At 39.0% G+C, this 69,168-nt stretch overlaps 1 protein-coding gene and 1 long non-coding RNA gene across 5 annotated transcripts; one reads left to right on the forward strand and one right to left on the reverse strand.

The window, feature by feature from the left end:
* Nucleotides 1–12,050: 12,050 nt before the first annotated feature.
* LOC127413300 (uncharacterized) lies at nucleotides 12,051–39,403 on the reverse strand. 4 transcript variants are annotated; one of them, XR_007892566.1, is made up of 8 exons: nucleotides 39,289–39,403; nucleotides 36,634–36,720; nucleotides 18,086–18,216; nucleotides 16,196–16,252; nucleotides 15,672–15,724; nucleotides 12,865–13,024; nucleotides 12,654–12,763; nucleotides 12,051–12,197 (listed from the first exon to the last, which is right to left on the reverse strand). It is a non-coding gene; the product is annotated as an uncharacterized LOC127413300 (long non-coding RNA). The 4 variants fall into 4 exon arrangements; XR_007892565.1 differs by having other exon boundaries at nucleotides 15,672–15,775; XR_007892563.1 differs by having other exon boundaries at nucleotides 15,672–16,252.
* Nucleotides 39,404–53,969: 14,566 nt separating this feature from the next.
* On the forward strand, nucleotides 53,970–63,545 carry si:ch73-233f7.1 (uncharacterized protein LOC100537710 homolog). Its single transcript, XM_051650082.1, has 4 exons — nucleotides 53,970–56,684; nucleotides 60,191–60,249; nucleotides 60,605–60,723; nucleotides 61,943–63,545. The coding sequence occupies exons 1-4, from the start codon at nucleotides 54,165–54,167 to the stop codon at nucleotides 62,272–62,274; spliced, it is 3,030 nt and encodes a 1,009-aa protein (XP_051506042.1). The 5' UTR covers nucleotides 53,970–54,164; the 3' UTR covers nucleotides 62,275–63,545.
* The last annotated feature ends 5,623 nt before the right edge of the window (nucleotides 63,546–69,168 follow it).

Below are 69,168 nucleotides of genomic sequence, written 5' to 3' on the forward strand. Positions count from 1 at the left end.
AGCTTTTGGATGCATCCATTTATTTTCATTGAGATAATGCACAGACAGTAAATATAGGATATTTTAACTGAAACAGTCCATGTACGTAGTCATTGTGTTTAACAGCATGCCATTTTGCGAAAAATCACTCATATTTAAAAAATGGCATATCGGATGAAACTAGAAACTCTATTCTTTTGACTCAAACAGGTTTCAATGTAAAAGCTTAATTAGGTTTCTTAACAGATGTAGTTTTGTTGACATTTCTCCCAAAGACAAACTCCGCTGTGAACTGCACCATGTTGATTGGTCACATGACTCCGTACGTCGAAAGTTTAACCCTTTACTGACAGCACAGAGTCTCCTGAACTGAGATCAGTCAGTTTAAATTGAATTAAATTATGCGTTGCATATAGTGAACCCAAAATACAACGTCCACGCATGTGTACGTGGGGTCACACGAGGTTAATATGGGTGCACATTGAGTGAGAGTTGCATACATACTATGGATGTTGTATTTGTGTGTGTGTGTGTGTGTGTGTGTGCGTGTGTGTGTGTGTGTGTGTGTGTGTGTGTGTGTTGTCAGCTGGACTGAGCTCTTTAACAGTGTTCTTTGGCTGTGCACTTGTCAGTTTTCAAAGCTGCATGTTGTTTATGACCAAAATTTTCCTGCTTGAATGATCAAAAAAGTGGGAAAATCTATTCACACCCAACACACACACACACACACACACACACACAGTTGGTTTTGAGAGAGCTCCATGCTGCTGGTTTGGCTCTTGTGTACTGTGAGAGCAGATGATAGTATTTATTAGAATAACTGACGTCTGATGAAAACTGTGCTGTTTTTCTCTTTGCTTGTGCCAGTACAGTCACAGAAAGTTGAGACACATTAGAGAAAATGCAGAGTTTTGGCACTGTGTTGATCTTATGCTACATGTATTGATGCAATTTACTCTCTTAATACACATTCCTAGGTATATTGTGCATGATTCGTCAGTGTATAGTGTTCCAAAAAATAAACAAAGGTTGTCTTTCTAATAATTCATCAAAATGTAATAACTATATATATATATATATATATATATATATATATATATATATATATATATATATATATATATATACACTATATTGCCAAAAGTATTCGCTCACCCATCCAAATAATTGAATTCAGGTGTTCCAATCACTTCCATGGCCACAGGTGTATAAAATGAAGCACCTAGGCATGCAGACTGCTTCTACAAACATTTGTGAAAGAATGGGCTGCTCTCAGGAGCTCAGTGAATTCCAGCGTGGTACTGTGATAGGATGCCACCTGTGCAACAAGTCCAGTCGTGAAATTTCCTCGCTACTAAATATTCCACAGTCAACTGTCAGTGGTATTATAACAAAGTGGAAGCGATTGGGAATGACAGCAACTCAGCCACGAAGTGGTAGGCCACGTAAAATGACAGAGCGCATAGTGCGCAGAGGTCGCCAACTTTCTGCAGAGTCAATCGCTACAGACCTCCAAAGTTCATGTGGCCTTCAGATTAGCTCAAGAACAGTGTGCAGAGAGCTTCATGGAATGGGTTTCCATGGTCGAGCAGCTGCATCCAAGCCATACATCACCAAGTGCAATACAAAGCGTCGGATGCAGTGGTGTAAAGCACGCCGCCACTGGACTCTAGAGCAGTGGAGACGCGTTCTCTGGAGTGACAAATCACGCTTCTCCATCTGGCAATCTGATGGACGAGTCTGGGTTTGGCGGTTGCCAGGAGAACGGTACTTGTCTGACTGCATTGTGCCAACTGTGAAGTTTGGTGGAAGGGGGATTATGGTGTGGGGTTGTTTTTCAGGAGCTGGGCTTGGCCCCTTAGTTCCAGTGAAAGGAACTTTGAATGCTTCAGCATACCAAGAGATTTTGGACAATTCCATGCTCCCAACTTTGTGGGAACAGTTTGGGGATGGCCCCTTCCTGTTCCAACATGACTGCGCACCAGTGCACAAAGCAAGGTCCATAAAGACATGGATGGGTGAGTTTGGTGTGGAAGAACTTGACTGGCCTGCACAGAGTCCTGACCTCAACCCGATAGAGCACCTTTGGGATGAATTAGAGCCAGGCCTTCTCGTCCAACATCAGTGTCTGACCTCACAAATGCGCTTCTGGAAGAATGGTCAAAAATTCCCATAAACACACTCCTAAACCTTGTGGAAAGCCTTCCCAGAAGAATTTAAGCTGTTATAGCTGCAAAGGGTGGGCCGACGTCATATTAAACCCTATGGATTAAGAATTGGATGTCACTTAAGTTCATATGCGTCTAAAGGCAGGTGAGCAAATACTTTTGGCAATATAGTGTATATATACATATATATAGATAATGTTGTTGTCCTAAATTTGTAAACATGTAATTCTGGCTCTGTTCACCCTATCTCACTTTGAGAAGTCTTATTTTATTCCACTAGATGGCAGTAAGCACTAGAAAATAATTTTTTCTCTATCACATTCCATCACAAAATGCTGATATGAATGTAGGTGGCGCTCTAACGCATTTTAGTCCTCACAGATGTGCTCATCCATAGACATTCAGTCTAATTTTCAGTTCAAGCACCACCCTCGTTGTTTCATTGAATATCTCGGCCTCTGAGTGGACTAAAAGCTCAGTCTAGTGTCATTAGAAAGCTGAGATCCTCCCCTTTGATGTATAATATGTTATCATTAATAGTCGATCACATATTTGTGATGATTTGTTTTGCATGCTTTTCCTGCTGGATGGCTTATATTGTTCTGGACATCTAAGATATAACATTAGATTATTCAGCCAAGCAAGCTCACAGAAAAGTAAAAAATGGCCCATTTTTAAAAATGGTAAAGGTAAAAGCAGATATAAAGTTTTTGTCTTTTTGGGGCTTACGGCAGCAGTTATCGGAGCATAAAAGTTAAATTTGCATTTGATGACTTACAGAAATCATATTTCACTTTGTGATTCTTCTGTAAATCTTTTGAATTGTGGTATTAAGCTTTCAAATGATACCTCATATGCCTGACTTATGTATACAGGGATTTAAACTTTTTAAGCAAAAAGTTTTTTTTTTTTTTTTTCAGGTTATGGCAATAATAACAAATGCCAATAGGTTTGAAAAAGAAGCATTACCATTGGGATTATTGTTGATGCTCTGGAGGTTGCTTGACCTTCAGTTTCATAAAATCACGTTACTATACCTAAATGTCTGCAAAATGATTTTTGCGTGACTCGTTTCCTAGTGAAATGAACACTAGAGGTGCTACAACAACAATGACTTTATTCCCTTTTACACAAATCGTGAGTAAAACTACAGACTGTCAATTCATAAACACTTACTTTTCGTCCTGTTCCTCACACAATGTTATCTTATGACATCTAAACACTTTAACTATAGTACATGATTCATTTTAATGTTTGCATTATATAACCAACTATTTTTATTATGTTATCAAATTGCGCGCTAGCTCAACTGAAAGAGCAATGCACTTGTGATGCAAAAGACCAGGGTATGAGTCTTGAAGAGCAAGCCGAAAGTGTCAAAGAAGCACCACAAAATGGCGTGGTTGTGTTTTTTATCTCACATTTGCTTTTCTGACATTATCGGTTAGGTTTAGGTGTAAGGTTTAGGGTAGGAAGGTTAGTTTTGTTGATTTATAACTCACGTTTGGCGCCACACAGTGGATATTTCACCTCAAAACTGCTGCGATTCGTGTAATGAACCACGTAATATCATGTTGCAAAAATGTCGCCACAGTCACCAAAGTTTCTGCACATTCAGCTCTGACTCTATTCACGTCCACTTTTTCTTTAACCATCCAATCAATTACCAATGGATAAAATCAAGTCCCGCCATGATAGCATGTTACATTCGAAAATCCATCATTCTACAGAAAGAAAAATGGGTTGCATAGGTTGTTTTTATTTGGACTTTCAGAACCCAATTGCATGTTCAGTTTTATTCTATGCCTTTTATTTTTATTTTTAGTCTTACAGACACACACACACACACACACACACACACACACACACACACACACACATATATACAGTATGTTTTTCGGGGTGCAGCTGTGATGGTGATGTCATCCCTTACTGCCACTTTGCTAATTGGAAGTCTTTATTGGAAGCAGAATGCTTTGATTTACACCCACACACACACACACACACACACACACACACACACAAACACACACACACACACACACACACACACACACTGCATCGATACTTGATTTCATGATTTGACTGGTAGTAGTTTTTCTTTCTTTCTTTCAGTCCAAACCACCTGCAACTCTCTAGCAGTGTCTGTGTGTGTGTGTCCCTGCTGACCAGTTTGAAATGTGTCCCCCAGTTAAACGCCAGTTTATATGACTAGTACTCTCAAATAGAGCTTGTTTAAGCCTTCTCTTTTGTGGTGTTGTGTATTCCTTCACTCTTGGCTTGTCGTATGTCTTTCCAGGCTTTGAAGACAGCACAGGCTGCTAATAAAAGACAGGTCTCCACCACAACAAAGGGCTCCGTGCCCAGACTGAATAAACTATTTACCCCTCCTTTTCTTTCTCTCATTTCTTCTTCTCTCTCTCTTTTTTCCCTCTTGGCTTCAGAAGAAATATGTGCACTTGCTATGTTTTTTCCATGTGAACACAGAATATTCTGGAATAGATTAGTGGAAGAGAAACAGGGAGGGAGAGAAGGGAGAAATGAGAGAGAGAATAAGGAACGAGGGAGCAGGTAACCGAGGTGATGTAGGGGGCGGAGTCATGCATGCAAACAGACAAACTACCTGTTAACAAGTTAACGCTACTGAGTCATCTGATTTGTTTAACGTACTTGCTGAAGACAGAGAGAGAGAGAGAGGGGGGGGTGTCAAAGGGGTCATATTATACAGAAATATGCCGCGCATACTGTTCAGATCAAACTGAAATGATCAGGCATCTTGTTAAAAATAAACTTCAGCCACTTGTTTCTAACACTGGGATTCTCCTGAAGGATCTGCAAAGCAGCAGGTGTTACACACAGGTAAATTTTACCACATTTTACTGTATTCGCTTATTCTTTTGGTATGATATTTGTAGTAAAACCATAGTAATATTACAAGAACAAAAAAGAAAAAAAACATGGTTACTACAGTTTTACTATAGTAACACCATGAATAATTTGTGGTAGAAGCAGGGACTGAAAACGAAATGTATTTCATTTCAGTTCATTCTGAGCAGAAACTGTATTTTTTCATTCCGGTTCCAGCATTCCGCTGCCTGCTTTCCAATTGGTAACCAGTTACATCGAAAAATTTTAAATGACAGTACTTTGTGCTAAGCGTGGGCAATGTACCAGTTGCAGTGTTACCAGATCTCTCAAGAAAAAAAATACCTGGTCTGGAAAAACACGCTCAAAATAAGTGATTATAAGCAATACATTTTTTTCACCCATGTGGGAGAATTGTCAGCATAGAAATCAAAACAAGCAAGGTATATAGTAAACATCTTTTCAATAAATGTATTCTTAATATTGAATATATCCCCCCCAAAATAAAAATGATTTCAAAAATAGATCTTGTAATTATTTGTTTTAACCCTTTAAAATCTAAGGACCCACCGGTGGGTCCAATGGGGGCACTATATCGTGAAAAAAGTTTCTAAAGCTTAGAATCTGACATTTGCAGAGATAACCATCAATTCTGTATTTATGTTACTTAAAATATCAAAATAAGGCCTCAAAACATTCACGTTGAATATATATATATATATATATATATATATATATATATACACACACACACACACACAATATTAAATAAAGAGCTGCTTGCATGTTACGCATCTTTTTAAAGATGTCGTTCCGCAAGTGTTCCCTATGCGAACGGCACATCCTGCTGCCTGATGAGCACGAGAGCTGTGTTCACTGCCTGGGCCATGCCCACGCACAAGCTGCTCTCATGGAGACGGACTGTCCTCACTGCGAGGGCATGAATTTCCGGACATTGCGCTCTAGGATTGACCTTGTTCTGAGGGAAGATCTAGCCTCTCACGCCCTCCCCACATGAGGAGGCACGACAGGGCAGTGAGGATGAGCTGTAACAAGGTCAATCCTAGAGCGCAATGTCCGGAAATTCATGCCCTCGCAGTGAGGACAGTCCGTCTCCATGAGAGCAGCTTGTGCGTGGGCATGAATTTCCGGACATTGCGCTCTAGGATTGACCTTGTTCTGAGGGAAGATCTAGCCTCTCACGCCCTTCCCACATGAGGAGGCACGACAGGGCAGTGAGGATGAGCTGTAAGAATTAGAGGAGGATATCGTGGCTGTAAAAGCCCTGCGAGCCCCCCAAACTTCCGATCCAATGTCCTCTCCTGTGCAATATGTGCGTGATGAGCTCCGTCCCTCTATTGTAGCACATGGCCTCATTACTTTGGCAGCTCTGATGATGGGGATGATGTGTCACTCGCAGCTTCAGGCGAGTGGTCCACGGAGGTCACCCCTTCCCCCAGCGAGGGTGAAGTACGTGCACTTGCCACAGACAAGGAGCTTCTTTGCGTCCTCGTGAGGGCGGTTGAAGAACTCGGCCTTGACTGGTTCCCTCTAGAAGAGCCAGAAATGTCTTGCCTGGATGAATGGTTTTTGAAAACTGGTCGTCATTAATAGACCGCAGTCAGGAGGTGCGCACCATTCTTCCCTGAGGTCCACGTGGACTCACAAAGACATGGCATGCACTAATCTTCACACATTCAGGTTGGAAGTGCTGCTGTCCTCACTAAAGTGGACCATGGCGAGAAAAAATGCTACTCAAAGCTTCCCCCGGTGGAACAGGCAGTCGCAGCTCACCTCTGTCATAATACTGCCATGGGATGGAAATCCCGCCCCATCCACCCCTCCAAGCTGTGTCTACTGATGTCCACATTGGCTGGAAGAGCTTATACAGCAGCTGACCAAGCTGGTTCAGCACTCCACAGCATGTCAGTGCTCCAGGTTTTTCAAGCTAAGCTCCTCAAACAAATTGGTGAGCAAGACCCCGATCCAGAACTGTTCAAAGAGCTCCGCACCGCTACAGATTTGGCACCGCGAGCCACGGAAGTTACCACTCAGGCCATCTGCAAAGCGATGAGCAACCTGGTGGTTCTGGATGGGTATATTTGGCTGACTTTCATGGATATGCATGACGTAGAGAAAGCCACCCTCCTCAACACCCCGGTGTCACCCGACTGTCTCTTTGGCAACGCCATGGAAGGCTTTTCAGAGTGCTTCATTGCAGTGCAAAAGCAGTCTCAAGCGATGAAACACTTTCTGCCAAAGAGAAGTAGCAATTCCCCTTTCCCGGCACGCTCCCGATCTAATTCCGGTCAGCACCTGGCAAAGAATCCATATTTCACTGCCCCAGCGCAGCAAAAACTAATACTGAGCCATCTGTGAGGCCACGCAAACCATGGCCCAATTTTAAGTACCCTCCGTCTCAGCGTGAAAAATGTGCAGATGGAAAAACTCCAGCCGGGCAGCAGAAACATTCCTGACATGCCCAGCCCCGTGAAGAGGAGCCTAGAATTCGCCATTATTTACAGCCCAGAGCCAAAGAAGGCTCGATTCGAGGCACATAGTGATTCTCCCCTCTTCCCCAATACTGTTAATCGGGAACAGGACATGGTTCAAAATGTTGCTTCTGTGTGTATTACTCAAATAAAGATTGTTCTCACAAATAAAGATTGTTCTCAGAAAAAGGGCCATTTCCTCTTCACGTATCATACACCCAACACATTATGCTCAACCACTTCCCTATAATGAGCGGCACTCTATTACCTATGGCGAGCGAATCAATAAGCCCGCTGTCCCGCTGCGTGAACACGTGCCAAGCCCTCGTGGGTGTCAAGGATCCACCGGACTCCCTCTCTCACTCCACACTCCGCTCTCTCTCCCTCACTGCTGACACAGCGCTCACTCTCCCCTGGAGTTTTGATCACACGCACCTGCACATCATTAGTGTCTAATCAAGGACTGCATTTATACCCAGCTCTCACACACACCCTTGTTCTGTTCTCACCTGTGTTTGCTCAGAAACTACGGACTTCCTAGTATTGACTAACTTACCTGTTAGTACTTACCTGGTGTTATATTCTGTGGATATTTATCTCATTGTTGTTCTCCTCGTCTGGGTTGGTGTGTTAGTTCCTCCTCTGGTTATCGTCCAGCGTTCTGACTCTCCTGCTTCTTCAAAGCTACCTGCAAGGATCAAAGGACTGTTGTGAGTTATCTATTCATCTGCACATCACATTATTTCCATGTCTGGAAATTACTTACCTGCTATTTGCAACACTACTCTATCTGGATTTACTCACCTGTTGTTTACTTCACTTTTTCATTCACCTGTTCAATAAAACCCCACTGTTGAGTCCATATCCCCACCTCCGTGAGCTTCTCCATGACAGTGGGCATGTCAGACTGGGAGTTAAAAATTATCAAGCACAGTTATACTATTCAGTTTGCACGCCTTGCATGTGCTCACCAGCGTTTTTCAATCTGTTTTCCGACCACTGGATGCGGCATAGAGACTGTCCCAGACTATGACACAAGCAGCGGGGTTTACAGCCTTTATTTTCTCTTTCTGAAGAAAGATGGCAGGCTTCAGCCCATTCTAGATCTGAGATGCTTGAATCGGGCATTTGCGAAGCACCCATTCAAAATGTTAACTCAGAAACCGATCTTATCTCACATCCATCCTCAGGACTGGTTTGTGTCAACAGATCTGAAGGATGCGTACTTTCATGTACCAATTTCTCCACATCACAGCCGGTTTTTGAGATTTGCGTTCGAGGGAACTGCATATCAATTCAAAATCTTTTCTTTGGTCTGTCTCTGGCTTCCTGCATGTTCATGAAATGTATCGATGCGGTGCTCACTCCATTGAAAATTAATGGTGTGCGTGTTTTCAATTACCTCGACGATTGGTTATTACTAGCCCAATCAGAGGCACTACTGAGCGAACACAGAGACTTGTTGCTTTGCCATTTGAAAAATCTGGGTCTGAATGTCAACTGGGTGAAAAGGACATTTTTCCCCAGCCAGCAAATCTCCTTTTTAGGAGTTTGTCACGACTCAGTGAGCATGTGCGTGCACCTTACAAATGAGTGTGTATAGACCATTCTTCGGAGTCTGTCTAAGTTCAGTCTGGGGAAAATATTGCCACTGAAGTAATTTCAGAGAATTCTGGGTTTTATGGTGGCAGCATCCGCTGTCATACCGTTAGGCATGTTACACATGAGACCTCTCCAGTACTGGCCCAAGCAACATGTTCCACATCGCGCCTGGAGTGCCTCGGGTGCATGTGCATTGTGGTGACTCGCTGCTGGCTGCTCTATTACCATGGACAGTGCCGGCCTTCTACCAACAGGGTGTTATACTGCGTCAAATTTTCAGAAGAACAGTGGTGACCTCAGATGCATCCAACACAGGTTGGGGCACAGTGTGTGATGGACGCCGACTTTCAGCACCTGGACAGGTGCGAAATGGCGGGGCACATCAACCACCTAGAACTACTGGCTGTCTTTCTACATTAATATTATGGTTATGTTCACGCTCTGTCTTTCTAGCTTTGAGAGCTTTTCATTCCGACATTGTGAATCACCACGTTCTGATATGTTCGGACAACACAACAGTAATGCCGTGCATAAATCGCCAGGGCAGATTCCCACAATGAATGAGCATGGCACAACGCCTCCTCCAATTGAACCATCTAAATTTCGGAGTGGATCTGTTGTCATGCCAGGATTACCAGGGAAATGGAGACTTCATACTCAGGCAGTGATGAGGATTTGGGAAATATTCAGCAAAGCGGAAGTTGACCTATTCGCCTCTGTGGAGAATGCCCACTGTCCCCTTTTGGTACTCCATGTCCCAAGCCCCGCTGACCGAGGATGCACTGTCTCACAAATGGTCAGCGAAACACAGGTATGCATTTCCCCCGGTGCGCCTCCTTCATTCTGTTATCAGCAAAGTCAGAGTAGACATGGAAACAGTTCTGTTAATTGCACCGAAATGGCTCAATCAGTCCTTGTTTCTGGAGATGATAGAAATATTAGATGGCCCTCCATGGAAAATGCCACTGAGGAGAGACCTTCTCTCTCAAGCACAAGGCACGGTTTGGCATCCCCAGCCAGAGCTGTGGAACCTACATGTGTGGCCCCTGAACGGAGCACATCGGACAAGCCAGAATTGGCTCAGTCGGTGATGAACACTATTTTACAGGCTATAGCACCTTCCATGAGATGCCTCTATGCACTTAAATGGCACCTGTTTGCAAATTGGTGCTCTTTACGTGGTAAAGACCCAGTGAATTACCCCATAGCTGAGATTTTGACATTCCTTCAAGAGCGGCTGGATGCTGGTCTTACCCTGTCAATACTCAAGGTTTATGTAGTGACTTTCTCAGCATACCATGCCCTGGAGGCTGGCTTTTCGCTAGGCAAGCATAATCTAGTCATAAAGTTCCTTAGGGGAGCGAGACGTTTGAACCCCCCCTCGCCCTGCTATGGTGCCGACTTGGGACTTACTGTAAATATGGTGCTGAAGGCACTCACAATCTCCCCGTTAGAGCCATTGGAATCTGTTGAGCTGTGGGTGCTTTCCTTAAAAACCGCACTCCTATTGGATTTGGCCTCATTTAAATGGGTGGGTGACATGCAGATGTTGTCGACAGACTCGTGCCTGGAGTTTAGTCCAGATCTGTCAAGAGCCACCATTAAACCTAGAAAAATGCACAAAAGTTATTCAAAACAAAGGCTCTCTCACTGGATCATTGATGCGATTGTCCTCGCTTACGAATCACAGGGCATGAATTGCCCTTTTGGTGTCAAAGAGCATTCAACCAGAGGCACGGCCTCTTCATGGGTGTGGACAAACAGAGTGTCCTTACAGGACATATGTTTGGCAGCAGGATGGTCCTCACAAAACATGTTCCTGAGATTTTATAACCTGGACGTGGCATCCATCTCTGTAGAGAGCGCTTCATACATTCAAGCAGGTGAGCCCAAGCCCTTATTACGGGTGGCCTACTGACTATAATCAACACAGCCACCTAATTATATGCTGTTGAACTGCCCCTTTAAAAGTCATCAGCACTCCCATAAGAAATACAACCTACTTTTCCAACCATGTTGTGAGAGGGTTAATAAACCATACTGTGTATATCTATATTGTTCATATAAATCCCAGACTACATTAATTTCCATCTGCTGTCTGCCACGTGGGACTATTCATATACACTTTAATATGACTTACTGTAAGTCATCGGCCTATGGCCTGTGACTCCTTATGAACTATTTAATGTTATAACTCTGGGAGTGTAGTCACGTTGTGCGGCGGGATGGGATATCATTCCCCATAGTGCTTACAGCAATGTAGAGTGAACTGAATCGAAAGGGAATGTCTCCGGTTACACATATAACCTCGGTTCCCTGAGATGAAGTGAACGAGACATTGCGAAAGCTGGCTGCACTACTACTTCAGAGTTTCATAATATGAGTGACTCGCTCTTGTCCCTCAGTCAGAAAATTCTGAAGAAATGGTGACTGAGCGCCCGCTTATATAGGCTGACTGTGCGCTTACAGGGGCGGGGCTCAGACACCATTGCCAATCAGAGGATTGGCACAGTTGTATAAGGGTTTCAACAAGGTCCTGTAGAAGGATAACCCCATAGTGTTTACAGTAATGTCTCGTTCCCTTCATCTCAGGGAACCAAGGTTACACGTGTAACCGGAGATGTTTTTGGTTTTTTAATATATATTTATTTTAAACAATTTCTGTTTATCATAAGATTATAAACACATACTTATGAATAATTGGAGTCTTTCGATTTGGGTAGTTCTCTGAAAAATTAGATCAATTGTTTTGCAATTAGTCCACAGTATGTGTGAATGGTGAGCTTTTAAATTTGAGTGTTAAAAATTGCAGGCAGCAGCCCAAAAATGCACCAGAGTTCAGATCTTGCTGAACCCAGCAGCATCCAGTCTGTATCAAGCATAAATAGGAAGTAGTGTAATTCTGAAACTTTACTGTAATAAACCAATTAGACTTTAGTTTCATGGAAAAAACATTTTTATTAACCAGTTACCAACATTTAAAATAAAGTTTTCACTCAGTAACAATTGAAAGTGTTCCCGTTTTCGGTTATGTTCTGTAAAAAAAAATGTGTTTGCTTTTGGTTTTCGTTCCTTGGAATGTTTTCAGTCCCTGGGTAACAAAGAAAAACAAAAACAAAACATGTCTTTACAATGGTTTAACGATGGTTTCACTATAGTAAAACTGCGGTAACCATGTTTTTATTTATTTATTTATTTATTTTTATTATGTTTATGATTTTTATTACCATAGGTTTGGTTTTCCTGTATTATTACTATGGTTTTAGTACAAATTACATGGTTGAACTATGGTTACTGTAGTAAAACCATGGTTAATGAGGGAACATAAAACTATTTCAGAAAATAAATTCCCTCCCTGTCCACTAAGGGGTTCTGTACTTTTTGGACTGGGGAGGAAGATGTTTTGTACAAGCTCTTTTATCTAAAATAAATTGAGGAATTTTTTATTCCAACTCTGTTAACAATGAGGTCTTATAAATGAATATACTATAAGGTGACAGATGACAAAAAGGAGAGAGAAAACCATCTCAAGATGAATTAGGCCAACCTGTCAGCTCCTCTCTTTTATGCCCGTCTCTCTCTCTGTGTGCTGGCAGAGGTGTTACCACAGACACGCAGCTGAAAAGTAAATAAATGGCTGTTTTTGGTCTCTTTTTCCTGGAGAAGAATAACAGAGAAAAGTATGAGTGTGTGTGTAAACCACAGTCTTATTGAAGCTATTAGGCTGCTTAGGAGTGGAGCAAAACCAACAGACACACTTTTTCCCCCTTCTAATTCCCTCTCTTCACTGGCGTGTGTGTGTCATGGCGACAGGTGTTCCAGAGGGACCTGCAGCTGTTTTCTGCGTCACTGTTCTGTCCGTCTCACCTGCAGACGTCTCTGATCTTCTCAATACAGAAGGAGGTGAATGTGGTTTGGCTGTACCACCAGCCCAGATTCAGTTACAAACACAAACACAAACAAGTCCAGTTTAAACTCTCTTGAAGGGATAATTCACCCAAAAATGAAAATTCTGTCTATCTACTGGTGTGTATAATGAATATGTATATGAGTGTGAGCGAGATTTGAGAACTTAAGTGGAATGCATACATCAATAACATTAAACCTCTTTGGTTGTTGTGTCATGACGTTTGGTTAATGAGGTTTGATGTTATTGACTTAGCTGCCATATTGAAGTTTAGAACTGTTTACTGTGCTCTTTGGCTATTTTGATTTGATTTGAGAGTGAATAACGTCTTAAATGAAGTTCTGTTCATCACACAACGTGATCGTATTCCTGGAATATGATGTATGGACAGGGTTGGGAGGGATACTTTTAATATGTATTCCACTACAGATTACAGAATACTTGCTGTAAAATACTTTGGATTACTTCTTCAGCACTAGTCAATTTTTTCAATTGTTTTGACAATAAAAAAATCTGCCAGTACAGTAAGACAAAATACACATGGTAAAAATAGATTCTCTGAAAAAAGCCAAAATGTCTTATGCAGTGTTGTTTCTAAAACAAATTAAGGCAAATTGATCTTGTTTTCAAGGATTTTTAGATATTTTTATAGAAAAACAATACAAAAATTCTCATCAAGAATAAGATTTTTGGCCAAATATCAAAGGTCTTACTAGAGAAAAAATGGTGTGATCTAATGTGGATTTTCTTGATAAAAAAATATGATCGTGTCTGGTAACAGGTGCATGTAAAATGGCTAGAAATAGCATTTTAACTTAGCGTAAAGCTGACAATTTACACAAGGTTTATTTCTATTTCTTCTGCTCCAAACTTACTTCAAACTTACTTCTCTGTCTGCTCGTATGAATGAAACACAACATAAGAAAGTTTTTCACCGCTGTTCAAATACTCCTTGTATTACATCATTTAAATGGATAAATGTTTTCCAACTTAATAGATTAAATATTAAGTAATATAAATGACAATAAAATGCAAAGTAATATATCCAGTAATCAAAATACTTTTTGAATGTAACTGTATTCTAATTACCAATTATTTAAATTGCAACTGCAGTGCAATACAGTTTCTATTATTTTGTATTTTAAATATGTAATCCAGTTACACGTATTCCGTACTGTGTATGGACTACTTTTAAGACACTTTTGGGTACTTTATTAAACATGAAAGTTAGTCACCATCTACTGCCATTGTGTTCAATTTACATTTATTAAAATATAGCTGCAACCGGCAATTATCGGGATCCAAGCAGTTTGGAAAAGGGGGAAAAATGGCCAAAATGGTCAAATTTGAAAGAACAGATCCATCAGGGGCAAAAATGTCATCATTAAATACTGTAGTAATTTTTTAGGTATTCCATGAGGCATTTTGAGTAAAAAAAAACACCTCCTAGAAGATTTCGTAGACAAAAATTAAATATGTTTTGCTTCGGTTGACTAGGAATCCTAAAAAAACAAAAAAACAATTTGGATTCTAGTCGATTACGAAGATATTAGCGAAAACATAAAAGTGTGTGTTATAGCACCACTTATAGTCAGATGGTGGTAGTGCATCTTGCCAAATTTGGCATCTAAAGGACTGCTTTTTGCTGCCCAGTCACTTTTAGGGAAGAATAATAGTAATAATAAGAAGAAGAAGGAGAAGAAAATGAGAACAATCTCCTTTTGAAAACACGTTGATTTAACTACTTTTACGCCTCTCATCCACACTTAAAGAGATTAGTGTGGACATGGCCTAAATAATGACAGAATTTTATATTTTTCAATGGTTCATTCGCCACTATAGTACGAGATGGCGAATTCGTACTAATTGGAACGATTTCATTTGTACGAAATCGTACGAGTTATACACCCATCAATGAGAGACGCTTCCCTTGTGTCCTTGCAGTTCCCAATGTGGCATTTTTTCCGTGTGAATCCAAAACTGTGTTTACGTAACTTCAACCCCTAACCCTAACCCCACCCCTAAACCTAAACCTAATGAGTGTAACACGCTACCCTACACAGAGCATGAACATAACCATAATATTAATGTTAAAAGCTCTGATGTGTAATATGGAAGAAAGTGACACTTCTGCGTTCCAGAAGCGTATGAGATTGGTTGATATTTGCATCGTACATTTTCCTACGAATGAATCCGTACGAATTGGTATGAAATCGCCACCTTGTAGTATTGTGACGAATTCTCATGAGACTATATTGACTATCCCTTTAAGCATGCCGCTATAAACTTGCTATTATCAGATAAATGAATTAGTGGAAGCAGAAAGGTGATTACACTAGGGCAAACTTAGTTCACCCAAAATTTTTTCCAAATAATTTAAGTGAATGGTGACTGAGGCTTACATTTTGCCAAATATCTCCTTTTGTCATACAGGTTAGGGAAATTGTTTTATTTTTTATTTTGAGCATAGCTAATGTGTTGCTACTTATTTTTGTTGCTAAAATATTGATATGAATAGTCACGTTAAACACTGTGGCAAAGTTCTCCACCGATGTGGATGTGGTCTGACAGTGCTGTGTTTTTGGTGTTTCAGTAAAACAAGCAGTTAATGGTTCTGTAGACCACCACAGCAAAGCGTCACGGCACACACACACTTACCCAGGAAATGCTTCGGTCGGCCACAGGGTAATTGTGACTGTCCCGGCCAATTTCTGCCAAACAGGAGGCACACACACACACACACACACACACACACCACAGAGCTGCACTTGTCTTAGTCTGAGAGAGAGAAATCTGGCAGTCTCAAGTGATTTTTAATACCGTAACTGCTAAAGATTATAACCGTAAAAAACATTAAAGGCATCACACCAAACATAATTCTCTCCCTTTAGCTGAGACCTATGGAAAAGTATTAGAAAAGTCTCATTTTCTCACTTTACTCGCACTCTTGTGCCATCTTTCAGGGAAATTGAAGCACACATGAGCAGACAATGTTAGCCACTGTTTGCATTGTACGCTCAGAGAACGCTCTCATTTTCTGTTTATACAAGTAGACTATTCTGAAACATTTGTAATTGTAATGATAAATCTAGTGTTGAAATAGAAGACATGCATTATTGTGACACTTTGTGTTTATCAATGTGCTAGTGTCTCATGTTGATAGTTAATGAGCTGAACTCCACCTGTTGTTCATCTGCTTGGACACCTGTGTGAACTTGAAGGCAAATGACTTCAAACATCTGCAAAAAAATCACCAAGAGATGATCAAAAATGACTCTGTTCTGAGAAGAGTTTGCTTTGAAATCTAATGTAATGACATTCAGACAATTTTATGTTTTTGGGCCTTTGTGTGTAGTTAGATAAAGTTAGTCAGTCAGAAACACAAATCAGAGAAACAGATAGATTCCAGCTCTGTTTACAAATGTTTGATCAGATTTACAACTGCGGTGTCACTGAAGAGACTGTTGTGACTTATTATCAGATAATTGTGTTTTACAGAGTGAGAGAGGATAATTTATTTGCTGGAATTCATTAATGAGTTCAGTAACCTTTAACACACAGTGAGCCAGCAGTCAAACACACACTCACTGACTTGCGCAACAGACAGACCGAGTCCAGGAAAACATATTTTTACCAAAACATGCACACAAATACATATCAGAAGAGGACTCAGTGTAGTGCAAGTTTAGATGATTTTACAGTGAACTGGATCAGAACCGCTCAGAATAAAACCCCTTTAGATATCTGAACCAGAACTATTAAAAATGTAATATTATTAAATATATAGTTCTGGTTCTGGATGCTTAACAATATAGTGTTTAAGTCATACTAAAATCCAAGATTACAGCTATGATGCGAAATAAGCTCTACAGTGCCTGTCCACTTTTTCCCAACCATCTTGATTCCGGAAGTAGTTTTCTCATTAATTGTTTTCATAGGGATTTCATAAAATACTTAGGCCATGAACCAAACCATCCAGCACTGAGGTGAATCACAACATCACAAACTTTGAATATGAAGCAAATCGGACATAAATACAAAAGTGCAATACAGTGTACACTGTGTACAACATCTTTAACCCTGTAAAGCATGACATATGAAAGAATTGTCAGAAAATGCATTTAACTGTTTTTAGCACCATTAAACAAACTATAAAAATAAATCATAAAAATAAAAAAATAATGTTTGCACATGTTTTATTTATAATTGTTTTTATGTATAATATTTGATACATTAGGCTTTAATGGTCATTATCCTTCTGAGGCCCAGCAATTCATATTTTGTGCAGGACATTTGTCATTTAAGTATTTTCTTAGCCCATACATGCTACAGTGGTAAATCTTGGGGTATTATCAGAGGAGTCTCTGGGCTTTTCAGAGATACCAAATGTTTGAGAGTTTGGCCATGAAAACTTCGTCTCCTTGCTCTATAAATATGCACTGAAATCACAGTTCAATTCAGCACATCAAATACAATATGAATACATTTTTATCATATGTATTTTATGCACCAAACACTATATTGACATTTAAAAAAGGGAAATTGTCAAACTTTGTTCTCTGGGTCTCAGGAACTTATGGTAAGATGACATCATAATAGCTTGTGATGTCAAATAATGAATCTTTTTAATGACAGAGCAGACTGCATATATGAAAATACACAGAAATATTAGTGCACACTTTAAATATATCTTATAAAATGTATATGTCAGAATTTTCAAAGCTCTGTGATTTGTTTTTGTGGTGTGCATGAATGTAAATGTAATGATGACTGAGAAATATTCCTCAAAAGCTGTTGTATCATATTTGATGGATTTCAAAGGGTATTTTCAATAAAATAATATACAACATTTTAACCAAGCACACATTGTTTATACTCAGCAAATACTCATTTTAAAATATCAGTAACAATATAATCATTACTATTGCTTTAACTTTATTAAAATAAGCTGTTATTTATCCCAACATAAGTCACTTTTTGCGCAAGTCCGTCGCCATTTTAAATAGATTGATATAAACATTGAAACCACTTTTTTCACAAATATCCGCCATAAATATGTGAAACTTACATACCTTTCATTGTTTGGCTCGTCAGCTTCAACAGAGAATGAAACAGGATCCGTCAAACGTTGTGTATCATATTTGATGCACATGGCGTTATAGGGTTAAAGAAGGAACTACAACCCCATGAAGCATTAAAAGTTCTGAAAAAAATAAAATAGAACTATTGATGATTTTTTTAAAGTTTATTGCAAAATATTCAAATATATACAAATATATAAGTAGTTTGAGGGTGTAGGGAGAGTGACTCGATTGCATCATTTACAGTGCATCATGGGAGTGGGCAGAGCTGCCGAGCTCTTTGGCCGCACTTTGTTTGCTGCAATTCTCTGATTGGTTGATCTTTCTCTTCAGGATCATGGGTAGTGTAGTTCTTTTGCAGGAATTCTGCTATTTAACATGATTTTTTTTTTAAAATGAAGTTGAAATAATGCATATACCATCTATTAAAAACCTCAGAGCTCACGGTAGGGGTGTCTTTAAAGGTTTATAAGTTATTGATAATAATTAATTCCTCAAATGGAAAAAAAAAAACATTAATGGGATTTTTACTTTTGTTTTGTGTTGTTGTTGTAAATAGTCATTATCTTTGCAGTTCTGTTTAGTGTCACTAATGGTGCAAAAGTTACACACTACACCAACTTAATATACTTAATAAAATCATATTTTACTGAACATTTGTGTCCTAAATATTGTTGTTATATACAGCATTCACAGGGACTTCTATATTGTAAATAGAGAGAGAGGGGTGTAAAGAACTGACATGATCAAGAGAGAGAGATAAACATGACAGAGGAAAAGAAAGATAGGTGATAACTTAAAAGGGAGAGATAAAAAGGGTAAATAAATATTATTGACCAAAAAGAAAGAATAATTCTGAGACTTCTGATTGTAGAAATGAGGGAATGTGACAGAAACATAGGAGGTGCGTGTTGAAAACAAAGAGAGAAAGGCATTTAGAGTAGGGAGAAATGACAAAGAAGCAAATTGAGAGATTGTTAATGGACAGCTGTGCTTATACAGAAGAGTTTCTGTAGTTCAACTGGTACAGTGTGGTGCTTGCAACACCAAGGTCATGGGTTTGATCCCTGGAGAACACACAAACTGATAAAAGTGTATAGCTTGAATTAACTGTAGTTGCTTTGGATGAAGTGTAGGAACTTCAAAAGTTTGCTTGTGAGCTATCTTTCTTCAAATAAATGACACTTGCTTTTATCATTTGTAATCTAATCCAAAGACATTTAGACATTTTTGTGTATGTGACTAAAAGGGTTACTTCACCCAAAAATGAAAATTCTGTCATCATTTACCCACTGTAATACTGCACATGCATAATGCAAATTGCTTTCTTTCAAAAGTGGAACACAAACAGAGTTAGGTACACTGTAAAAAAAAATATCGTTAAATTTATGGTAAAATACTGGCAGCTGTGGTTGCCAGGAATATCTCTATTTCTGTTCACTCTGTACACCTCAGATTTCCAGTATAACTCTGAATTATGTCACCTGCAGAACTTCTCTGATGACTCTGCGGTGGTGGGGTGTATTAGAGATGGATGGGAGTCGGAGTACAGGGAACTGGTGGATAACTTTGTGGAGTGGAGCAGCAGGAATTATCTGCTCCTAAATGTAAACAAGACCAAGGAGATGGTGTTTGATTTTAGGAGGAAAAGAACTGTGACCAAGCCCATAGACATTGTGGGTGAGGGGGTTGAAATTGTTGAGCACTACAAGTACTTGGGTGATCACTTGAACAACAGACTGGACTGGAGGACCAACACTGACGCTGTGTACAAGAAGGGGATGCTCAAATCATTCAATGTATGCACCAAGATGCTGGAGATCTTCTACCAGTCTGTGGTCGCGAGTGCCATCTACTGGGCTGTGGTATGTTGGGGGTGTAGCATCAGTGCCAGAGACGCCAGCAGGATTAATAAACTCATTCGCAAGGCCGGATCTATCACTGGTCAAAACCTGGAGACGTTTGAGTCAGTGAGGAGCAGAAGGTCACTGAACAAACTGCTCTCCATCATGGAAAAGCCATCCAATCCCCTATATGAAACACTACAAAGACAGCGGAGCTCATTTTCTAACAGACTTATTGAGCTCCGCTGTCATAATTAATGTTATAGGAAAACATTCTTACCTTTCACCATAACACTTTATAAGAGCTCACCTTTGTGTGACAGGTGAATACACTATTTTACAACCTTCTGTACATATTGTTTTTATCATACATATGTTGTAGGCCTATTTATTATTATTACTGGTTTTAATGTATATTTTGCAGAGACCTTTTATTTGATATTCAGTGTTTGTCATGTGGATCTGCAATCTGCTTTTAGTATTATTGTTATTCTTAATCTGTTGACTATGCTGCTGTAACACAACATTTTTCCTCGCTGGATCAGTAAAGTATATCTAATCAAATCGAATCGAATCTAAATATACTGTAAAAAATACGGTGACCATGTTTCAGGCTTTACGATTTAATTTTGATGCCTGTGTATTTTATGGTTCACTACCATTTATTTTATTAAATTAGATTCACTTGATATACTAACCTTCTTGAACTATAAAAGTCTGCGTTTCACTTTAAAATGTGTCAATCACTGTAGTAACTACAAAAGACCACATAATGACTAAAGGCCCTGATTTACTTCAGGAGAAGTTCTTATTTATTCCTCATTCAGGGGTAAAAAGAAGCTCGTAACAGCCGAGCAACGGTATGCTGTTTGCGAACATTCAGACACCGGGAAGCGTTTAGTGGAGCATTTAAATATGAGGATGCTACATGTAAAACCTTAACTAATGTGACAAAAAATGTGTTATCAATGACTTTATTCCTCATTCTATGAGTAGAATTCACATGAGGTCAGTAAAAGATGCTGTTTTAACCACTTGATGATTAAAGTAATATATTTGCTCCAGTCAGGCTTCCTAAGCAACCAGTTGGCCTGGTTGCTAGGGAGGGTAGAGTCACATTGGGCTAACCTCCTTGTGGTCGCTATAATGTGGTTCTCGCTCTCAGTGGGGCGCGTGGTGAGTTGTGCATGGATGCCGCGGAGAATAGCATGAAGCTCCATACACGCTCGGTCTCCATGGTAACGTGCTCAACAAGCCACGTGATAAGATGCGCGGACTGACGGTCTCAGACGCGGAGGCAACTGAGATTCATCCTCCGCCACCCGGATTGAGGCGAGTCACTACACCACCACGAGGACTTAGTTATAACTTAACACTGACACGCTATATGTGGCTATAATATGCACCGATTACACTCTGTTAATTTATGATGACTCTAATACTACTGCAAAGATGGGTGTACAAAAGAGTAATAATGGGAAAAATGCAGATAAAAGAATGATAAGAGAGGCTCATCTTACTTTGGGCAGATCTGTGAATGGCTTTCGCTGCAGATGGCACATGAGTGAATGGGCATGTAGCTCCCTCCAATAATTTACGAGCACAAGAGTTCTTGATTTTTACTGACTGATGGTTTATTCAGAGTTCTGTTTTCTCATTCACCATCAACATTGATGACAGACATGAAGACATCGGACTTGAAACCATACATGACACCAGACGTGAGAACTGGATACAGTCAAAATAAATAAACATACAATTATCAAAGTTGTCTTGTACTTTAACCTTAAGCCTTTGTATTGGCACAATTAACAGAGGTTAATACCAAACAGGTTGCTAGATACAATAATTTAACTGCCTAGTAACCATTGATTATATAAAATGAATCACAACACATAAACAGAAAACTTAAAATGCACATTACATTAAATACATATAAAACATTATCAAAATGACAGTGAACTGATCTTAACAAGCATTAGGCACATAATCTTTGACCTCTAAGACTATGTTCAGACTGCAGGCAAATCAGATTTTTCCTCAAATCAGATCTTTTCAGGCAGACTGTCCGCACTATTAATTGCAAGTGATCAAATCAGATTTGCGCGTTCAGACATAACCAACCTATCTGCATGGGTTGCTTTGGTAACAACGTAGGCGTACCCACGTGACGATGCTTTCAAAACAGATGCGGGAAAATGGAGGTGCATCATCTCGCTCTCCAAATAAGCGCCCTGTCCAGTCGCGGTGCAGAACTCCTCCGTTGCACAAGAAAAACTCAGAGAAGGAGGAGACTGGTAAATATTGTGATGTTCCGTGCTGCAGTCACCGATTTTTGACGTCATCATTGTATGTCGCGTTAAGAGTGACGCAAAAGCCAATTTGACGCTTTTTTCAGGTCTGAAAAAGAGGACATGTCCGGGAAAAAGAGGATGTATGGTCACTCTATGTTATGTAATTTGTTTGCTTGTTTGTTTGTCATTGCATCACAAATGCCATGGACTCGGCTGGACTCTGAAAAAAAAATCCCGAGTCCGAGTCAAGTCCGAGTAAAAATGCATCCGAGTCTGTGTCAAGTCCAAGTCCATTACAATTGGACTTGTGACTCAGAACGAACTCGAGTACCCCAACTCTATATATCTGGGCCTTAAAAGTTCATCAAGAGTGACCCTTCCAGCAGCAATAATTAATACACATGTAGAGACAGTGAACAGTGTTACTAACACTAACACAAAACACCATCAGGGAAACACATGACACTAAAATAATGCATTAAACATTAACTAAACTATGTAATATATAACACAGAACTATAACACAGAAAACCTCAATGTACATAATGGATATGTGGTATTAAAAGTAAGAAGAAACATAGCAATTCCCATAAAATATATTGAAATGAGATGGGTCAGACAGGGACTTCTGGGAACGCCCAGTTATTGTTTTCAACTATTTAACAATAGTTTACCTTAAAAAGTACATCTAGTCTCTTGTTAAACATGATATACATTTTTTACCTTTAGTTATATGGTAAAATCATACTTTTTACATCTAAAAAAATACAATATTTTACTGTAAAATTAGATGTATTATCTTGTTAAATGTATTATCTTTTTTTTTACCATATATGTTACGGTAAGAACCCGTTAACCAATTAACTTAATTTTTTTACTGTCGCATTTTTACATTCTATTACGGCTAAAATTACAGATTTTTTTTTTGCAGTGGCTAGCCTCAGTCAGCGTTCACTTTCATTGTATGGAAAAGAAGGGCAGCGTCAACACTTCATGAATTCTCCTTTTGTGTTTCTCATACAGTTTTGGAACAACATCAAGGGGTTAGTAAATGATGACAGATTTTTAATTTTTAAGTGAACTATCCCTTTAAGTATCCAAATACTTTGGGGGCTCTGTACATCCATCCATCCTTCATTTCCCGTCTACATCACACCTCTCCTCCCTCTCTCATGTTCTTTCTCTCTCGTTCTTTAATCTCAGTCCAGACATGCCCAACTGCAGCCTATTAGAATTTTTCTCCCTTCTTTTTTCACTCTCTCTCTTTTCTCTTTTGTTGTGTAAATGAGATGTAGGAGCTCTTTCTCTCTCTCTCTCTCACTCTCTGTGTAATAGACGTGTGATTACTGAATACATTCACATTTTCCTACCATGTGTTTTATGCCAGCGAAACGCCCGCGTGCCCATGGCAGCGAAACCAGCTGTGCCAGGCAGTAAGAGTGTGTACTGCATGTTTTTGTGTGTAAATGTGCTATTGATTGTCACATGTGTGCATGTGTGTTTGTTTGATTTGTGCTCACTTGTTAACCTGCGCCATGTGTGTATGTCATGTTTTGATGCAACAAGTCCATGTGGGCAAGCGTGTAAGTGTGTATAGCATGCGTGTGTTTTGTTTGGTTAATCGTGGGAACTTTACCTCTGCTCATGCAGGCCCAGATGTTGTTCGTGGCACTGTGAAACCTGATGCCCCCCCTCCAAACCACACACACACACACACTTCTCTCCCCCACCCATTACGCATAGAACTGCGTTAAGACACATGTGGAAACAATTCTGCCAATGCCCTGAGTAGATGGGCTAACTCACACACACACACACACACACACACACACATACACACACACACACATCACATATCAATCACACACACGTATACACTCATCACATATGTGCACAGTCATTCTGCACATGTGCCACACGCATGCACATAAACATACATCTGACACACAGCACGTACGTAAGTCTCCACACTTCACTGCATATGTGTACATAAACACACATACACACACAGCTTAATCATGTTCTTTTGGACACAAACCATTGAATGACTACTTGCCTTATAAATCCATAAATGCGATTTACGGAGCGAGAAAAACATCTCTTTCTTTAACAATGGCCGCAGGTAGTGTGTGTGTGTGTGTGTACGAGTGTGTGTGTGAATGTTCAGAGGCTTGAGTCATCCCTCAATAGACTTCTGTAAGTGAGCACCTCCGTGTCCCTTAGGACTCTGTTTTGGGCCCGTGTTTTTGTTTTTACACCTGGTTACAGGGAACTCAAAGTGAATTAACAATCTGCTGATGCGGCCGGGCCCTAATTTATGGGTAAGCTAATGTCTTTTGTAATGTTACTGAGCAGCTGGCCCAGAAAATGTCTCAACCTTCAGGAGTCGGAGCTCTCCACAATCGTCCCGAATTAATTTAGAACAGCCTTGGTGCAGAACCAGAATGAGAGAAAACTGCAAATCTGAACTGTAATAGACGGGTACCATCTAAAGTATCTGCCAGGCCAAACCATTAAGCTTGAAACATTCTCTACACAAGCTTGATTTCACACATCGTCACATTCAGAAATGTTTCAGAACGCAATTCATAACGCAACCGTATTCTCATGAAAATGTGTGATATTTTTAAGAAATTATATTACGCGGTTCATTACACGTATCGTGACCTTTCTGAGGTAAAATGTCCACTGTGTGGCGCTAAAAGCGAGTTGAATTTTCTCCCAAACAGATCGAGAACAAAACTGACTTTCCTATCCAAAACCTTCAACCTAAACCTAACCGATAGTGTCAGAAAAGCAAATGTGAGATGAAAAACTCAACCACGTCATTTTGTGGTGCTTCTACATCACTTTCGGCTCATGTGGCGACTGCCGTGCTCTTCAGGACTCATACCCCGGTTCTTTACATCACAAGTGCAATGCTCTATAAGCTGAGCTACTGTGCAATTAAATCGCACATGAACAAGCTGGTAAATGTAGTTGGTTATGTAATGCAAACGTTAAACGTGTTTAGATGTCATAAGATAGCATTGTGTGAGGAACAGGGTGAAAAATAAGTGTTTATGAACTGATAATCTGCCGTTTTACTCGTGATTTGTGTCATTGTTGTTGTAGTGCCTCTAGTGTTTATTTCAACAGGAAACTGCCGCAATATGTACAAGGAGCCACATAAAAATAATTTGCAAATATTTAGGTATAGTAACATGATTCTATGAAACCATGTTGCGCATTGCACGTTGTATACTCAGTGTTGCTATAAGGGGCACTAAAGCATGCATAAGCATAAACTGTCTTCTTCTATGGTCAGTTTTTTTCCTCTCAGGTCAACTACTGTCATGGCAGAGCAATGCTGAATAATAACACATCTGGTTTAATGGCACAGACATTTGAATCTAACTCTATTGCCCCTTTGAGGACTGAGGTTTGTTACCGCCACTGTAACGCAAGAACGCAAGTATGTCCAACAGAACTGCGCACTTCCAGTGTGTTGGCCAAGCATTCACGTCTAAGTTTGCGTACTTGTGTAAAGTATGTTTCTGGCCTTACAGAGAGAGAGAGAGAGAGAGAGAGAGAGAGAGAGAGAGAGAGAGAGAGAGAGAGAGAGAGAGAGGGGCAGGGCTGTTTTGACATAGCCAAAAAAGTGCAGAAACAAGCCAATTTCTGTAATTTAATATTTCAGTTCTTCAACATCTGGAGCTGTGTGTAAAAATGGAAAATGGAGGGATGACAGAGGCATATGACTTTGGAGAGACGAAAATGCTCCTCTCTTGAGAACAGATGCTGGAATTTCTGCCCCGACACACACACATGCATGCAAACACCGATCCCGCAAACTGAGACAATGCTTTAAGCAAACAAACAAGCAAACATGCTGACAAATACCACACACTTCACATGTTCATTAGCAGCTGGGTTCTTTTTGTCGTAAACATGTCTGTGGTTAATCTGTAGGTGATGGCAAACAACCCCCCCCCCCCCCCCCACACACACACACACACATACATGCACTCTTGGCAGTCATATCCAGGTGATCTGGGTGTCATTACTGTTTGGCATCTCATCAGCACAAATGATGACATTCAGATACATGCTGCACATTTGTGTGCTTGCATTTGTGTTACGGTGGTTGTGTGTGTGTGTGTGTGTACACTGCATGTACCAGTCTGTGCCGACCAAATCTACTCCTTAACACTGGAGACAAGCAATTTATCTGTCCACACTCAACAGGAAACTGCTGCGCAATGTAACACAATCAATCACACTGAGAGCCAATCAGAAGATATTTGATGTTTAATATACAGGATTTTGTACCAATGAGATTTCTCTGTGAGCAACAAAATGGTTTGGACAAAAACACTTTACAATAAGTTTCTATTCGTCAACATAAGTAAAGGTAAAAGGTACCATGAACTTACAATTAACTATTTTTTAACAGCATTTATTATAAATAAAAAAAATACATTAAAAAAAACTCACAATCGTTCATTGATATTTCATGTTGGCACATAATTAATTTACAAAGGTTTTTATACAGCTCACTGTAATACTTGATTCTAAATGGTTAATCGTGTCATCCAGTGGTCTAATATTTCTGAATAACGATGCACATCCGGGTATAAAGTGATATCAGACCGGTCATCCATTATAAAGTCGTCTTTACTATTTCTTGTATCTCTCTGCGATTTTAAAAGTAAGGTAATGAAATTATTTAAACTCAAATCAATATTTCATGTGCATTTATTTACTTAATAAGACGTAAGCAGGATAATAAGCAGTCAGACGATAATTTTTGCAACAAAAAAAAAAATATCGCTTGTTGCTTTATTGCATTGCGCTAGGTTAGGACTTGGTATAACTGCTGTTATGAAGAATTAGACAGGATTTACCCCTCTCTTTGGGGTATCAAATCATTTATTTACCCCAATACGAGCCACCTGCACTGTGAGTCGCAAACAGTCGCTAATATGTATGTGTGTGAAGTACTAACTGCATCAATTTAATGTATCTTCTCTCACCAAGTGAGAGCAGCTGTGTTTGAACTAGTATATAAGAAGGCAGCATACATACATTTACAGTGTGTGTGCGGCTGCACGCTTGAATTGTATAAAACTCTAGTAGCTTTGCATTGATGTGTGTGTGTGTGTGTGTGTGTGTGTGTGTGTGTGTGTGTGTGTGTGTGTGTGTGTGTGCGTGCGTCTGTATCTTTGATTCCCTCTAGATTATCCATTATCATGCCTTCAGCTGGCGAGAAATCAACCCTTTTGTTTGTAATTATAGTGACTTTGAAAAGAACGGATTAAAAAAACACAAAGAAGTGAAGAAAGAATGAAGAGAGGGGAAAAAACTACTTCAGCACGTCTGTGACATATTAGCCATTTTTTACCGTAATTGTTTTTCGACCCCTCTTCGCCTTTGTTCGCACTCATACACGCTCTGACAGTCTTGGAGGGAATGTTCTCATGTAGATGAGCTCTAACGGAGTGTCGCAGTGGGTCCAGTGAGCGGTGTAGTGACTGCTTATTGATGAGTGTTTGTATTGGAGGAGTTCTGGTCGAGTTTCTGGGAAGGCCTGAATCTGGAGCTTGGTCCTCCCCAGGGGAGAGAGCTGATCGGTGGGTATAACGCTTGGAGAAATCAGCTGCCTGCATTTATTCAGGCCTGGAGTTTCGCCCTGTGAGGTGGATTTGAGGGGTCAAAGGTCAATTTAAGGGCTTTGGGGTCGCTCTTAGGGTCGAGAGAAAACAGTGAGGAGGGCTGATTGAAGTGACATTAAAGGCATAGTTATCTTTAATGTCCAAAAATGAATATTCTGTCATCGTTACTCAACCTCACGTCACACAGAGGAATACAAAATGAGGTGTTTAGCAGAATGTTCAAGCTTCTCTATTCCATACAATGAATGTCAGTAAGAACTATGGCTGCCAAGCTTCAAAAAGGTCTGAAAAGATCCATAAATGTAGTCCATGACTTCTGTGCTGTATTCAAACATTCTAAAGCCATACAATAGCTTTGTGTGAGGAATAGAAAAAAATTTAAAGGGGTCATGACATGCCTTTTTTTTTTTTTTTTAATATATATTCCCTTAGGTTAACTTATAATATTAGTAAAGTTTTTTTTGCACAAAAAATAAAACATGATCATTTTCCACCCTCATTCTGTCTCTCTGTCAGAAACACTCAGTTTTAGTGCTGCTTCTCCTTTAAGACTTGACAGTACACGCCCACTGTTCTGATTGGCTCTCTGCTCTTGATTGACCTTCTCTCTTCTTGCTGTCTCACTGCTTCCCACTACTGGGCAGGGCTATATAAGTGATTAAAGGTAAAGTAGGCGTTGATGTGTTGTTATAGAGGTGGTCAGAGGCAAATTTCTACCACAGTGTGACATCACAATGTGAAGGAAGTAGAGAACGAGTTGTTTTTGCAGTTTGGTTTCAACAAATGCTCTTTTTGCAGCAGGGAGAAAGTTTTGAGTTCTGAAACTTACAGTGTGTTTTTATCATACAATAAACCTCTTATTTGTCAAGAGATCAAGGACAAATGTATTCCTCATATCATGACTACTTTAAGTTATTACTCCAAGTACATTCAAACATGGCACATCATAATCAGTCACATAACTTTGAACTTTCGTGGTACTTTTGTGTCCTTTCTGGAGGTTGATAGGAGCAGTTCCTATTTACCTTTGTGTTATGGAAAAAAGCAGGTTAGGAATTGTACATAACGTCTTTGTGTTCATAAAAAATTTAAATAAGCTGGTTTGGAACAGTAAATGATGACAGAGCATTAATTTTTTGGGCGAACTATACCTTTAAGAATGGGTTTGTGTTTTGATTTTCATAAATATGATGATGAATGATCATGAATGATACCTCAATTTATGCGGCTTGGTGAGGAGATGTTTGCTATTATGTTTCTAAGTAACATTTTGGAGTAACCTAGCAACCACTTAGCAACCACATAGCAAAACCCTAGCTGCGACCTTTGCGCAGTCAGGCACCAGTCACATTTTCTTTAGAAATGAATTTTATTGGAATGACCATGTTAAGTTTGTTCAACACAGCAAAACATTTGAATGTGGCAAAAAAGGGACAATAATCATTATGTATGTAAACTTGAAGAGAAATCCAAACAATATGATTATTTTCAGGGTTTATTAATGGATAAATTTGTAAAATCAATGCCAGTGGTTTAGTTTATTGGAAGGAAAAACAAACAGATTGAATAATATGGCCTGCTAGAGTCATTTAGTGGTAGAGTGTGTGTGTGTGTGCGTGCGTGCGTGCGTGCGTGCGTGTGTGTGTGTGTCAGATAAACACACTTCGCTGGAAGCTGTGCGCTTTGTTCAACATTTTGTTAACATCACTGATGTTGTCAAATTGATGGTCTGAGTGAGACGTTTGCGAAAACATTGTGCATGGATTGATGAGAGTTTTTGCGAGAGCCACAAAAACGCACAAACACTGATTCAAAGTGTTCCTCTTCGCCAGAGAGTGTGACATCATCACATTTTTGAGGCCAAACACACACTTCATATAAATGTAAGAATTAAAATGTAATCCAGACAATAACACTCATGCATGCATATTTATGTGCATGCCGTCTAGCACACAATAGAGTTGAGCTGCATCATGCTGACTTTGCTGTTGCCCAATAGGGATTGTTTGTGTGTTATTCCATGGCAACCAGGAGGGAGTGATTGGTAGGGCATGTACTGGTGATACAGAGCTGTAATGTTACATTATTTGGCTCTATTTGTGTGTGTGTGTGTTGCTCTTTGAAGATTAAATGCTAGTGACACACACACACACACACACACACACACACACACACACGCATATGAACTACTGGAATAGATGTTGAGAGTGAACCCTGGTCTCTCTCTCTTTGTTTCTTCCCTTCTGATGGTTTTACCAGAGTTGTGACTCATTGGGCATTTAGCCATAACATTAGATTTTGAGAGCGCGAGAGAAGAGGAAAGGTGAAAAAGAGGAGAGTTCGGAAGAATTAGCTTTATTTGTGGCTGTGCTATGCTTTCCACAAAAATGTTTTTTTTTTTTTTTAAATAAATAAAAAAATTAAAATAAAAACCAGCCTAAGCTGGCTTGGTCTGATCAACTTAAAGCTGGCCAAAACCCTCGTAAAACCAGACAACTGACAACTAAACCACCAAACCAGCTTAACATATGGTTAACAGATGTAGATTATAAAATAGAAAACTAGTTTTTGTTTTGTGTGTGTGTTGTTGTATTGTGTTGTGTGCAGGGTTGAGGAGTAACGGGATACATGTAACTGGGATTACATATTTAAAATACAAAATATAAGTAACTGTATTCCACTACAGTTACAATTTAAATTATTGGTAATTAGAATACAGTTACATTCAAAAAGTATTTTGATTACTGAAGAGATTACTTTGCATTTTATTGTCAATTGTTTCATTTAATATTTAGTCCTTTCAGATGGAAAACATTTATACATATAAATGATGCGATCCAAAGTGCATTTGAACAGCGGTGAAACACTTTCTTATGATGTGTTACATTCATACGAGCAGACAGAGAAGTAAGTTTGAAGAAAGTTTGGAGCAGAAGAAATAGAAATAAACCTTGTGTAAATTGTCAGCTTTACGCTAAGCTAAAATGCTATTTCTAGCCATTTTACATGCACACGTTACCAAGCACGATCATATTTTTTTAACAAGAAAACTCATGTTGGCTCATAATTTCTTTTTTCTAGTAACACCTTTGATATTAGAGCAATAAGACATTTCGGTTTTTCAGAGAATGTATTTTTAACATGTGTATTTTGTCTTACTGTACTGGCAGAGTTTTTATAGTCAAAACAAGTGAAAAAATCTACCAGTGCTGAAGAAGTAATCCAAAGTATTTAGGATTACATTACTGACCTTGAGTAATCTAACAGAATACATTACAAATTACATTTTACAACATGTATTCTGTAATCTGTAGTGGAATACATTTCAAAAGTAACCCTCCCAACCCTGGTTGTGTTGTTGTGTTGTGTTTTATGTTGTTTTGTGTTGTGTGTTTCGTTGTGTTTTGTGTTTTATGTTGTTTTGTGTTTTGTTGTGTTTTGTGTTGTGCTTTGTGTTGTTGTGTGTTGTTGTATTGTGTGTTTTATGTTGTTTTGTGTTGTGTGTTTCGTTGTGTTTTGTGTTTTATGTTGTTTTGTGTTTTGTTGTGTTTTGTGTTGTGCTTTGTGTTGTTGTATTGTGTGTTTTATGTTGTTTTGTGTTGTGTGTTTCGTTGTGTTTTTTGTTGTTGTGTTTTGTGTTGTTGTATTGTGTTGTTTTGTATTGTGTGTTTTTTGTTGTTGTATTGTGTTGTGATTTATGTTGTTTTGTGTTGTTGCGTGATGTTGTATTGTGTGTTGTTGTATTGTGTTGTGTTGCATGTTGTTCTGTGTTGTGTGTATCGTTGTGTTTTGTGTTGTATTGTGTGTTGTTGTATTGTGTTGTTTTATTTTGTGTTGTGTGTTTCATTGTGTTTTGTGTTGTATTGTGTTTTTTGTTGTTTTGTGTTGTGTGTTTCGTTGTGTTTTGTGCTGTGTTTTTGTTGTTGTGTTTTGTGTTGTATTGTGTGTTGTTGTATTGTGTTGTGTTTTATGTTGTTTTGTGTTGTGTGTTTCGTTGTGTTTTGTGTTGTTGTATTGTGTTCTTTTATGTTGTTTTGGGTTGTGTGTTTTGTTGTGTTTTGTGTTGTGTTGGTTGTGTTTTGTGTTGTGTTTTGTTTTATGTTGTGTGTTTTGTGTTGTTGTGTTTTATGTTGTGTGTTTTGTGTTGTTATGTGTTTTGTTGTGTTGGTTGTGTTTTGTTGTGTTTTATGTTGTGTGTGACTTGTTGTGTTTTGTTGGAAGAAAATTTGTGGTGTTTGCTCTTGAATAACTCACTGCTGTGATGCAAGGGTGTTCTGTGTGTTTTTAGTATGTTGCTATGTGGTAGCTATGGTGTTCTGGGTGGCATTTTTGTGCCATTACCAGGGTAATGTGAGTGGTTGCCAGCGTGTTGCTATACAGCTGCTTAAGTGTTCCTAGTCATTTTTAGCACTGGTGTTCTGGGTGGTTGCCAGGGCATTGCTATGTGGTTGCTAAGGTGTTCTGATTGTTTTTTTACACATTGCCATTACATTGCTATGTGGTTGCTAGAGGTGTCCTGAGTGTTTTTAGCACTATGAGTAAATAACAGGTACATTTTTATGAAAATCGTAGCGTGTATCTGTAGATTTATAAAAATTCCTTTTTTGTTTTGAGTGACCCGTTTCAAGAGAGACAATAACATTGACTCGACCAATGGCGTGAGTTGTGGGCGGGACTATCTGATTGTTTGATCAATGGCGAATGGCCGTATTCATGTTTATTTTTGCAGTTCCGTTTGGTGGTGCTAGTGGCGCAGAAATTACATTCTTCAGATTTAAGTGAAGCAATAGTAATAATTATGGCTTAGCAAACACCACTACATCATTATTCATTCTCTTGCGAGTGCTTTCTCTCTCTTTCTCTATAGTGAAATTTGTCTGTGGCTGTGGCCGTTAATTAATGCATTTCATAGAGAACATGATTATATGTTGCATTTACTCAGCAGAAAATGAGCAGAACAGATCTTCCCCAGGGCCAATTAACACTATTTTTTCCCTTAACTGTCGTCACCCCTTCCAGTAGAAACCATCCGTTAACTTTCTGCCCCAGCCAATCACAGGCCGCCTACATCATTAAGACTCTGCCTTCGACATGTCTAGGTGAAACATCCACCAGTACCATGCATCCATCAGCAGTTCAAAACATTGATTTACTTACTAAAACCAAGTAACTTTGAAGCCATTCTTCTCAATCTCAATGCTGGCAAAGTTACTGCGTTTTGCTTTTGCAGGGCAGCATAGAAAGCTAATTATAATTACTATAGCCTAAACATAACCCTACCTCTAAGAGATGTTCCCAAAGGGAGGTTTTGTCAGATTTAGCTCACTTCTGGAGACAAACGTGTCCATAAATGATAAGTAAATCCACACATAGTTTAGCCCCTTGTCCTCACCAAACTCCAAGACATGAGATATACACTTTCATTACACACTCTTTATTAATCACCTGCATTTATTCTCATTAAATCTCTCTCTTTGTGTGTGAATGTATGTGTGTGTGCAGATCTGGTCTGTGTGTGTTATCACCCAAACACACTGGGGATTACACACACACTCAAACACACTGGCAGGTCAGATCATTTCCCGTCTCTCGTCCTCTCCATCTGGAAGAATCCCTCTTTCTTTTCATCAGCTTTTATTATCGTTTCTTCCTCACTCATCAGTCAGTGCGCTGGTGAGGATGATGAGGATGAAGGGGCTGTTGACACAAATCAACTCAGAAGCGATTGCCAGAGAGTGCTGCCTCCCTCAGGTCAGTACAAGTACTACAAGACAGATCTGTCTGGTACTTGAGCCTCTGGATTCTGACAGGCAAGGGCGTAGATTTGGCTTGAATATTGGGGGGGTTGCAGCGTGAAGCATCTACATGTTTCCATTGATCATGGTATAAATACTGGGGGGTTGTATTTGCTTGTTTTGATTATTTGGGGGTCCTTATATTGAAGGACTTCAATATTGATCTGTTTCTCACTCACACCTATCGTATCACTTCTGAAGATATGGATTAAACCACTTGAGTCATATGGATTACTTTCATGCTCCCTTTTTTGTAATTTTTGGAGCTACAAAAGTCTGATCACATTTCACTTGCATTGTATGGGCCTACAGAGTTGAGATATTCTTCTAAAAATCTTCATTTGTGTTCTGCAGAAGAAAGAAAGTCATACACATCTGGGATGGCATGAGGGTGAGTAAATGATGTGAGAATTATTTTTGGGTGAACTATCCCATTAATATAAAACAGGACGATAAAGAACAACACAAAAACTTCCAACTGAGTCTTCCATTGTTATTTTGAAGCGTGTCAGCTTGGCTGTTGTTGCTGTTATAACAGCATCACATACTTACGTCAAAGCTTATTTAAATGAAGTGTCCTCGGTGGAAAAACAATGTTAGATTTTATCGGGATGGTATTGTTCAACAACAAACGGATTTTATTTCATTAACAAGTTCCACTGCAGCTTTAAGAAATTTTCCCACAAAATTAAATTAAAATGCAAAATAAACAACTCTATTTTTTTTAGATTAACAAGGCATCACTTGCTAGTCATGCAACATAGACTTGTGACAACAATATAACACATGCTTATTGCTTGAAGTGTTTATTGTTGCATGCTGCATCAGTTTTACATACTATTTTTAAAGTATAGTATGCAGTACACAGAGCATAGCCTACTCTGCAGTATGCATTAAGCACTAGGATTCCATTCTGAACACAGCCAACATTTCATAAAGACACAAATTCTGCTGTACAAGCCCTGTTGAGGTGCTGGTCACGGTTCTTTATGTTCTAGGGAAATTTGGGAATGTTAAATTGGACCTCTTGAACTTTGACTAGTACCGAGTGACACTGTTGGACGGGTCTGTGATCTGGTTATGTAACCAGATCTGTGATTGGTTAAATATGATCCAGAAGGAAATCAAGGATCTGTCATTGATATGAGTGGCCCCACCCACCTGTTAAGAATTTACTTTGCTCAGTGTGTGTGTGTGTGTGTGTGTGTGTGTGTGTGTGTACTGTTCCAACACGCCTGTGCGCTTCTTGCGGGAATTTTATAATCTTGTCCTGGAATACATGCTTGCGTCTGACACCCCTTTTCTCCTTCTTTTTTCGCTCTTTCTCGTCTTTGACAGCACTAATATGTTCAGTAGATCACGTTACACTTTCTCTCTCTCCGTCTGCTCATGCCAAACTTCTTTTTCTGCAACCTTTTTTCTGTCGCTCTATCCCTCGCTCATTCTCTTTTTCTCTCTCTTATGTATACATATTCTCACAGACATACTTGCGTTTTCTCACGAACACACACTCGCACACACATGCGCTGCTCTCCAGGCCTCTCAGGTTGCTGCCATTTTCCATTTTTGAGTGCTCAGTAATAATAATAATATTAACGTGTGTGTAAGAGGTGTCGGGCTGCCAGTCTCTTATAAATATGAGCCCTTTTCACTGGCAACCTGAGAGCCCAGACCGGCCTTACGCCCGTTTACACAGCTGAATAACATGTGTAAGAATCTCTCGTCTTCTCTGTCTGTCTCTCCCTCTCTCTTTATCCTTCCATCATAACGTCTCACAGACAGAAACACCTCGCGCCTCACCACACCCTCCATTTCCATTTCCTCTCTTTTCTTTGTCTGTTTTTCATGAATTAATTTGCTCTCGCTGTCTTAAACTTTGTGCTCTCTGTCTTTTATAAAGAGTATGGCTCAGATCCAAAACCTGGTGAGGTGTCTTGCTGCCTAGGATGTTGCCCTGTAAGGCAGCATCTGAATTGAAATGGAACCTCATTAGTGAATGATTAAGAAAGCCCTATATAGGCAGCAACTCTATATGCGTACATAGCATAAGATACCTTCTTCAGGACAAATTCTAATGTATCCTTCATGGAGAATGCTCAGTAAGAAAATCCATCCAAGAAGGCGGGAGAAATGTTGATATCGAAAAGTATCGATGAAAAATTGTTACCCAATATTAGTTTTATTTAATGCAACATTCTATCACCAAACTCTACATTTAAAACATTCAAACTCTTTATTTGTAAAGAACTGTAAGTTGAGTCTCCTGTATGCTTCATGTGAGGAGCGCGATTTGAATAATGCACAAGTTGCTGCCTGTGTAGGGTGTTCCAAATCATTAATGGGTTCCAATTCAGATTGTATACTGCCTTAGAAGGCTGCTGCCTATGGAGATAGTAGACAGCTCACTAGGTTTTAGGACAGAGCCTTTCTCGTTCCATCTTTGCAATCTTTTATAGTCTCTCTCTTTATTTCTGCCCATTTTTCTTTCACATCTGGTGCAGCAATCACAGGCTATCACCCCACAGGGGGTGTTCACACTCTAACTCTCACGGCCACACACACACACACACACACACACAAACACTGCTCTCTGGTTCATGCACCCGTAGGAAAGAAAAATCGCAGATGAGATCTTCCAAATGTCTCAGTTATTTCTCCTAAATGAAGAGCAAAGTGCTACTTTTGTTTTTATGGTATATGCTTGTCATCTGTTTACAACATCATACTGTGAGGTTAAAAAGAGTAAATAAACTTGATCTCGCCTCTGTGCTTAAAGTCAATGTGAAACACTGTTCGCAACTCATTTTACTTCCCTAATCTGACTTAAAACGTAACTAGGGTCAATTTTGATTTCATGTTAACTTATGTTCTTTATGTTCTGTTTGGTTGAGGTTTACTTTAAACGAGATTTTAATAGCTGCAGAGACGCTTTAAAGAGTAACAGATCCAAACCTCCAGTGAGCAAACTGTGGCAGTGAAGAAACTCTCAGAGAAGGAAAGAAACCTTGCGAGGAACCAAAGCTCAACATTCTGTTTGTTCTGGGGACAGAAGACACAGAAAACAGGCAATGATTACGCAGCGCTGTCACAGAAATTCTCCTAGCAGCAGTAAACAGTTTTCTCAAGATCTGTAATAGCAACTTTTGCAGTTGTAAAGAGAGTCTCTGCAGATTCTACTGATATACTGTAGTCTTTGCTGCCATCTGTTGGACAGTATTAGATAGTGTCAACACAAACTCACCCCTCTGTCAAAACACCCTTCCTAAAAACACACTATTGAACCATGTACACTTGGGGTAAAAGACCCCTAGGTGGGTTTATAGTGATATTGTGTAAATATAAGGGCAATAGTTATAAGACAAAATCTGCCAACTAATGCAAATAATTTTGAGACAGCAAGATGCTTCTTTGAGTAACAAATTAAGATAATACTCAAAATAACCACTTCAGAAAAGGGTGCATGATTTCCTGTTAATTTCAAACACATTTGGCATTTCATAACATCTCAAGTATTCTTTAAACAAATGAATCTTCATTGTGATTGGATCAGTCAATGTGAGCCCACTTAGAACATTTTTCAGAACAAATCTATTCGCCTCACTTAAAATAAAACAATGTGTTTAACAGGGGTCTTTAGCCCCTGAAACAGGGGGGATTTTTACCCCAAATACTCTCCTTTCACTTGTTGGACAGTTATTAAAAAACTTTTGATTTAATGACCTTGAACAAAACTGAAAATGATAAGTATTTTGTCTCAAAATAAATGTGACAATTTCGTGGATTTTCATTAGCAACATAATATGGCACTGGCCAATGTTTTATTTGTTTATTTATTTATGTTCGGTTGCCAACAAATACCTTGTGCTTTTACAGTAACTTGTAAACAGTTTTTTGAATATGTTGGATGGTACATGAGGATCAAATACAGTGTAATACTGGAGTCAAAAGTGAGTCAATATGATGCTCAGTATGACTAAGTTCTTAAATGTTGTTGCAGCTTCCTTTTTCATATTTTGAAAGCCCTTTGTCTACTATTTTACAGTAAGAGAGAAAAAATAAGATTTAAGAGAAAACTGCTATTTTAATCATAGATAACAATAATTGCACACAATTCTATTGCGTTTTCTTCAGCTGGCATTTTAACTACATTATTATTAGTAGTAGTATTTTAAAGCAAACTGAATAGATTTCATTTTAGTTGTTTGAAATGACTATAATCCTTCTTAGACACTTGCAATCTCATGTCATTTTTTCTGCATTGTAGCCTACGTCACTGTATGTGATTGCAATATTTGAAGAATAGCCTAAATGATCTATTTTGCATGTGTAACACCCCAAAAAGAGCCTGAACTAAGGGTATTATGAAATATAATATCATATGTTTAATCTAATTTTACTTGTCTTACATGTCCAAAACACCTTACGGGTAGCCTACAGTTTCCGTCCCGGACATTATTGCATATTATCATTTTACTGTAATGTAGGGGAGAGCGGGGCACACACCAACACTTTTTGGTTTTCTTAAGTTTGTGTAAATGCACTTAGGGTTTGATGTAATTTTCTTTTTTCACATTAATTTCAAACGTGTCTATTACACATGTGTGGTCTTGTTTCATGAATACAGCGTGTACTTTTTTTTCGCAATCTACCTAGAAAAAAAGAAAGTGCAATGTTACAACGTGCCCCAAAGGATACGTTGTAACAGGTGTGGGGCACATTGTAACAAGACCATATAACAGCTTAAAACCTCTCTCTAACAACTGTATCTGATCTAATTAAAAAGCCTAGAAGATAAACTAAATTTTCATGTCAATAAAAGCCATTTATTAACTTTGTCATATATAATATTGCAATACTTTTGACACTTGACAATAAATACACCACAAAGCTACAGCACTGACCGAAATAAAGCATGGATTGATGACAAAACACACACACACACACACACACACACACGCACACACACACACACATGTTGGTGCAGCTATCATTATGAGGACTCTCCATAGACATAATGATTTTTTTACTGTACAAACTATAGATTCTATACCCTAACCCTACCCCTACCCCTAAACCTAACCCTCACAAAAAACTTTCTGCATTTTTACATTTTCAATAAAACATCGTTTAATATGTTTAAGTGATTTGAATTATGGGGACACTAGAAATGTCCTTATAAACCACATTTATAGCATAATACCCTTGTAATTACCAGTTTATAACCAAAAAAAAAGTCCTTGTAAACCACTAAACCTGCCCATACACACACACACACACACACACACACATACTCACACTCACACATGCACACACACACACACACGCACACACACATACGCGCGCACACACGCACACACACACACACACACACACACACTCACACACACCCCACACACTCCCGTACACACACACACACCCCCACACACACACACCCGCACACATAAACAGTAATAACAGAGATGAAAATGTACTTTCATGTGATTTTTTACTTTTGCTACTTTAAAATGAACTTTTGGCGATATCTTCCAAAGTGTTTTGAATTTTTCCGCAATTTTATCTACACAGTGTTGATATGGCAACAAGTAAACAAATGAAGTTTCGTCTTACCAGCGTGTGTGGAAACGTTTAAACCACGTGTGTGACAACTAACCCCGCGTTAGTTTGTGCCCTGCTCTCCTCTAGCCTTAGACAAAGTTTAGTTTCGTTTTCTATCACAAACATATTGTATTTCCGTATTCTCTGTGATCATGCGTGTTTAATACTCTATACAGTCGTTTACTCATCACGGTGGTTTTAGCTCAGTGGTTACTTCTAGTCGTCACCAGATTATTTTCTCATGGCCCGCGGCCGGAGATCGAACCACAGGCGCTGTCCAACGTTTTAATTCATTTATTTCATGTTGCCATAAATAGGCTACCTTGTCCTTTTGCAGTGACTTGTCCATATATTGAGAGTATTTTGGATGGTATATAGGGGTCAAATACGACTCTAAATTCTTAAATGTTGTTACATCTTCCTTTTTCATTTTTTAAAGCCTTTAATCTTCCATCTTAAGAGAGAAAACTACTATTTTAACCGCAACAAATGCACACAATTCTATCGCGTTCTCTTCAATTGTATTAAAATAATAATTAAAAGAACACTGAATTTGCTGTCATTTTATTTGTTTTAAGTAACTCTGTTCCTTGCTAGACTCATAAAACCTCATGTAAGTGTTATTACATTACAGCTATTTTAGAAATACATTCTAGAAATTTTGGAAAACAGCCCGCGGATCAGAAGACATTTATTAAACGTGCAATTTTGTCTCTGTTCTTGCGTTTCACATAAAAAAAAAAAAAAAAGATCTTTGAGCACCTTCTACTGCTCTTTTCGGGGTGTTACACATTCATAATTCTTTTTTCAGGCTGTCTAATGCGGATAAAATACTTGCACGGGATTTCAAAAGTCTAGGAAGGATCCATTTCATAAATTAAAACCTAAAAAGTAGACTAAATGCTTTTAAAAAATGAAAATGTGAAGAAGTTTTTTTTTTTTTTGTTAACAATATTACACGTATCTGGAAGCTGTGTATCATCTAAGAAGTTTATAAAACTGTTTATAAGTCACTGAAAAAGTACCAGGTATTAATGGCAAACAGAAACATAAATAAATAATAAAACATTGGACTGCGCCCGTGGTTTAAACTCCGACCGCCGGTTTCCCGACGCTCATAAGTTGCTTGTTTGTTGACGGAAGTAACCACTGAGCCACACCAATGCAAAGATTACTGAACACAACAGCTCATGAGTACTTCACAGTAGAAAACTAATGCACACTATTATAATAATAATCAAACCCTAGTTATTATAGACATTTAATATAAGCATTAGGCTACTATAAACATATTCTTACATGCACAATGGGGCTAAAAGCACAGCTTAGTGAATGAGGAATAGTTTTGAATTTATTTTGCAGTATATAGGCCTAAGTGACAAACAAGTGTTTAGGAAAGTACTGAAGTAGTTTTTGTGCTATTTAGTGTTTTGGGAGAAAATGCAATCAAAGGAGCCTTTAGCCCCGTTGTACCCTATACATTTATAGTTTTGACTATAGTAGGCTACTGTATGTGACTGTAAGTATGTTTGAAGAGTTGGCTAAAAAAAATAAAAATAATAAATAAATCTATTTTGCATGTGTAACAAGTGTAGCAGGTCACTAAGGAGTATAAAATCATACGTCTTAATGCATTTTTACATTATTCGGGGGAAATGAACCTACAAAAGTCTTACTGTAGGCTATAACTGTCTCTGCAATAAGAGACATTATTTTAACATCGGGAAAAATAATCACACGAGGATGTTGATGTTGTTTCACATTATAAAAATATGTAGCCTATGTGCATAACACCTGTCTGAATTGGCTCCATACTCTTAGCGCTTATAATTGAATTAAACCGGAGAGAGGTTATTTTTGGAGATCAGCCTAATCAAAATCAGCTGAGGACGTCAATTATAACAGACTGAACTGTAGGATGATAATGTAAACAGAGCACGACGATCCCCTGCACCTTTTAGGGTTCAAAGACTTATTTGAGGGCTTGCTTTCAAGAAGACCATGCATGGAGGGCACTTTAAGTGCTTTGATGATAGTGGTGAGTGTCATTTAATTTTATATAGATCTCTGCTTGATCTCTTCTGTTTTAGTAGTTTTAACATGATTGCATGTTGCATCTATATATCTTTTGGATGTATTCCGCAGTCTAAACAAAATGATTACATTCATACAAACGGCCATTCAAGGGCTGGTGTATTTACTACTTGCTCTTTATTGGACAAGCTACGACATGTGTGTCATTGGCGAGTCTTCTGTGATCAAATAATGTATGTTTGGTAGTCATGAGCGAATGTTTAGGGGCCTGGTTCATGAATATGAATTAGTTTATGACGTTAGTTAACATGTGTAGAGCTGTAGATCACGTGACCTAATTAATATGCATGAGCTAGCCCAGGGCCCCGGGGAGGCTTAACACGGCCCTGCATGTCTTACATGTCTAAAATACTTTACCAGTAGAATTTCCGTCCCGGATAATATTATATATTGTCGTTTTACGGGAATAGGCTAAATTTATTTCATGTTGTATTTCCGTGCAGCATATTTTTTTCTTGTTTTAGTTTAGCTCAGCCGTTACACCTTCATAAGCGTTGCTCCTGTCCAAAAGAGCAGCGTGACACCTCCGCGGGAGTTCGAAACACGGGCGGAGTCCAGTGCATCTTTAGTTTTTTTGTGTGTCATTTAAATGTAACCTTTGTGTGATCTTCGGGACATTTTTGTCTATTTCATTTTTGCTTTTTCGAGCATTTATGTTCATTATGTGTTAATGCTAACGGCATAACTTTTGCCAAAGGTGTGTATTTTGGGAGGAATTTTGGAAATGTAACCTCAGTTCCTATAATACAACTATAATACACTGTGTACACAAAATAGTTACACTCAGGACCTTCAGGACAAAAATGTCCCCACTGAAACCCATTAAAACTGCAATATTTGATCCCAGTGCCATTAAAGCATAAAATCATGAATTCTACGATATTATACTTTCATTCCAGAGCCCTGGCTTCACAATTTAAATTTGTATTGTTTTCCACCAGATGGCGCCATTTTTCTCATGTTTAGCCTATGGAGCAAATACAAGCTTTTCTCCTATTCTCTGTTTGCTGTATTATAGAGCACTGCAGGACAACTGAATAAATGATGCAGCTAAAATTGTGTGGGTGTGTTGGTATGGATGTCAGAGTGTGTTTTGTGTGTGTGTGTGTGTGTGTGTGTGTGTGTGTGTGTGTGTGTGTGTGTAAAAAAACAACAACAATGGCTTTATATAAACAAACTGGCATTTAAAGGGTTAAAATCCTGAAAATGAATGAATATTTGGTAGTTATGATCAGGACTGATGCTGGTTAAAAAAATAAAAATAAAAAAAAATAACTCATTGAAAGTGGAAAATAATATTAATATATAATATTATCATGGCAGTTTTTTGACCCGGACATTTATGTCCATAAGGACCTCTGAGTAACTTTTTATTGACGCAATTGACGCACAAGGGTTCTGTTGACATTATACAAACTGTTTTTTAATATTTCAGATTGCACTGGAGTCAGGCTATAGCTTACGTGTAAAAGGTGTAGAATGAAATTGAAGAATGAACAAAATCTTTACATTTCTTTCCTAGGCTACTTGATATTTGTTTACAGAGCTTAATATAGTTCTCTAGTTATAAAACTGAAGTGTCAAAACTAATAGTTAAGGCAAAGAGAACTAATACTGTATGTTAAGCCTGTATTTTGTTGTTTTATTTTAGTTTATTTAATAGTTAATACGTTAATAATTATTATTAATAGCTTATTGCTAATCGTAAATGTTAATGGCCTAAAATTATGTGTTAATATAATAAATATATAATGTTATAATTTACCTGTTTTGTATTGGTGGTTGCTGTTTTACTTTTTGTAATGATGATATTGGACAAGGTTACTTTTTCTAATCAATTACATACTGTTTACTTTCGTTTATATTGTGGAATAGTAGTGGATATTGTGTGTTAAATTCTGATATTCGATTTTAATATCACAAATCCTCGATTACAGGTGATGTGAACACTTTCCTATTTATAAAGTTGTAGAATCCATATATGTTCACTAGATGGCCCACTAAGACCGTGTAAAGCAACGTGTTTATCGCATTGAAACTGAAATTACATGTTATTAAATAGTTTATTATGCTGTTGGCCTATAATAATTATATATTAATTATCAGAAGTGTTATCGTGTATCTTGTTTTACTGTTTATAATAATCTTATAGAGAGTTTGTTGTTTTTGAGTACAGTGCTTTCGTTTTCGATGGCCATGTCTAGAAGGTAACCCCGGCAGCATAAGTCTCGCGAGAGTCTCATTCACTGTTACTAAGGTTAGGTTTAGGGCTATGTTTAGTGGTAAAGGTAAGGTTAGGGTTAGGTTTAGGGCTAGGGGTGTCTGTAGGGTTTCTGTAGGACTCTAAACAAACACACACACACAAAACTGTGTGAACTTTTTAAAGGCTCTCGCGAGACGTTAGATAGTTAGGGGGTTACCTTCTAAACACGATCTGTTACCATTGCAGGATAATCCTGAACTGCTGCGTTCTCTGGAATGAGTGTTTAAAGTCTTTGTTCCACCCTGAAAAAGGTGTGTTGGTTTAGCTCAGTGGTTACTTCTGACAATTCGAGAGAAGTCTTCCCATGGCTGTTGGGATACCGGCGGCTGTGGATCGACTACGGGCACTATCCAACACTTTTGATTTTATAGTTATCTTCAGTAACTTTTAATGTTTTTTTTCGTACGTAGGGGGTCAGTTACATGTAATATGGTTTATAAAAGTGTGGAAAACATGAATGCAAAATCTTCAACATTAGAGTGTTTTCTACTTAATTTTTTAAATTGGTAAAACTGATGTGTAAATATTAATATGGAAAATTAGGAATGTTTATAGTAGTCTAATGTTAATCGTAAATGTTTATAATAATTGGGCTGTGATCATTATTATGTTAGGTTGCATTAGTTTTCTACTGTGAGATACTCAAGAGCTGTTGTGTTCATGAATCTTCGCGTTGGTGTGGCTCAGTGGTTACTTCCAAAAACAGCCTATTCATGACCGCGGGAAACCGGCGGCCGGAGTTTGAACCGCGGGCGCTGTCCAACGTTTTACAGTTTATTTGTTATTTTTCTGTTGCCAACAAATTAAAAAACTTGTAAACAGTTTTTGAACTTTTTGGATAGCAAATAGGGGTCAAGTACGTGCAATATTGGTGTAAAGACAATGTTAAAATCTTAAATACATATTAAATTACATATTCCCCTTTCCACATTTTAAAAAGCATTTATCTACTTTTTAGGTTGTAATTGATGAAATCAGTGTGTCATAATTAAGATTTTAAGACTGGAGGAAAACTACAAGCAATATTGCATTAAATGCACATAGCCTATATGGAGTTTTCTTCAATTATGTAGGCTTTTTTTTATTATTATTTTTTATTCTAAAGCTATTTCAATTAGATTTAAGTAACTTGGATCCTTCCTAGACTTTTTAAATCTCGTGTAAGTATTTTATCTGCATTAGACAACCTGATATAGGCCTATATTATACACTATATGGCCAAAAGTTTGTGGACACCATATGTGCTTGATGAACATTTGATTTCAAACCCTTAGGCATCAGTTTCCCCCTTTGCTGTAATAACAGCTTCCACTCTTTTGGGAAGGCTTTCCACTAAGCTGTATGTAGTAACATGGCTGCAGGGATTTGCTCTCATTCAGACACAAGTCTATCAGTGAGGTCAGGAACTGATGTTGGTCGATGGGACCTGACTTACAGTTGCTGTTCCAGTTCACCCCAAAAGTGATCAGAGGGGTTCAGGTCTGGGCTTTGTGCAGGCCAGTCAATTTCTTCCACGCCAGAGACAGTAAACCATTTCTTTATGGACCTCACTTTGTTCACAGGGGCATCGTCATGCTGGAACAGAAAAGGGCTATCCCCAAACAGTTGCCACAAATTTGGAAGCACACAAAGCCCAAGCCATTACATAAAGAAACGTTAAGATTTTTCTTTACTGGATTTAATGGAGTAACCAAATTCGTTAATTAGAAGGGGGTGTCCACAAACTTTTGGCCATATTGTGTGTATATATAAATAAAATAAAAAAGTAATATAAATGTGTAACACCCAGAAAAAAGCAGTAGGAGGCGCTCAAAGATCATTTTCTGAATGTGAAACGCCAACAGAGAGATCTGAAGGCCACAAAGAATTTAATCAAATTCTTCTCATATTTTCCTACATTTCTAGAATGTATTTCTAAAATACCTTTGGCGTGTTTTGTGTAGGCATGAGGTCTCAAACTTTTGTTGTTTTCCCTGTTTCCTACTTCAGAGATCTTTTTAAAGTGATGGCCCAGTGTCTCTTTCTCCCTCACCTTTTTCCATTCTCTCTTATCCGTCTAAAGTATTCAGAAGAGACAGACAGGGGTTTTGCAAGGTTACCGTGAGTAAGCTTAAATGGAGCTCGTGTTGAAAGTAATGGCACTCTGGCGCCCCGTGGACAATAAGTCGGCGGATGAAACGGGGCTTAAAGGCTCGTGTTATGCATGTTAATGTGACGGGCACCGTGAAATGCGCCGGGGATTATTTATCCAAAAACATTTGTATTCTTCTGTTGGAGAACGGCTGATCCCGGATAGCCAAGCAGTAATCCTTCTCTCCGTTAATTAAAAAGAATTCGAGAGCGAAGGAACTCCTGATTTCCCCCCACAAATGTAATCATTTCTGCTGCAGCTTTACCATCTGCTGGAGGTTAAGTCTGACAGCAGATTGTATTTTGCGGTTATTTAAACCTGCCTGGAGGATTTCACCTCCCCGCAGAGACAAAAAGAATCAGACTTGAAACTTATGAATATCCCTGATGACAAAAAGAGTTTAAAACAGCATATGATGGTTTGCTGGTCTTGGCTAGTTTAGGTTGGTTTAATCTCCCAGCCTGGTCAAGGTGTTGTGTTCAGCTGGTTTAGCTGTAGCTGGACCACTCGGACCCAGTCTGACCAGCATCTTTAAAACCATCAAACTACAACATCCTGACCCCTTGGTGGCCAGATAAGACCAGCATACCACTGTAGGCTGGTTTAAGATGTTTAAGCAAGGATCCTCCATTATCCTTCGTGATGTGCCTATCTCTCTCTATCTCACTCACTCACTCTCTCTCTATCTCACTCTCTGTTTCACTCACACACACTCTATCTCAATCTCTCTATCTTACTCTCTCTAACTCACTCACTCACTCAATATCTCTCACTCACTCACTCACTCACTCACTCACTCACTCACTCTCTAACTCACTCTCTATCTCTCTCTCTATCTCACTCACTCACTCACTCAATATCTCTCTCTCACTCACTCACTCTCTAACTCACTCTCAATCTCTCTCTCTATCTCACTCACTCACTCACTCACTCACTCAATATCTCTCTCACTCACTCACTCTCTAACTCACTCTCTATCTCTCTCTCTATCTCACTCACTCATTCACTCTCTATCACTCTATCTATCTCACTCACTCTCTAACTCACTCTCTAACTCACTCTCTATCTCTACCTCTATCTCACTCTCAATCTCTCTCTCTATCTCACTCACTCACTCACTCACTCACTCACTCACTCAATATCTCTCTCTCACTCACTCACTCTCTAACTCACTCTCTATCTCTCTCTCTATTTCACTCACTCTCTAACTCTCTATCTTACTCACTCACTCTCTATCGCTCTCTCTATCTCACTCTCTAACTCTCTCTCTATCTCACTCACTCACTCTCTATCTCTCTCTCTATCTCACTCACTCACTCTAACTCTCTCTCTATCTCACTCACTCACTCACTCACTCACTCAATATCTCTCTCACTCACTCTCTAACTCACTCTCTATCTCTCTCTCTATCTCACTCACTCACTCACTCACTCACTCTCTAACTCACTCTCAATCTCTATCTCACTCACTCTCTAACTCACTCTCTATCTCTCTCTCTATCTCGCTCACTCACTCACTCTCTAACTCACTCTCTATCTCACTCACTCACTCACTCTCTATCTCTCTCTCTCTATCTCACTCACTCACTCACTCTCTAACTCACTCTCTACCTCTCTCTCTATCTCACTCACTCACTCTCTAACTCACTCTCTATCTCACTCACTCACTCACTCTCTAACTCACTCTCTATTTCTCTCTCTCTCTATCTCACTCACTCACTCACTCTCTAACTCACTCTCAATCTCTCTCTCTATCTCACTCACTCTCTAACTCTCTATCTCTCTCTCTATCTCACTCACTCACTCACTCTCTAACTCACTCTCTATCTCACTCACTCACTCACTCTCTAACTCACTCTCTATCTCTCTCTCTCTCTATCTCACTCACTCATTCACTCTCTAACTCACTCTCTACCTCTCTCTCTATCTCACTCACTCACTCACTCTCTAACTCACTCTCAATCTCTCTCTCTATCTCACTCACTCTCTAACTCTCTATCTCTCTCTCTATCTCACTCACTCACTCACTCTCTAACTCACTCTCTATCTCACTCACTCACTCACTCTCTAACTCACTCTCTATCTCTCTCTCTCTATCTCACTCACTCATTCACTCTCTAACTCACTCTCTACCTCTATCTCACTCACTCACTCACTCTCTAACTCACTCTCTAACTCACTCTCTATCTCTCTCTATCTCACTCACTCTCTAACTCTCTATCTCTCTCTCTCTCTATCTCACTTACTCACTCTATCGCTCTCTCTATCTCACTCTCTAACTCTCTCTCTATCTCACTCACTCACTCAATATCTCACTCACTCACTCACTCACTCTCTCACTCACTCTCTAACTCTCTCTCTATCTCACTCACTCTCTAACTCTCTCTCTACTCACTCACTCACTCACTCAATATCTCACTCACTCACTCACTCACTCAATATCTCTCTCACTCACTCACTCACTCACTCTCTATCTCACTCTCTCTCTCTGAGCACATGCGCGTGAGTGGCGAGTGAGTGGAGCTAGGCTGTGAGAGGTATTGGTGTACACTGGTCTTTATTTTCTCCTTTATTGTTTGTGTTGTGCTGATTCTGAGCGTTACAAATCCGTTTTTGTTTTGGGAAGCCATGGCGTCTCCCTCAGGTGAGGGTACGTCGGCGTTCTCTATCAAAAAATGGATGCAAGTGTTTTTCCGATCAAGAGTTTACTGTGTTCTCTTGGCTATGGGGGGGGGGGGGGGGCATTGTAAGTTATGAAAAAATCGTTTCAGCTTCTAGAACGAATAAAGCAGTTGTCATTTTTCTGAAAGAAGAAAAACTAGTGAACATGCTTGTCGAGTATGGGCTAGTAATTTCGGACACTTTTGTGTCAGTGATGCCTTTGCGTGCACCTGCTACTAGTGTGACGATTTCAAATGTGCCTCCCTTCATCACTAATGTCACTTTGATCTAAGTGCTCCTCATTAGTGCCATTGTTCTCTGCGTTTGCACCTTCCGTCTTTTAAAAAAAAAAAAAAAAATGTTGGCCTAAATCTCCGCACTCAAAGCAATGCATGTTATCTCTGGCTGCAAAAATCATGTAAGAACTGTCTCCATGTTATATCTGAAAAGAAACTTCCAAAAACTTGGCTCAGAATGAGCAAGGACTCAAAAAAAAAAAAAATAGATGCATATGGGTGTGGGTCAGGCCTTGCTCCAGCTCTAAGATGTAAGGTGGGCCATAGGACCCTCCGGGTGGGCCGAACAGTTGGAGGGGTGGGTGTATGTGTAGTTCTCAAGGTGGACCAAGTTCATGATTGGGTGGGTCAGGCTCACCCAGGCCCCCCTGTGGAGCCGGGCCTGGTGTGGGTTCTAGTTTTATTTATTTGTTGTTTGTTTTGTTTTTTTGTTTTCCTTTCTCCATTCCCTCTCTCCTAAGATGCAGTTTTTAAGAGTAGGGTCTTTAAATGTTAATGGGATGAGGGATGCTGGAAAACGAGGTTTATTGATTGAGAATCTTAAGCTTAAGGACAATCAAGTAGTGTTTCTGCAAGAGACTCATGGCGATATCAAAAATGAATTAGAGTGGGGTCTGTGGTGGAAGAGTGGTTGTTTTCTAATCCATGGTACAAACTTAAGTGCAGGGGTAGCTATTTTGTTTTCATCCCATATTAATATAAACATTTTATCTAAGCTGGAATTAGAAAAAGGTCGTCTTCTGATTGTAAAAGCTGAAATTAATAATCAAGTGATTGTATTTATAAATATTTATGCTCCGAATAGAGGAGTAGACAGAATTTCTTTGTTTAAAAAGTTAGGAGATTTTTTATTTTTTATTTTTAAAAAGCTCTGCTTCTGATGATTTCTTAATTATCGGTGGTGATTGGAATTGTACTCTTGATTTTAATCTGAATTGAAACAGTGAGGAGCCAGACTTTTCATCATCTTCTCTCTTCAAAAGCATTCTTACTCAGCATGACTTTAAAGATGTGTGGAGAGATAGAAATAGTGATGTTAAACAATACACTTGGACAAAAGTCTCACAGGGGAGGATTAGTGCAGCAAGACTTGATCGGTTCTATATTAAGCACACAGTAAATAATAGAGTCGTAGACTCTAAAATATTTCCATGCCGCATATCAGATCATCGTTTTATTACAGTGAATATTACTTTGTCACAGTGTCAATCAAAGAGTCCTTACTGGAAGTTTAATGTGAGGTTATTACAAGAGAAGGATTTTCAGGAAAATTTCAAATTGTTTTGGAGTGTCTGGGTTTCTCAAAAGGATGAATTTGACAATGTAATACAGTGGTGGGAAATAGGAAAAACACAAATAAAAATCTTTTGTCAGCAGTACACTTCTTTTTCTACTATAAAGATCAAACAAAAAATATTTGAAATTGAACAAGAGATCTTTCAGATTATGTCAAATATGCATCAGCATTCTGAAGCTTCTATAGCTAGAAATATATCTGGAAAAAGCTTTATTGCAGGTTCGGGCAAAGGGTGCACTTATAAGATCTCATTTTATGTCTGCGAATGATATGGATGCGCCCACTACTTATTTTCTTTTTTTACTTAGAAAAGGTTTCAGAGCAACAAAGTGCAATGTACTGTCTAACGACATCTGATGGATCAAAGACTTCAGATTTGAGACAAATGCATAAAATCGCAGTGGACTTTTTCTCCGAATTTTATAAAAGAAGACACAGATATTGACGACACCTCACAATTACTGCAACAGCTTCCTAGCAACACTAAAAAGCAGAGTCAAAACCTGGACTGCACTATTTCTTTTAAGGAGTTACCTGATGCTGTCAGATGAAGCCTGGAATAGACGGTTTGCCAGTGGATTTTTACAAGGCTTTATGGGGGATTATTGGAAGAGACTTTTATGAGGTGTTTCAAAAGTGTCTTGATAAATTACTTCCCAAAAGTTGTCAACGAGCAGTGCTGGCGCTGTTACCTAAGAAAGGAGATTTGAGTCTTCTAAAAAAAACTGGAGGCCTGTAACTATTCTAACAGCTGATTATAAGTTAATAGCTAAAGTATTAGCAAGTAGGCTGAAATCTGTTTTGACTGATATAAAACATGAAGATCAGTCTTATTGTATCCCTGAAAGATCAATTGATAATATTTTTCTGATAAGAGATATATTGGATTATTCCAAACTAAATTGTTTAAATGTGGGCCTTTTATCCTTAGACCAGGAGAAGGCCTTTAATAGAGTGGATCATGGTTTTCTTTTTAAAACACTGCATGCTTTTGGGTTTGGAGATGTTTTTATTTTCTGGATTAAACTGTTGTATATGAATGCTTCTTGTATGGTAAAAATAGGTGGAGGTTTAAATCAGCCAATAAGAGTACAGAGGGGCATTATGCAAGGGTGTCCACTGTCAGGTCAGTTGTATGCTTTAACAGTGGAACCTTTATTGTGTTTAAGTAAAAACATGTCTGGTTTATTTGTTGGTGAAAACTCTCATCATTCAGTGAAACTGACTGCGTATGCAGATGACATCACTGTGGTGGTAAAAAATCAAAAAGATACTGAAGTAATTGAACACAGTCTTCAGTTATATGAGAGAGCATCTTCTGCAAAACTCAACTGGGGTAAAACTGAAGCATTGTGGTGTAACAACAAAACAACAGTGGTTTTACCAGCTATTCCAGGGAATGTCAAGTGGGAAAAGTCTGGTTTTAAATTTTTAGGAATATATTTGGGCTCTGAAGAATATAGGAAAACAAATTGGGAAGGTGTAAAGGATAAAGTATGTGCCAGGTTGTCTAAATGGGAATGGTTGCTGCCTCAACTGTCCTATAGGGGAAGAGTACTGGTTATAAACAATCAAGTTGCCTCTACTTTATAGCACAAGTTAACTGTGAACTGTTGAATCCACCAGAGGACTGTTTTGGAAGCATCCAAAGACTGCTTGTACATTTTTTCTGGTCTGGACAACATTGGCTAAGATAGTCAATACTGTATCTACGGATCCATGAAGGGGGTCAAGGACTTATAGATATAAGGTCAAGAATGGCTGCTTTTAGACTGTAGACTGTTCAGAAATTACTCTACCATCGACCACAGAGCTGGATGGCTCTGCTGGTCACTTGTACCCTATTGAACAGAGTGTGATGTTTGAACCTGGATAGACATCTTTGAAAGAGTTGGAACTTGGTGGACTCCCTTCTTTTTATGCCTCAGTATTTCAAGCATGGCAGATCTTTGCTGTGGAAAGGGAACAGTCTGACACATCTAGTGCTTGGAATCTAGAAGAACCTTTAATTTTCAACCCTTGTCTGTCTAGTGTGTTGCTGAAATCACAGAGTGTTTGTGCATGTCTGGCGAGAGCAGGACTTCACAAGATTCGCCATCTCAGGATAAATGAGCAATGGATCACTGCAGAACAGCTGGCTACAAGAACTGATATTCGCTCTGTTCAAACACTTCAGAAATTATTGGATGGAATCAAAGAGACCTTTCCTGTTTTGCCATTGCAAGCTGAGACAGCTGAGATAGTGTTCCCCAGGATCAGTGTGGCTGTGGATGTTGGAGATTGGCAGGAGATTGAAGGGAAGTTGCACTCTTTTAAAACACCTGAACTTGTTTTTTTCAAGACTATTTTAAAGAAAGCTCTATACTGTGCCTGTGTGTAATTTGTCAATCTAAGAGAACTAAAGGAACTTCCTGAGACCAAATGGACAAGATTTATTGAGCCAGGCTCTTCTCCAAAAGGTAGTTGGAGGTCCTTGTATAAGAAGCCAATTGAAAAAAGGACAGGAGATCTTCAATGGTGGATTGTACTCTGGATAATAGGTACAAACAGACACAAGGCACATTTAGATCCTTTACAAGGGGATGAATGTCCTTTTTGTGGGGTTTCAGAAACAGTGTTTCATATTTTTGTTGGTTGTTCACATTTAAAAGATCTTTTTGTTTTGTTAAAAGAATTTAGCAATAAACTAAGTTTTTTGTTTACAAATAGTTTATTTTTGGACCAAAATATAGTGCCTCAAACAAGCAGAAAACAGTATTACTGAATTTTATATCTGGTAAGGCTAAAATGGCAATTTGGCTGACAAGAAAAAATAAGATTCTTCTTAGTGGAGGGTTAGATCCACTACATATGTTAAAAGGGCTTGTAAAAAGTCGACTGACTGTGGAGTATACTTCCTATGAGTTAACGAATAATCCAGATTTTTTTTTCTTTTATCTTTTTTTTTTTGTTTGTTTGTTTGTTTGATTTTTTTTTTTTTTTTTTTTTTTTTTTTTTTGATAATGTAATATTGATATGATCTTTTTGGTTTTATTGTAAATAAAAAATAGTTTAAAGGTCAAGGTCTCACTCACTCACTCTCTCTCTCACACTTACTCTCTCTCTCTCTCTCGCTCTGTGTGTGTGCGTGTGTGGGTGTGTGTGCGCACGCGAACTTAATTAGAACATTCCTCGGAGGATGCTCGTGGGGAGCGCGCATCGTGGACTGGTGCTTAAAATGGTTTTAGAGAATCACGAGGATTATCCAGGAAAATGTAAGATTAGATTTTTGCGAATATGTGTCACTCTTGTAGAAGACAGGATTCGGCTGTGTCCCATCAAAACAATAACTTCCATAATCCATAATCTTATAAATCACCAGATTGGCTTGGTTGCGACGGATCATATGCGTCAGTGTACATAAAAAAAATAAAAAATAAAAATAAAAGATTGAAGTCAAGGCCCCATTTTATTAGTTATTAATTTTCGGAAAGGGCAAGAGTAGCAGTCATTGCCACATTTAGACATACAAATGGGTGATATTTGCCAACACTTTTCAACCACTTTAACCTACTATAATTTCATAACTTTTCTGGAATTTAGATTTTTTGGGGGGAATTTTCTTTGCGTGGCGCTTCTAGAAAAAGGTCATCTGTGTCTTTGAATAACAAATTAAGAGCCGGTATTTTATTAGAGAAACGGAAATTGCAGTGCTCGCATTAATTCGGATCGTTATTACCGGTCTTAGTTTTTCGGTATACGTCCGGCAGCTCACGAGTTAAACGTGTTGGTATAGTAATTTTGCCCCCTGCTCTCATATCGCCATCCGCCAATACGATGCCTCCCTACCACACACACACACACACACACACACACACACACCACCTCCCTCCCTGTCTCACATACTTCTCAAAGCGTCTAACACACTGGAAAATCAAAGCGCTCATCTCCACTGCTCACACACCGCCTGAACTGCGCGCAAAGCTCACAACACAGAGACTCCAAGTTTGCAGTGGATTTTCACTCACTTTTAAAACACATTTAGCATTTTAAATAACTTTCATTCCGTTTTGTGAGATAATGTTGTTCTTTTAACATGTTTAAAGCTTTTGCAACTGAACATGAATTTGCTTACTAAAAGCAGCTGACAGTATCTGTTTTGGAGAAAATGGACCGGAGGCTTCCGAAGAGGCGATGGACGTTGGCAGGGCAGGTTGTGTGTCTGCTCCTGTGTGCGTGCGCCCTGGACCGGGTTTTGGCGCAGATTCGGTATTCCATTCCAGAGGAGTTGGAGCACGGGGCTTTTGTTGGAAATATCGCCGAGGACTTGGGCTTGGACGTGGCCAAATTGTCTTCAAGGAGATTCCGGATTGTGTCCGGGGAAAGAAAACAATATTTAGAGGTGAATTTGGAAAACGGAATTTTGTTCGTGAATGAGAAGATTGATCGCGAGGAACTGTGTGAACAAAGTCCCGTTTGTTTCTTGCACTTACAAGTCGTAATTGAAAACCCTTTGGAACTGTACCGGGTAGAGGTTGAAATTTTGGACGTGAATGATAACGCGCCCAGTTTCCCGTGGAGCGAGTTTAATCTGGAGGTCACGGAGTCTGCTGCGCCGGGCTCCCGGTTCCCCCTGGAGAGCGCCCAGGACCTGGATGTGGGCTCGAACTCTCTCCGCTCCTACCTGCTGAGCGCAAATCAACACTTCGTGCTGGACATTCAAACGCGTAACGACGGAAGCAAATTCGCTGAACTTGTGCTGCAGTCGCCGTTAGACCGAGAGCAGCAGAAGACGCACGAGATGGTGCTCACGGCCGTGGACGGCGGCTCTCCTTTGCGCTCGGGCACCGCTCAGATTACGGTCACTGTGCTGGATGCCAACGATAACGTACCGGTGTTCGACCGCTCCGTATACCGGGTCAGCTTGGTGGAGAACGCACCGAGAGGCACGCTCGTGCTCAAACTGAACGCTACGGACCTGGACGAGGGCGTAAACGGTGAGATTACCTATTCGTTCAGCGGGCACGCGCCTCTGAAGGTGCGGGAGCTGTTCAACGTGGACTCTCACTCGGGTGAGATTAGGGTGAAGGGTATAGTGGACTACGAAAAGGCCAGCGTGTACGAGCTCTACGTACAGGCGAAAGACAAGGGTCCCTCCGCCGTGGCCGTGCACTGTAAAGTACTGATCGATATTCTGGACGTGAACGACAATGCGCCCGAGGTCATATTAACCTCTGTGTCAACACCTGTTCAGGAGGACGCTCCACCGGGCACGGTGATAGCCGTGATCAGCGTAATGGACCGCGACTCGGGTGAAAACGGGGCTGTGGATTGCCAGATTCCCGGGAACGTGCCGTTTCAGCTGCACTCCTCTTTTAGAAACTATTACACACTTGTAACGAGCGAGTTTCTGGACAGAGAGTCCGTCTCGGAGTACAACATCACACTCACGGCGCGAGATCTGGGCTCGCCGCCGCTGTCCACCAGGAAGACGATTCTGGTTCAAGTGTCTGACATTAATGACAACCCACCGCGCTTCATTCAGCCCTCATACACTGTATATGTGACCGAGAATAACGCCCCGGGCGCATCCATTTGCTCGGTGACCGCATTCGATCCGGACTCTACTCAAAACGCGTATTTGTCCTACTCCATTCTGGAGGGTCAGATCCAGGGCATGCCCGTGTCCACTTATGTATCCATTAACTCCGATAACGGCAACATCTACGCGCTGCGCTCTTTCGATTACGAGCAGCTCCGGAACTTTCAGATCCGCGTACAGGCTCAGGATGCCGGTTTCCCGCCGCTCAGCAGCAACGTGACTGTCAATGTTTTTGTTTTGGATCAGAATGATAACGCACCGGTCATCCTGTCCCCGCTACCGAAAAACGGCACCATAGCCACTGACATGGTGCCCAGGTCGGTGGACGCTGGGTACCTCGTGGCAAAAATCACTGCGCTAGACGCGGACGCGGGGCAAAACTCTCGCCTCTCATTTCAGGTGCTTCAGGCGACGGATCCCGGACTGTTCAGCGTCGCTCTGTACACCGGCGAGATCAGGACGATCCGACGTTTCGTGGACAAAGATGCCATTAGGCAAAGACTTGTCATACTCGTCAAGGACAACGGGCAGCCGCCGCTCTCGGCCACCGTGTCCATCATTTTGTCGGTGGTGGACAGCGTGCCGGAGTCGCTGTCCGATTTCGGTGACCTCTCGCTCAGCCACCAACCCCCTTCTAACCTCGCGCTCTATTTAATTGTGTCACTAAGCACCGTCTCGCTCATCTTCCTCGTAGCTATCATCGTTCTGGCGGCCGTGAAATGCTACAAGGACCGCGACTCTCTCAGCGGTTATGCACTCTCCTCGCTCGGCGCCACTTGCTGCAGCTTTGAACCGGAGCCGTCCGCCGAGGTGTTCAAAAAGTCCAACGTCAACCTGCAGATCTCCAGCGGCGCGAAAGTGCCCACGAACTGCGCGGAGGTAAACAGCAATCCTGGAAATCTCTCTCAAGCTTACTGCTACAAAGTGTGTTTAACGCCCGAATCTGCAAAGAGCGACTTTATGTTTCTCAAGCCTTGCAGTCCCGGTACACCGAGGAATAACGCGGCGAGGGGAACGGATAACCTGGCGCTGAGCTCACAGAGCCGCTGCTCATCCGTGAACAACGGAGCGACTACGCCGAATGAGGTAAAATATAGTTCTTAATTATTATATTCCTCTCCCTTTTCGCTTTATTTCACAAGACCTTGTTAACTGAGTTTGTCTGGATTATACTTAAATACGTGGATTTCACCGAAATAAAAAGGTCACATACTTGTAAATATATGCAACATAATACACAATGTAGCCTAAGAATGGCAGTTTTCATATATGTAACATATAGTGGGATTTCAAAATGCTCAAAAATGCTATCAACTATATCTATATCATATATTTTATATCAGATTTTTGTATGGGATATTATTCAGTAATTTCCTAAAGGGCATCATTTGTGCGAAAAACCGTCTATTATTGGTGAAATAGATGAACTTACAATATATATCGATTAGTTATAAATACCTAGAATACATCGGGGGCACTAAATATTTTGTGAATTATTTCGAACCATTGAAGTTAATCAATGACCTTGATTGAGAGTGAACGAACGTCTCGAGACAGCAGCAACATCTTCCAGAGAAATCGAGAACAATGCGCGTCTTTTATCACTCTCTCTCTCTCTCTCTCTCTCTCTCTCTCTCTCTCTCTCTCTCTCTCTTCAATCCTACCTTTTTTGTTCTTCATATAAAAAAATCTCTCTAAACGGGATTATTTTTTAGATGTGAATACAAAAAGCATATTATGCATTGTGTAATGCACTTGCATTAACTTAAAATACTGTATTAAAGCTTTTTTAGGACTCTTATTCCTTTCCATTGCATGTAGGCACAGACAACCTTTGTCAACTGTATATCAAGGGCGCGCGCACACACACACACACACACACACACAGAGAGAGAGAGAGAGAGCAAGCTAATTACCCAATACACAATGGCACAGGGACGAGGACTGGTTTCGTCCATAATGGGGCTGGGAATAGAAGCATTAGGGAGCCGATGGAGACGTGTCGCGCCTGTAGATTCGGCCACTTTGCCCCCATGGAATGAGAACAGGAACGCGAGGAAGAGACTGTGTGTCTATGTATGTGTGTGTGAGGGGGAGAGATTCTGCTGATATCCACTAGGTGGAAACGGAACGTGCTTGCTTCAGCTGTTGTTCAATAGTCAGGGTGACTTATTGGAGAGCGAAGTGTCACCTTGTCTTGGGTCACTGAACTTCACAAGCTTCACGTAAAATCTGAAAAAGCTCGCCCATTGGGGGAATTACAACCTGCCATTTTCAGAGTCTCCGTGACCTTCAGGTCTCAAATAGAATATTCATGAAAACATATTTTATACACCTCTGATTGGTCTCCTACTGGGCAACGCATTAAAAAAAAGCACAGGGACAAATTCTCTTTATGGCTATTTAAAAAGAGCTCAAAGAGACGTGGAGCTCTTATGTTCAGTCACTTGCTGTGGGGGGGAAAAAGAGCCATTGAGGAGATGTTAAAGAGGATTTCTTCGGGGAATATGTTAAAGCTTGAAAAAAAAAAAAAGTTATTTATAATATCACTCCATGTAGTGGAAAACGCAAATGCACGGTGGTTTCAAAAATAAAACAAGAAATTAAATTAAATTGCGGCGGACAGTTCAATGCGTTTTCGAAATTAATTTGCCTGCTGCGGTTTCCTTTGAAGATTAAAATCGTGTGTTGGTGATCTAATTATCTGCGGAAGGTATTTTGAAGAACGGTTCAAATAATAAGCTTACACGGCGCTCTCCTTTTATACGTCTCTAAGCGAATTTATAGAGCGTGGAATCCATACTTTCTCTCTCTCTTTGACATGGAATAAATAACACCCCCATCCTCCTCCTCCACCACCCCCGCCACGTCTCAGAGGATGAAAGAGAAGACCGTGACACTGGAGTCATTGCTCAAGGCACAGCAGCTCCATAGAAATTACGTGTCATTCACGCTATCGGCCACAAGGAGGCAGTCAAAAGTCTTGTAATCTTCAGAAATATTATCATTAAAGGGATAGTTCACCCAAATATGAAAATTCTCTCATCATTTACACACCCTCATGCCATCCCAGATGTATATGACTTTCTTTCTTCTGAAGAACACAAATTAAGATTTTTAGAAGAATATTTCAGCTCTGTAGGTGTCACAATGCAAGTGAATAGGTACCAACATTTTGAAGGTCTAAAAAAGCACATAAAGGCAGCATAAAAGTAATCCAGTGGTTAAATCTATATCTTCAGATGCGATATGATAGATGTGGGTGAGAAACAGATCAATATTTCAGTAATTTTTTACTGTAAATCTCCACTTTCACTTTCACATTCTTTTGTTTTTGGCAATTTGCGTTCTTCATGCATATCTACTGGGCAGGGAGAAGAATTTATGGTAAAAATGGACTTAAATATTGATCTGTTTCTCACCTACACCTATCATATCGCTTCTGACGACATGGATTAAACCACTGGAGTCTTATGGAATACTTTTGTGCTGCCTTTATGTGCATTTTGGAGCTCCAAAATTTTGGTACCCATTCACTTGCATTGTATGGACCTACAGAGCTGACATATTCTTCTAAAAATCTTAATTTGTGTTCTGCAGAGGAAAGAAAGTCATATACTTCTGGGATGGCATGAGGGTGAGTAAATTATGAGAGAATTTTCATTTTTGGGTGAACTATCCCTTTAACGTAAAAGTCTACCTTTATCAAATGCACAACAATACAGCATGCAGCAGTAATTAGAATTACACTGAAGTGTAATTTATGCAAGCTCCGAAGACAGAAAATATAGATAGAAAAGTGTTTAAGTCTATAAGTTAAAGAGCACTTTTAGAGAAAAATGCAAAATATATATGTATGTAAAGAAAACTGTAAAATGCTAAACAGATTGTTGTACTTCAGTTAAAGGAATATTCCAGGTTCAATACAAATTAAGCTCAATCGACAGCATTTGTTGCATAATGTTGATAACCACAGGGAAAAAAAAGCAAAAATCTGTGTTCCAGTGAGACACTTACAATGGAAGTGAATGAGGCCAATCCATAAATGTTAAACTACTCACTGTTTCAAAAGTATAGACACAAGACGTAAACAATATGTGTGTTAACATGATTTTACTGTGATGAAATCTCTTACTAACCGCATCTGTGTAGAGTTATATCCAATAATAACAAATTAAAAAAAGCTTAAATCCAAAAGCCATTTATATCTAAAACTTAATTTATAGTAAGTTTAAGTGCTTTTATAAAATTATAAAATTCACATTTCCCTCCAAAATCGGCCCCATTCACTTCCATTGTAAGTGCCTCACTGTAACACAGATTATTGCTTTTTTAAAGAAAAGTCTAAATGAGTCTAAATTCATTTTTGTTGTATTCAACATTATGCCACAAATGCTGTCGATTGAGCTTAACTTGTATTGAACCTGGAATATTCCTTTTAAATGAAGAAATTTTATACTCTTAAAAGTTATGTTTGTGTGTATGTGTGTGTGTGTGTATGTATATATATATATATTATGAACATTTTATCTTAGATATTTGTTATACCAAAATCAGTCAATAAGTCATTTTATTATAATTTTCTGTTGCAGCTGAAGCAAGCAAATACTGACTGGGCCCTCACCAAAAACCAAACCTCCTCTGTGAAAAGGTGAAAACACACACACACACACACACACACACACACACACACACACACACAAATGAGATGTTAGGCAGAATAATAACCTCAGTTACTATTCACTTTCAATGCATATTTGTTTGTGAACAATGAAAGTGAATGGTGACTGAGGCTTTCATTCTGCCTAACATCTCCTTTTGGAAGAAATAATGTAATATAGGTTTGGAACTACATTAGGGTGCGTAAATGATGACATAATTTTCACTTTCTTTTGAGCTATTTCTTAAAGTTAGTTAATGGCATGTTTATGAAGAATTTAATTCCTTCACTTGCTCATGAGTAGCATCAACATGTTGTCCTTATTGTCCTAATCGTCTGTTTGCAGCTGTAACTCTTTAAACATGGATGGCACTCTGATCCGTAAGGCCATGCAGGCTGAACCAGAGACTTATATGACTCCAGTGGCTGCAGGACAGTACTGGACCTGGGGAAACCGATCGAGAGGTACTTTCTACCATCATTCCACACATCAGCTGATCCTCTTTAAAGTGAATAGGAAATGCAATTCGCAACACATCTGACTTCAGTAATGTGACATATTTCCAAGTGAAACAGGATATGCAATAAGAAAAAAGTTAGGGCAGGACTTTATTTTATCTATTAGGCATTGACTGAATTGTGGAAAGTGGGGAAAGTTGAAAAGAGTTTTTCACATTTGCATTTTTATGAAAGATTATGATTTGAAATAAAGTGCATTAATAAATTGTGCACAGTAAGTCCAGGAACTTGCATTATGAAACTTGCATTAAGATTTAATGTTGACTTTAAAGGGACAGTTCACCCAATAATGCAATTTCTCTCATCATTTATTCACCTTCATGCCATCCCAGATGTGTATGACTTTCTTTCTTCTGCAGAACACAAACGGAAATTTTTAGAAGAATATTTCAGTTCTGTAAGTCCTTACAATGTAAGTGAATGGTGGCTAGAACTTTGAAGCTCCAAAAACCACATAAAAGTAAACCATAAGACTCCAGTGGTTAAATCCATGTCTTCAGAAATGATATGATAGGTGTGGGTGAGAAACAGATCAATATTTATGTCCCTTTTTTTTTTTTTAAATAAATCTTCCACTTTCACTTTCGCTTTAACTATAAATCTCCACTTTCACTTTCAAAGTGAAAGTGAAACTAGAGATTTATGGTAAAAAAAATTAAATATTGATCTGTTTCTAAACCACACCTATCACATCACTTCTGAAGACATGGATTAAACCACTGGAGATGTATGGATTACTTTTATGCTGCCTTTATGAGATTTTTTGGAGCTTCAAAATTCTGGCCACAATTCACGTTCATAGTATGGACCAACAGTCCATACTGTTTTTTCCTAAAAATCTTCAGCAGAAGAAAAAAGGTCTGGTTCTGCTGTTCTTCTGGTTTAAATACTCAATGTTCTTAAAAACTGGAAAAGATTAATTAGCACTTAAAAGAATAGTTCAGCCAAAAATGAACATTCTGTCATTTACTCATGGTCATGTCATTCCAAAATGACATTCTAAAAGATGATGTTAAGCAGAATGTCAGCCTTGGTCACCATTCACTTGCAATGCCTTTTTTTTTTTTTTTTCATATTTGGAAAAAAAGGTGCAATGAAAGATTTGGAACAATATGAGGGTGAGCAAATGATGACAGATTTTTCATTTATGTTTCTCTCTCACCAGAGTACCAGATGCATTCTCCAGCAGGTGTTTCTCAGAGGGCGTGGACTCCTCATTACACCCCCACACACAACCCCACCCGCCATTCGCAACAGCAGCAGCAGCCCACAGCGCAGGTACACCCGCATCCTCCACCCGATTACCAGCACAACGTCTACATCCCCGGCACACCCTCCGGCTTCTGCACGCTGCGTCCCATTTACCGCAGCGAGCTTGACGTCCACAATTCCTTCTCCACCTTCGGCAAGAAACGCAGGTTAATCTCGCCCAGCAGCTATGACCCTCATGACGACATGGGGATGGAGGTTATCAACAATGACTTGTATAACGAATAGAATAAGGGAGAAAGGAGCTGAGGTGCGATGATGTTGAAAATAATGGACAAAAAGAGGAGTGACTCTTTATTATGACCAAAGCATAGCACTTATTCGTTTAGTCTCGGCCTCAGATGGCCTCAACTGTCTGATGCACATTGCAAACAAAACTGGAAAGCACTTGTGAAAATTGCAAGCACCAAAACAGATTGTCCAACTGAAACAACTTCTACGAGTCACGGTGCACAGGTTTTTATCAGTTCGCCGGTAAGCAAAATCGTTCAAAGTACCATGTTGATATTTTGAGTGCTTGTGAAACTCTTATAATTGGTTCAAGTTTGCTTCAAATCTTTGAAAGATATTCAAAGCTTTGTCTGAGGCACATAGAAGCAAGCAAACTAGAAAACACTTGGATGGTTCTGCACTATTCATCCTTCACTTACATTGTGTGTGTTTGTGGTACATCAATCTCAAACCTGAAATTCTATGACTCTCTCATTGGACATATCTCTGAAAATATACAGATATTTAAAGGAACTTGAATACGTCTGTACTGCTCAGTTAAAAGGGAGAGACGAGCAGCAGGCTGTTGTCAAAAGAGATTTACTTGCTGTTTGCTTGTCCTGTTATATCAGTGACTGAATGAAATTTAAAGTGATAATTCACCCTAAAATATAAATTCTATTAACATTTATTCACCCTTGTGTTATTACAAACCTGTATGACTTTCTTTCTTCTTCGGAACACAAAGGAGGTTAGGCATAATGTCATTCATGGTCGTTCCATGGAAGAATGAAAGTCATACGGGTTTGGAACAACACAAGTGTGATTAAATGATTACAGATTTTCATTTGAGGGTGTACTATCTCTTTAATCCATTTATCTTGTATGGAGTCTGATTGTTTGGCTTGATCACACCAGGCCTAAACTTCAAATGTCATTGTTTATTACCACTAGAACAGCAGTGGTATGAGAAATGCCAGGCCTAAGATTTAAAACAATACTGAATATCATTACTACCATTATTATATTTTCTTACTGTTGTTACTTTGACAATCATTTCAGCCATAATGTGATTATTATACTGTACACCCTATGCACATGATGTGAGCGTATAAATCAACGCAGTGGTCATGATTGGGTCATCAGGAGAAAGTGAAATCACCAAAATGAAATGAAGGAACAGCTGGATCAGGTTTCAAATACACATTCCTGCCTCATGCAGGAGTACAAGATGTGAAGTCCATTCATTCTGAATATGTACAAATCTAAATATTAAATATTTTGTTTTCTGAAATAAATCTGCAGTGTTGTGATTCATATTTTACAAGAAATTAGATGATGTTCAGAATGCAGTACTACCTACTGAATAATGTGCATATTTTCAGTATGCTAAGTAAACTAGGTAATATGCATATGCGTATAATTTATCAATGATACACTTTTCAAACAGCAGTATGCTTTCATTGTTCCGTGAATTTGTGGTGGTTATCAAATGAAAAGTGTATGTTTATTTTGCCTTTTTAAATTAGATTTTTTTATGTTAAAAAATGTCAAAACATTTGGGAGACAAAGAAGAAAGACAAAGTATGTACGAATGGGACGGGTGGGACATGTCCCTATCACTTTTTGAAATAGGTTTCATCAGGTAAGTGTCTAATGCAGAAGAAATATCTCCAGCTCTTGGGCAGGAGTTTCCATTTTGTTCTTGTGTGTTATAATAAGTGGCGATCCACTGCTGGAGTTTGTTATTTTTAAAGTTATAATGAGTGTTTGTTGCCGCTGTAGTGACTTTGAGTGACTGCCGATATTCTCTCGTGCATCCAGACGCATGCTCTACTAAGGGTGCCTACACACTAGAGTTAACGCTGCGTCAGAGAACGCTGCAAATGCATTGATTTCAAAGGGGATGATGCGTCGTAAGGACGGAGAGGGAAAACGCAAGGGTTTCCAATAGTGAAGCTCCTTCATGCGACCAAAAGTTGAGAAGATTTCAACTTTTGCTGCATCGCACTCTGGTGTAGGTATCCGTTCACCAATGAGAGTCTCGGAGAGGTGGGACTAGCTGCACGGTGAAATAAAAAAACATGACGAACAAACACTAACAAGCGGTGTATTCATTCTCTGTCCTCTATTATCTTTCTCTGTCAGGCTAAAAAGATAGTAATTGTGGAGAAAGGGTCTGAATAAGAGTTTTAATGTGTACTGGTACATTGTCAAAAAGATATATTTTAAATAGCCACCTCTATCCGGGACCGCCTCTTCCCTCTGTGGAACACTCCTTTTAAATGGACCTCTCACAGTCCCATGCGTCAAATACTCTGTCGGAGCTTTCTCTAGTGTGTAAGTGCCCTAAATGCCAAAGTATACTTCACGCGTCCGCATTGCTAATCACTCCACGCACAGTATGTGTGATGCAAATTGCGTCATCAGCACAACCATGCGGGCCTGACCACGTGCTGCCAAGATTTTCTTCAATCATGCATGCGGTCCTCGTCTGCGCATGCCCTGGCCATTTACTGTACTAAAAGAGTATCACAAATCAGCTGTAGTGCGCATGCGTCGAACGTGTTCGTGTTCGCTCGCGGTCAGAAAATTATACTCACAAAGGCAACGCGATCGGCTGGTTGCGATCCGATCCAGAACGTGCAAAAACGAAGTATACCTGGGCTTTAACTCTGCTGTTGCGCAGTTTGCGCTACTTTCCAGTTAAATCACAAAGCAAAATGCAAACAGATGTGTCCACACTGATAATATACACCCACTGATGTACGGGTGCAATCTTTGTTTATTAAAATAAAAAGTTATATTAGGACGGATTAAAACCCGGAACTCTTTGCATTAGGGGTGAAAACTTTACCATGAGACCAATCAGTCATTCAGGCTTGAGTTTACTGATCCATGTATTTATCCACTGACTAAAAAAATCCCAGTACTGACAACGTTATATGAATAGATCAAGTTATCAAATTAATTATGTGAAATATTTATTGGAGATCAAGAATGACTTTTTTAAAAACAGTAAAGATTATTTGACATTATCTGCACATAACCTATGTAATATTCATGAGTTTCGCCACTTTGTGACGCCAAACTGTCCCCACCACTTTTTAAAACAAAGTGACGCCCCTGGATGTTCGGTTTGTTCTTTTGTACTGCACAGTTTTGGCAAGGTATTCCATAGTATTTAATGCATATCAAAATTTTGCATAGGCCTACAGTGCACAGTATCCATACTGCTGAAATATTAAGTACAGTGTTTTAATATGCAAATTAGAAAATAGAACCATTTTGCAGTTGATGTCTGGGCTTTATAGTTTAGTTTGAAAATCATTAATAAACACCCACACCAGAAATAATTATTTGTGTAAAGAGGGATTTAATATGCTGCTCATGCTCAGGTAAGGTCCAAACTATGCATTCATTTGATTGCTTTGCAATAGTAAGGAATATATTACTTTAAAGCTTATTGTGTTCGTTAATTCTGGGCTCTTATCTTAGCATAGTCGTATGAAAAAGACATTTTTCAGCACAAAGAATAAAAATGACCCCAGCCACTCTCTCACACAAAGAGTAAACATTACAAATGCTAACATATGCTAATCAGCTTTATTATATTCCCCGTTTCCTTCCCACAGAGAATAGACTTGCTTTATTAACTAAACAAACATAAAACTCCATCGTCTAAATATCATTTTAATTAAAGACAGGGAAACACAGACGGGACCACGGGGGCCACAACTGGATGCAATCTCTCGCGTGCCCTTTCCATTTTAATTTCCCCGGGAAATGAGTTCAGAATGTCAATAGATGAGTATCGCCCAGTTGAGAGGGGTAATTAGGTTTGCCGTGTGTCTTTTCAGATTACAAACGTTAATGAAGAAACAGTCTCCATGGTGCTAACACACTTCTCTAAATCGAAGTTCATCTCTCCGAGGGCCCGTGAACCAGAGGTGAGGAGATGAGCAATTTAGACATGTTCCTCTCTAGACTACAGATCAGGAATTAGATAAGCTCATCTTTACAGCATGGAGTCACATTCACGCAATGACATCCTTTCGAAAACTGAAAGATCTATAAAATAAGTTTGGGGTGGGAGCTGGGAGGGGGACATCAACTTTTCTCATGAATATTAAGTACGTGACTATAACAGTATAAGGTTGGGCAAGGAGGAGGTGGGAACTAGCTGAACAGTCAAAGTAAAGTGTTGATGCAAAACTCAACTTAAACAAACATAAACAAACACAGACACACACACACACAACGCGGCCGCGTGCGTCTCTCTCTCTCCCGAACTGGCGTCTCCGGCTCCCCTTTATCTCACTCTCCCGCTGATCAGCTGATTCGGCACAGCCCGGCCATGCCCTCCTCCTCGTCACACTCCTCCCCCACCCAATTCAGGCCGGGGCTGCCACCGGTCTGACCACCGCCGTAAACCTTAAAACAACTGAAAAAAATTACAATTTAAACAACTTTACAGCTCAAATAATACACAAGTTTTAACCGAAGAATTAATGCAAGTGCTTTTATAAAATTATAAGCTTCACATTTCTGCCTTTAAAACCCTCCATAAAATCGGCCCCATTGACTTTCATTGTAAGTGCATATATATATATATATATATATATATATATATATATATATATATATATATATATATATATATATATATATATATCATTTTATTTTATATTTTATTTATTTTTGATAATCAAAAATATGCCACAAATGCTGTAGACATAGGGTACAATTGGGCTAAAGGCACACCTTAAGGAAAATGTTTTTTTCTGGTCACAAAGTGTATCAAGATTGAAAAAATACATTTCCTTTTATAGAATATAGATGGAGCAACATAATTTGTGTGAATAGAAATAATAACGGAAGGTTTTTTTGATTAAAATTCTATTAAGATTTTTTTACAAAAAGAAAAGGTGCCCAGGGGTGTTAAAGTGATATTGTGTAAATATAGGGACAAACGTTATAGGGCAAAATTTTTCAGCTTAAGCAAATACTTTTGAGATGGCAAGATGCTTTTTTGAGTAACAAATTAAGGTAATAATATGGTTATAACCTTATGTAATAACCATGTAATAACCACTTCAGAAAAGGGTTAACAATTGTCTGTTAATTTCAATCACATTTAGCATTTCATAACATCTCAAGTATTTTATAAACAAATTCATCTCTATTTTGATTGGATTTTTTGAACTTTTTATAACAAATCTATTCGCCCCACAGTGTGTTTTATGGGGGGCCTTTAGCCCCTGCAGCAGGGGGATTTTTTAATTTTTACCACAAATACTATCTTTTCACTTATTGGACAGTTATTTAAAAAACTTTTGTTTGAAGCACCTTGAATAAAACTAAAAATTATAAATAAGTGTGATATGTGATATTTTCAGGGATTTTCATTAGCTACATAAATTTAAAGCATTTGAAAAATATTAAATATGAGATAAAATTACCTCAAAATCAAACTTTAGACACCATGGATCAGGACATTGTTGCACTGTATAGTGACAAACAGGAGTTTAGGAAAGTACTGGGGTCGTTTTTTTTTTTTTTTTTTTTTTTTTTTTTTTTGTGTGTGTTTTGGGAGAAAATACAATTCAAAAGTGCCTTTTACCCCGGGGTACCTTTAGCCCAGTTGTACCCTACTCACGTTCAAATGTGTGATTCTCTTTTGTTGTTTAGTAGGTCATATTCACAAATGTCTTCTTTAAGCTTCTTCTTATTCAATTGACCGAATACTATAATAGTATAAAGTTTGGTATTTTAATTAACTCAACAGTTTCTCAACTCAAGGGGTTTGTTGCAGCTGGGCACTGTCGTTTGACTTATAGCCTACAGCACCTCTACAGTTTGACCATTTGACCATTTGTTCTTGACCTTGATTTTTTTTTTAGCTGTAGCTGTTACTATGGCATCACCAGTCCCTGTTGTTTCCGTTTTATTTTTTTCTTATTTGGTTCTAAACCTGCTAATCAGTCACAGTCTCTCAGATATTATGACATCATAGTGGGCCTGACGTGGTTGTGTTCTGTATCTGTTACTGTTTCTGCAGCCTGCTTACTAGCTTTCTGATTTTAAATTTTATCTCACTTTTTGTTATTTCATGATTTTCTGCTCTATCATAGTTTATTTTGTTATTGCAAGTTCTACTTTTTGTACATATGTATTGCGTGTGTGCAGGTATATAGGCTGAATTTAGGACAATGGGGTCATTTTAATGATTTGGGACAATTTTGATCCCTCATTAGCTGTTATGCGTTTAAAAGGATTGATGGTCAACATCTTTTTAATCAGATTTTTAGCTTCAGGGGTCACCGTGTCTAACTCAGAAGAGGAAAACTGCAAACAGAGATAGAATGGTTCCTTATCACAACACAAGTTATGAATCAATTAATGATTTTGAATGACTTGCCATCTTGGGAACCCAAGGATTGAAAGATTATATCAATTAAGCATCAGAGTTATACAATAGATTTGCAGATTATTAGCCAGTTAATTCACTATCTCATCAGAGTTTTAGGATTTATGGGTTTAACATAGTCACAGAGGTGTAGAAATGATTGAGTGTTATTTATTATTAGTTTATTCAAATGTATTAGTTATGGAGCCATAAGTCTAGGCATTTCAAAGAAACGAGCTTATGTGAAAAATTGGCCCAATTTACCTGAATTCACCCTATACACATACACAATGTAAACACATATGCAAACCATAATTCAATAATAAAAACCAAACAATTAAAAAGAAATGACCTCTCAGTCATAGGTGTCACACTTTTCCAAATGTTTTATTTGTTGTTATTTTAAACATTTCAGTTCAATGGTGAAGAGAGAACATGTGAAGAGACATTATCTAAGAAACAGAAAATAATTATCATTTGATATGTTCTGCATGAAAGTACAG

The sequence above is a fragment of the Myxocyprinus asiaticus genome, chromosome 22, assembly GCF_019703515.2.
Source record: "Myxocyprinus asiaticus isolate MX2 ecotype Aquarium Trade chromosome 22, UBuf_Myxa_2, whole genome shotgun sequence".
Classification (NCBI taxonomy): Eukaryota; Metazoa; Chordata; class Actinopteri; order Cypriniformes; family Catostomidae; genus Myxocyprinus; species Myxocyprinus asiaticus.

Excerpts from the sequence above, each read along its gene's own strand:
- si:ch73-233f7.1 (XM_051650082.1), top strand. The coding sequence starts at position 54,165 with ATGGACCGGAGGCTTCCGAAGAGGCGATGGACGTTGGCAGGGCAGGTT. Across the intron at positions 60,250-60,604 it reads CAAACCTCCTCTGTGAAAAG|CTGTAACTCTTTAAACATGG; the intron begins GTGAAAACACAC and ends GTCTGTTTGCAG. Across the intron at positions 60,724-61,942 it reads CTGGGGAAACCGATCGAGAG|AGTACCAGATGCATTCTCCA; the intron begins GTACTTTCTACC and ends CTCTCTCACCAG.